Source organism: Dromiciops gliroides, chromosome 3, assembly GCF_019393635.1.
Source record: "Dromiciops gliroides isolate mDroGli1 chromosome 3, mDroGli1.pri, whole genome shotgun sequence".
In the NCBI taxonomy this organism is placed as follows: Eukaryota; Metazoa; Chordata; class Mammalia; order Microbiotheria; family Microbiotheriidae; genus Dromiciops; species Dromiciops gliroides.
In genome coordinates, this window is record NC_057863.1 from 376,859,370 (window position 1) to 376,931,458 (window position 72,089).

General features: G+C 40.2%; 1 protein-coding gene across 1 annotated transcript; it reads left to right on the top strand.

Moving 5' to 3' along the window:
- Positions 1-23,324: 23,324 nt before the first annotated feature.
- On the top strand, positions 23,325-27,179 carry CXCR4 (C-X-C motif chemokine receptor 4). The gene is made up of 2 exons (XM_043995148.1): positions 23,325-23,472; positions 25,567-27,179. Exons 1-2 carry the CDS (start codon positions 23,443-23,445, stop codon positions 26,626-26,628), a joined length of 1,092 nt encoding a protein of 363 aa, XP_043851083.1. The 5' UTR covers positions 23,325-23,442; the 3' UTR covers positions 26,629-27,179.
- Positions 27,180-72,089: the final 44,910 nt, after the last annotated feature.

Consider the following 72,089-nt stretch of genomic DNA (forward strand, 5'->3'; position numbering starts at 1 on the left):
AAACAGTCCCTACTTTCAAAGAAGGTAGCTTCTGATGGGAGAGACAACATGTAAACAAGATGTCTACAAAGTCTATACAGAATAGATGAAAAGTGATATGAAAGGGGAGGCATTAGCACCTGGAAGATGGATGAAGGAGGAGTAAAAAGAGTTTAGTTTAAGTGTTTAGTTTTTAATTAGTCCCAAGATCCTTCAGTAATAAGATCAAAGGATTTATCATAATTGGAAGTGACCTTAGAAATCTTCTAGTCCAAATCCCTGATTTTACAGACAAGGAAACTGAGGTACAAAGAGGCTAAGCGATTGCCCAAGGTCATGTGGGCAAAGGGCAGCAAAAATGGATCTGAACCTAGCTCCTGTAACTCCAAATCCTGTGCTTTCTCTAACACATCACACAGGTCAGGCAAACGGATAAAAATTTGCAGCATACCCACAGCAGTTCATTGATGGTCATTGGGAGACAGTAATTTATCCCAACAATCCCTAGAAACATAACCTCCATCTAAAACATTCCTTATAAATTATAAAGTAAATCCTTACTTGTTCCAGGATAATAGAGGTCAAGAAGAAATGTGCCTCTAATCATCCTTATGACAAATCACACAAATAATTGCCCAGGAAAATCCCAAGTTAGTGTCAATTCTTTTCTCTATTTAGAGATATAATTATGTTTTCAACCTAAATGGCAGACTTATTCTCGACTATTAAATGAACCAGATTAATAAGCCTGAAATAATTTTACTTTAAGCTACCTTTGCTTGAAGAAGCACAGGAATAGACCTTGCCAAATGAATCATAAACCAATCTTGGTTCCAAAAATAGACCAACTTTGTGATACTGACATCATGAAAGGTAACTATCACTTTCCTCAGGACACCCCTTGTTGCCATTGTCAGAGACAGAACAGGTAGCATATCTATTATTTAGATCCAAGTCAAATCCTATTTCTTCCATAAACCATTCCATGATGATCTGAGACTGAAATAACTTCTTCATATGCTTAATTCCTATAACACTTGCTTTATCTACCATCTACTGAATAATCATGCACGAGTTGCCTTGTGCCATCTTTTCTATTGTTGCCTTGAATTGTTTAAAACTTTTGTTTATTTAGTTACAGCTTATTTCTCCATCTAGACTATACGTTTTTTGAGAATCTTAACCATGTCTCATTTGTCTTTGTATCCCCTAAGTGATGTGGTGAAAAAATGCTCAATCTGGAGTCAGAGATTAGGGATACAAATGGTGATTCTACCAATTACCTTCCACATGATCCCAGAAAAGTTACTTTCCCAGCTCTCTCTGGCCTTCATTTTCCTCATCTTTAAAATAAGGGTGCTAGATTAGATGATTGCTAAAGTTCCTGCATGAGGCATGAGCTCTTCCCCTCAAGAAGCTTACAATGTAGGCATGGAGATAAAACTAACTCCCAAAGAATTATAAGCAAACCACAAAAAAACCAGCATAAACTGAGAGTTAAGCCATATGGCACAAAGTTTAAAGGCTATAGAAATCAGTGAAGGGGTGGACTGGGATAGTCAGGTAAGGGTAGATTAGAATACTCGAGTAAGGCTTCCTAGAAAATGTAGGACTTGAAGGATGAAAATTATTTAAATAAGCAGAGGGAAGACAGCACCCTGTTTACAAAAACACCACCTAATTCCTTGAAAATCAATATGTTGTTTTGATTTGATTCAGTGGGGAGGGCTTCAAGCAGAGCTGGGATGACCATTTGCAAGTGTAAGAATAAAGAATGGTAGGAGTGGCCCCGATATGTATGGTGAGGTTACACTTGTGGTGGAGCTGTCCTTGAGGGTGTGGCTTGAAAGGAGGCAGAATAGACGCTTCTAGCCTCTTTTCCCTCCACCCTTTTCCAAGGGAAATATTCATTTTTGCCAGGAGAGAAAGCACAAGGTTGGAGCTGGAAGCTACCACTCTGCTCTCCTCAGAGGGAAGTGGGGTACCAGACTAGAATTATATCTATCTGGTCCCTTCATTATTGTTCCTCTAAGGGATATGACTGGGTTTGAGCTAACTTTTTATCATTTTGTCATTTCTAGGAGGAAGGGGGCCCCAAGCCCAACATCCAGGGCTTGGCCCCTTTCCCACCAAATACCAGTTCCACAACGAACGCACATACAGATTAACAAAGAAGCCCATTTATCCAAATCACAGCAAAACAGAAATCAAATAGAAGATATAAAGGAGAATACATACCACACTGTGGAGAGCAAAATAATTCAGCTCAACCAAAAGAGAATGTCCTGCATCTCATGAAAATGGAAAGTCGGCAAAGTCTCTATAGCACAGGCTGCATTTGTGAACACAATGAAGACTGCTGGCTTTCCAGAGTCTTCTCCTTCAGCAAGCTGAAGTGGGGTTGGCCTTTTCCATCATCTCTCTAGAAGCTGGAAGCTGCCTCCATGCTACCTGTGTTTGCAGAAGACTCTCGCTTGGAGAATCCCTAAGTACACTCCCTCTTGAAAAGATCCCCAGAATGGGACCGGCAGAGAACTGAAGCTCTGGCCTCTCATTAACTCCACCTTGCCCTTCATGCAGGACAGGGCCTTCATCTCCACCAATAAGGAGAAAGTTTCATACCAATGGGCTTTGGGAGAGGGGTTACATAGCATATGTTACAGTGGGGATTTCATTTGTGGGTCAGACTCAATGACAGCTGAAGTCCCATCTAACTCTCATCGTCTGTAATTCTATTATTTCTATCCAGTAGTATTTGGTTCAAATCTGACCCAGGAGAAATTGAGGATAGATACTGTGAAACCACTTCTAAATTTTTTTGTCTTTAAAGCTTTACTATCTGTGATGTTTATCTCTAAAAGAAATGATATGAGATAAAGGAGTGATGTCTGTTCAGCAACCCCAACCACCTCAATAACATCAATAACAGGATATCCTTCTAGTGTCCCTCCACCCCATGGTGGAGAGAAACCCACAAGCCATCACTAATAAACTAATATCCATATTTTAAAATGAATGAAAAGTTACTTGGCAAAAGGATTCAAAGTTCCTTTTAAATAACAATTGTGGAGTATAATAAAGGTTTTGTGTATCTTAAGAGAGTTGGGAATTAATGAAGGACATACATCTAAAGATTAATGTTAGGAGTTGATCAAAAGCCAAAGTAGAAGGTCTCTGAAATACAGATGCACATCAGTAGGAAAATGGGATTTACAAAATTCAATTTACACATCAGCTTTCAGCAACTATTTGTTACCTACAGTAAGAAACACCTACAAGGGGAAGGAAGAGATGGTCTCTCATTTAACTTCCTCAGGGACTCACTCCTAATCAGCTGGGAGATAAGAGGGCATTCCAAGCAAGAGAAGCTGAATAAGTAAAAACACTGGGGCAAAAATAAGGATGATATATGTGTAAAGGCCTGAGGCGGGGTCAATAAGGAGACTGGCTTGGCTAATAACTCACATTTATATAGTGCTTTAAGGTTTACAAAGCACTTTTTTATATGCTATGAGGTAGTAATATACATATAACTGTTCCCATTTTACGGATGAGGAAACTGAGGCTCAGAAAAGTGAAATAAATCTCGCAACATCATGCGATTAGTATGATTATCCCCATTTTTTCAGATAAGTAAATTGAGATGGAATGACTTATTCTTACTCCCACAGTCTGTTAGGGTCAGAATCAGTTTTTGAATCCTGATCATCCACTGAAATTCTTTTTAAGGTCAATGTTCTTCCCTCTACACCAAGATACCCTTCAATTCTCAAAGAATAAGGTTTACATAGAAAAAAAAATTCTTCATATACTGTCCTAATTTCTCTTTACAGCTCTAAAAGATGGCAGAGGGACAGCTAGGTGGCTCAGTGGATAAAGCACTAGCCCTGGATTCAGGAGGACCTGAGTTCAAATCTGACCTTGGACACTTGACATTTACTAGCTGTATGACCCTGGGCAAATCACTTAACCCCCATTACCCTGCCAAAAAAAAAAAAAAAAGATGGCAGAAAATTTCCTTAAGGAAAGTTTTATTAAGGGTAGGCTTTAAATACCAGTAGGGAAGAAATTTGTTAGATAGAAAAGAAGATGATGTTTGGGGTATAGGAGACAATCACTGAGGACTCAGGACCTTGAAGGAGAGAAATTCTTGAACGTGAAAGAAAATTGATAAAACAGGTAAGACGCTGGAGAGGAGCTAAACTGACTCTAAGGAAAATTAAGGCCAAGTGGATTTAACTGAAGCCTTTTGTCAGGTATTTGAACCAGATGTTAAAAGACAAGGAAGCAAGTAAGGTTTCAATAATTCAATGTATCATCAGTTAGTCAGGAAGAATCCCTTTGTCTGTACATTGTGCTGTGCACATTTGGAGGGCACAATACAGATGAAGTGGGATCGAAGAGCTGGCTTAGTCATGAAATCACACACTCATGAACTAATACACCAATTAGCTATCCAGCTATGGAAATAAATCCAGTTTCCTATTGATCTCTCCTTGATACACTTTTCCAGTCTCCAGCCTCCCATTGAGTTTACTGTCTAAAGGGGATGACTGTATAGATAAGCAACATATAGCAGGGAGGGAAGGGGAAAAAAGCATTTATTAGGCACCTACCAAATGGCAGGCACTAGTGGTACTAAGCATGTTACAAAGAACATCTTCACAATAACCCTGAGATGGAAGTGCTATTATTATCTCCATTTTACAGTGGAATAAAATGAGGCAACATAGGTTTAATGACAAGTGCAGGATCACAAAGCTAGAAAGTATTTCAGGCTAGATTTGAACTCAGGACTTCCAGACTCAATGCTCTATCCATTACCTAGCTGCATGTACAATAGACACTGTTGGGTCCTGTGTTTCAGGAAAATATGGCAACTCAAAACAACAAATTCAGGGGACCTCTTAACAATTCCATACAGATTGAATGATAATTACAAAAAAAATTGAAAGACACAAAGGCAAACATCATATTGGAAAATTGGAGAATGGTGATATCAAGGACAGAGCCTATATGTCATACAAATCTTGATATTCCTTATAGTTCCCAGAACAGTACCTCTCCTTTAGTAACTGCTCCATAAAAGTTTATTGAATGAATTCCCCAAATAGTTGGTTGATCTTAGATAAGTCATCTAAACTCTTTGAGTTACAGTGTCCTCATCTGTAAAACAAGAGAGTTAGATTAAATAAACCCTGAATTTACCTTCTTGTTCTTCAATTCTTATCTTATGTATCAATAATCAGATGCCTTAAAGAAATAGTGAGGGGGCAGCTAGGTGGTGCACTGGATAAAGCACCAGCCCTGGATTCAGGAGGACCTGAGTTCAAATCCGGCCTCAGACACTTGACACTTACTAGCTGCGTGACCCTGGGCAAGTCACTTAACCCTCACTGCCTCATTTTTTTAAAAAAGCATTAAAGAAATAGTGAGATTTGTAGTATAATGAAAAAGAAAAAGAAAAGAGTAAAGCATCCCATGCTCTTGAGGTGGTAAACAGTGATTCTGGGACTGAAAAAGGAGAAACAATCACATGGAACCACTGGCTAGCAAGTATGACTCAAAAAGAAGGTGGGCAGGATAGAGTCAAAATAATATAAAGAGGTCCTTGACCTGGTAGCTTACAACCTAGTTGGTAAAGTAATTCGTATATGTAGGAGGATTCTAGGGTCAATCTCATAGTATTATATACACATAAAAAATACACAATATAGGGCAGTATATGATAAATGCCGAATGAGTGATCAAGACAATATGCCTAAAAGAGGGAGAAATCACTTCTGCCTAAGGTTATCAGGGGAATCAACATGGAAGAGGTGGGGATGCAAACACAGTTCACATGCCCACCTCCTTTGCATGCTGATTTTGATATGGCTCTGCAGCTATAGATGATAGAACACTGCATCTTCAAAAATCAGTAAAATGTAGGCATTGAAAAGGGCATTAGAGATAAAACTAAGTTCATTACAACAAATTCACATAAAACTACAGGAATCTGTACTTAGAAGTTGTTGTGGGAGTTTTGGTAAATGCTTTTCAAGAAAAGCAAAATCTTGTTGAAGAAGGTCCTCAGAGGATCAACTAAAATGGACATGGGGAAAGAATGCTATGTTGGGTTAGAGGAAAAAGGATTAAGGCACCTTAGTATTTTAAAAGATTGGACAAAGATGGAATACAATTAATCAGGCAATCAACAAGCACCTCTTGAGCATTTACTAGGTACCAGTATACAAAAATCTATAAATAATAAAACATATAGTCTTCTATACATACATATACAAAAATTGAGAACAAATAAAATATACAAAAATAAAAAATAGAAATAGAAATATATATGAAAATCTATAGATAATAAAGCATATACTATATATGTGTGTGTTTATATACACAACATCTAGAATAAATAAAATATACAAAAATCAAATAATAAATGAAGTAGAAAATAGATAAATATATACAAAAATCTATAGATAATAAAATGTATGTGATTCAATCTAACTTGACATTCTCCCTCTCCCCCGCCTTAAATACACACATAGAAGGGAAAAGGTTGATGGAAAAAGCCACTATGATAGATAGATTCATAGGTATACTTCACACCTTGTCCAATGGAATGCTACCAACCCCTATGCATATCTTTACTTAGCTCACTGATTTTTTTTTTTTTAAGTGTCTGGGGTCACTTGGCACATTTGAAAAGTTCCAGCTCTCTTTACCCTACTGAGCATAAAATGATGCTATTCCCAATAGCTGTTGTCCCTCAGACCTAGCTTATAATTCCAGACAGAACTAGAATTGCCTGGAATACATGCTGCTCTGCTTCCTGGAATGGACAGCAATTATCCTATGACTCCAATCACCATGCCCTCTGACTTCCCTGGCCACCTTTCCCCTATATGTGTTGTCTTCTTCCATTAAACTGTAAGCTTCTTGAGGGCAGGGACTATATTGCTTTACTTTTATCTGTATCCCCAGTGTTTAGCACAATACCTAACACATGATAAGGGAGTGGGGATTATAAATAGTATCCTTTTAGGGGTAGCTAGGTGGCTCAGTGGATAAAGCACTGGCCCTGGATTCAGGAGGACCTGAGTTCAAATCTGGCCTCAGACACTTGACACTAGCTGTGTGACCCTGGGCAAGTCACTTAACCCTCACTGCCCCACAAAAAAAACAAAAACAAACCACACACACAAAAATAAAATAGTAAGCATTTTTTCTTGATATATTATCCTTCCTAAGATAGCTGATAAAATAGTCTTTTCATGCTTTCAAGGTTGTATAGGCTATAATATCAATTTCCTCATTATGTGCAGGGTCTTGTCTATCTACTCCTCCTTCCTTCATCTTCCTAAAAGCCATTTCTTCTTCAGTTAGCACAAATCTGGGACTTACATGTTAAAGTCTAGAGGAACCAATACATGGCTTTTAGGAAGATGAAGTAAGGAGGAGTAGATAGGATTTTCTGTGACAGTCTTGATTTTTGCCCACCATTGTATAAGTAGAGTTGTTCTCCGTACCCGTGAAGAAAATATTAGCAGTAGTGTAGAGCTTCCCATGGCTGAATTGTGGAAAAAAGAATAAAGTAGACACGTTTATCTTTAAAATACTGGTCTCAAAATGATGATATTGCAAGATCACTGTGTTCAGCAAGTCAACTTTTTACAAAACATACATTTTTATTAGCTAGATTCTATTTGGACTGTGTTTCTTGAACTCTTGTTCTGACCTAACACCACATTTTCCTATTTTATCCCTTGGATAAAACTGAATTGCTAACCTGTACTTCCAGATCTTTGATGTCTCTAGCCCTGTTTGCTGATTATATCTTGTTAGCTGCCTGAATAATGAATCTTGTTGCCTCAAAAAACCCATGTCTTACTTCTAGTCCTTCATTAAGATGCTACCACTACAGACTGCCTCCTACAGACAAGACTAGACTGCTGGCATTACCACCCAAGCTAAGGAAAGGGTCTCTTCCTTGAACACTGACCAGACCTCTCTCCAGTCCCACTATCAAGTAATACTAGGAGAACACTACAATACAAAGCAGGGGAAAGTACAGACTTAAGGACACTTTGTAAAAAGATCATCTCTTGTCAGACCATGTCTTTAAAATTTTGGTTCAGAAAATATGGTCACCACTTTATGTATACCTAAGTAGCTGGTGTCGGCACCATGAAGGTCAACTATCCCTTTCCATAGAACAGCCCTTGTCACTGTCCAGCATACTAGTCTGAATGGACTATGCATCTGGCCCAACATATATTCTAGGCTGAGAGAAAGAGTTCAGAAAAAAAGAAGTAATTTTGAGAGTCATCCTCCCATAAATCATTACTACATATCTGTCCTTTAACTTCACTTTTCCTTAACAGATAAATAGGAAAGATATAAAAAAAAAAGAAAGTCCTCAGGTAGCTAGGTGGTGCAGTGAATAAAGCACCAGTCCTGGACTCAGGAGGACTTAGGTTCAAATCTGACCTCAGACACTTGATACTTACTCCCTGTCTGGCCCTGGGCAAGTCCTGCCTAGCCCCGCCCCCCCCCCCAAAAAAAAAGCCTTTTGTAAGCTATGGACATAAAGTGAAAATAGGGTGGGATTGGTCTATTTTAGAATGCTGAGAAAGATTTTAATAGCATGCAATATTTATTATTCTCTCCTCAACATCCTTCGGGTGAGCATTCAGCCCATCCTGGTGGCCTAAGGCACTGGGAGTTCTCCCACTTGGGAGGAACTGCATGGTGAGGCTGACCATACATGACTAGGCATGAAAACACACATTCACCTCTGCAACAACTAAGTGTGCCAAATGGAGAGAATACTTTGTCTAGCCCAAACACACTGTTACTTCCATGAAAATGAACTACTGCAGTCTGAATACGGGGTTTTGCCTCTAAATAGCCATCTCTTAGACTTTTTAGAGATTCTTGAGTTTTAAGTCTGCTTTTGTCCTCCATATAAAAAGTCTTGCTACTGGCCCACTTCAATCAATAACCCTTCCCAGACCTCTAACAAGAGATAAGTGGAGTAAGTATATTACTAAAGGCAGACCAGTTGTTCAACTGGCTGAGTGAGTTTGGGATTTTAAACTGACTTATAAACTCTGTCTAGAGCTCATGGGTGGAGTAACCTCTAATCAGTATATGCTGTTTCACTACTTTTTTTTTTTTTGGTGAGGCAATTGGAGTTAAATGACTTGCCCAGGGTCACACAGCTAGTAAGTATTAAGTGTCTGAGGCCAGATTTGAACTCAGGTACTCCTGACTCCAGGGTCAGTGCTCTATCCACTGCGCCACCTAGCTGCCCTGGTATATGCTGTTTCAGAACCCTAAAACTCCATTCTCCATTGGAAGGTCATAAGGTTACTAGATACCACCGTGTGGGTTTGAAACCTAAAGAGATTCATAGTGATCAAGTATAATAGGACTGTAACTAGACAAGAATCTGGCCCTGACTCAGAAGAACAACAGAGGAGACCTTTTCCCAGGATTCCACCAGCCACTGAAGATGTGAACTGGGAACTATGCAGTTATTCAAAGTAGGGACCAAAAAAAGGAAATGAATGCTAAAATTGAGGTTTGAGATGTTGTTCTTCATAACCCCATCTGAGGTCTTCTTGGCAAAGATACTGGAGTGGTTTGCCATTTACAAATGAAGATCTGAGGAAGACAGGGTTAGGGGACTCACCCAAGGTCACACAGCTAGTAAGTATCTGAGGCCAGATTTGAACTCAGAAAGATGAGTCATCCTGACTCCAGGCCTGGCCCTCTATTTACTTCACCACCACACTTAAAGTAGCTAAAGAAGGAGAAATGATCATTAGAAGTCAGAGGATTTAAAGAAAGATCCCTGAACCCAGATAACCAAGAAGACTCAGGGGCCAAGAAGATCAAAGGAGCTCAGGACCCTGGCCAAGCCTGAGATAAGTGAGGTTGAGAAATATCTGAGAAGACAGTGTCCTGTATCAGCTTCAAGGAGGAACTGGAACCCTTTGTGGATTGTTTAGTCCTTTTTTCAGTCATGTCCAACTCTTTGTGACCCCATTTGGGATTTTCTTAGCAAAGATACTGAAATGGTTTGCCATTTCCTTCACCAGTTCATTTTACAGATGAGAAATCTGAGGTAAACGGGGTTAAGGGACTTGCCCAGGGTCACACAGCTGGTAAGTATGTTAGGTCAAATTTGAACTCAGATCTTCCTGATTCCAGGCCCAGTTCTCTATCCACTGCACCACTGGTGCTCCGGGAAATTTATTTCAGCCAGGCTTATGGTAGAGGGCATTTCCAAGAATAAGGGCTCCTCATAGAGCTCTGCTCCCAATAAGGCTAAATATTATTATAAGAGTGGGAATATGGGAGAGCAGAGGCTTGTATTGGTAATGGTCCTTTTCTTTTTTCTTTTTTTTTTTGTGAGGCAACTGGGGTTAAGTGACTTGCCCAGGGTCACACAGCTAGTAAGTGTTAAGTGTCTGAGGCCGGATCTGAACTCAGGTACTCCTGACTCCAGGGCCGGTGCTCTATCCACTGCGCCACCTAGCTGCCCCTGGTAATGGTACTTTTCAAAGGCTAACTCTTTTTTTTTTTTTTTGGTGAGGCAATTGGGGTTAAGTGACTTGCCCAGGGTCACACAGCTAGTAAGTGTTAAGTGTCAGAAGCCGGATTTGAACTCAGGTACTCCGGGCTCCAGGGCCGGTGCTCTATCCACTGTGCCACCTAGCTGCCCATAAGATGATTTTGGTTTTTTGTTTTTTTGTGGGGAAATGGGGGTTAAGTGACTTGCCCAGGGTCACACAGCTGGTAAGTGTCAAGTGCCTGAGGTCGGATTTGAACTCAGGTACTCCTGAATCCAGGGCCAGTGCTTTATCCACTGTGCCACCTAAAGGCTAACTCTTTAACAGTACTAACTCTACTGAATTGCTTTAAAAAAAAAACCCACAAATTTTATTGATGCTTTTTGGTTTTTTTTATCATTTCTGGACATACCTTCAATAGCCCCTCCCCACCCAATTGAATGCTGCCTTGTAAAAAAACAAAACAAAACAAAAACAGGAAAAAAACCCCCAAAACACAGAAGCAACAACAACCAATAAAATAATCCCCTCTGACCAAGGCAAGCTACTCACTGCCCTAGCAGCTCCCCATCTCTCTACCAAGAGGAATGAGGTTGTTTCTTTACTTGTTCAACAGTGAGTCAATAATGATCATAAAGCTGCAGGCTACCAACAACTCCCTCAACGCTTCACTGGATACCTCATCCTTCCCGTCCAGAAAAAAAAAAAAATAGGGTGGGGTTTAGTCTGGTTTTGTAGAATTGTCTGAGATACAGAGGTCACTTAAGGAAAGGGGAAGCAACCACCACATGAATTCATTTACCCCAGACAGCTGCTTATTAGCCCTCGTGACTGATGCTATCAAAGTAAATACAATAGAATAAATCCAGGACCAGAGGCTTCCTGGGCTTGATCTATCCCATATCATGTCTTGAAAGGTAATTAAAAGGAAGCCAGGATAGGAGGTGTTATTCTGGCCTAACTTAAAACGTGTTTATCAATTCCAAATTGCATATTTAGATATTTATTGGGCAAGAAACCCCAAGTTTCTTCTTTCCAAAGATCTGATGTACCAGTCACACAATATCTTGATGTTACATGATGTGAGGTCAGTTTCCGCTGAACTCAGCTGTACTCCTACTTACCTATTAAGCAAGGAAAGATAAGACAACCTTAGATAGAAGGCTGAAAGAGAAGGTGTCGGAGTGAGGGGCAGCAAGGAGGAGAGAAAGAACTAGGGAAGGGACAACATCTTGAAGAGGAAAATAGAGGAGAAAGAACAGGACCAGGAAGGAGCCTTTGGGAAGAAAAGGAAGTGATATGAATAAAAAAGAGGCATTGTGGGTGTCAGAAAGAGGGAAGGAGAAAGAAGCAACAAGAAAACTCATTCCAACTGGCCATTCTGTCTACTGGAGAGACCTGGATTCAAAAGGATGAAAGTTTGAGTTTAAAGAGACTTTATCAGTAATCTAGTCTATCCCAACCCCACTATAGCACACCTAACAGGTGATTAACCAGTTTCCACTTCAAGACTGCCAAAGGGTGAGGATGGGGGGACTGGGGGGGGGGGTGTCACCGGAGGGGGGGGAGACTCACTGCCTCCTAAAGTAGTTCATTCTACTTTTACTTAAGTGTTGGGAAGTTTTTGTTTTTTCCTTATTTCAAGTTAAATTAGCCTCTTTGCAGTTTCCACTCAATTCTCGGTTTTGCCCCCTAGGGCTAAACAAAACAAATTCAATCCCTTTTCTATGGGAAAGCCCTTCAAATAGCTCAAACACAACTGTCATATCCCCTACCCTCAGCTCTCTCTTCTCCAGGTTCTTCTCCCAGTTCTTTTGCTCCATCTTCACATGACATGAACTCAAGGCAGCGTGCTGCTGCAGAGAGTGAGTGCCTGATGTATAATCAAGGGACCTAGGTTCAAATTTCTACTCTGTCACTTGCTATTTGAATTTGGGCATGTTACTCAATGATCCTGGTTTAATTATTAATTATTAATAAGAAATTATTTTAATCATTTCAATATCTAATTATTCTTTCTTATGTTAATAACCAATTATTGAGATTAAGGTTTTCTCTTTCTATTTCCTCATTCAGAAATAAACTGCTGTAGATTATTCAGCCAGTCTCTGAAGGACACTGCTGATAGATGAGATTGCCCAAATTCTCAGGGTTTATGCTTTTTGATCTTCGGTGGGACTCCACCCGACTAGGAGACCTCACAATCAAAATCCAACCTAGGGGGCAGCTAGGTGGCGCAGTGGATAGAGCACTGGCCTTGGAGTCAGGAGTACCTGAGTTCAAATCTGACCTCAGACACTTAACACTTACTAGCTGTGTGACCCTGGGCAAGTCACTTAACCCCAATTGCCTCACTAAGAAAACAAACAAACAAACAAACAAAAATCCAACCTAAACAAGATCTTGCCTTGAGGAAATAAGTTCGTCTGTCCTTGGAACCTTCCATTGGAATTAGGGTGATGGAGCAGCTAGGTGTCATTCGGGGCAGCTAGGTGGCTCAGTGGATAAAGCACTGGCCCTGGATTCAGGAGGACCTGAATTCAAATGTGGCCTCAGACACTTGACACTTACTAGCTCTGTGACCTTGGGCAAGTCCCTTAACCCTCATTTCCCCACAACAAACAAACAACAATAAAAAAAGAATTTAGGGTGACCCAGTTTATGATGGGGAAAACCAACCATCGAGGTCTGGGTAGAGATGGATTCTTTTGCCCAGATTACCGGAGTTGACTGAATCTCATAATTAGGTCATGTTCTCTGCAGGAAGAGCTGAAGACTTTTTGCCCATCTCCTCATTTTGTTCACCCCCTCATTGATGGTTGTTCCATTCTAAGAGACACTCCCTTTTCCAAAAGCTTCTTAAATATTTAATTTTCTCCAGCAAGGGTTTTGATGTACTGGAGAAAGCCAAATGACCATTATTTTATTCATTGTCTGCTAGCTACAATTAATAAAGATTGATTATTAATTACCCAGAAATTATGTCTCTCAGAATTTTATACCTCTCATTGGACCTTAGTTTCCTCATCAATACAAAAAGCAGGTTAGACTAGATCTTAACTTCTTTTTTTTATAATAAACTTTTTTATTTATAGCTTGGCGTTCCAATTTTTATCCCTTTTCTACACCCTAGCTTCTTAAACTATGGATCTCAACCCCATATGGGGTCTTGTAACTGAACATGGGGGTCATGAAAAATTTGGCAACAGTAAAAGGTTATGTACATCTATTTTACATACCCATCTACCCAGGGAGAGGTAAAAATTTCTCAGGCAAAAAGGGGTCTCAAGAGGGAACAGTTTACAAGACCTGGACTACATGATCTCTGAGATTTTTTCCAATTCCACAGCCATGATTGACTAGATTGTATCTAAGGTTCTTTCTTTAAATCTAAGATCCTGTGATCCCTTCACAAACCTTAAATCATTTACTCTTGGTAGATTCTAGTAAGGTAGCTCTATCTTTACTAGGAGAAAAGAGGAGAAACAAGTAGCCAATGAAACTAGATTTGAGCTAATAATACTGCTTGATGTTTTTGAGTTGATGGGAATAGAGGGGACCTGGCCTGCCACCATTCCCAGAATACTAATACTAAAGACCATTCCATTCTTTCCATCCTACCTGAAGAACCACAGCAATCAATAAAGTGAAAGCTAGGTAGGGAGGGGGAAAAAAATCTCCCATCCTTTCTTGCTCTTAGAATTGAGGAAAAACAGTGTGAGAAAAGGAGTAGAGGACCAAGTCATTTGGAAGAGGTATAAGGTAACATATACTGCCTACTACATTCTCAACAGATTCAAAGTGCCTGAAGAGGACTTTGGTCCTAAGGTGGTTTGTTTTGGTTTTCTATCAATGGGGGGTTTTCTTTGGGCTTGTTTTTGTTTTGTTTGGGTGGGAAGAGAGAATGGGTCCTTATTCTGGGAAACTGACAAAAAGAAGAAAAACTTTAGCTCACTACTGACAGGGTGGCATTAAAGCTAGGAGAAAAAAAATCCCCTTGGAAAAAGAAAGCCACAGGCTGAACCCTAAACCTGAAGTGATAATCTGCTTAGCAGAGAATAAAATCCTATTTATATTCTGTCTTGATGAGCCTGATCTGAATCAATTTAGGAAGAAAATTTAAAATTCATGTTGGAATGCACTCCCATTTATCATCAGAGATAAAAAAAAAAAACCCAACAACAACAACCCAACACCCTACAGCTCCCTGGGTGTGTAAATGGAGACATGTTTATTGAAAGGATTAAGCCAAGTTGTTCCAACTGTGTCTTTGGAGTCATCTACTCTGTCCCCCAAAGAAGCAATAAACTATCCACAGGGAAGTAGATTTCTGAACCATAAACACAGACAAAGGAAGAAGACACTGGACCATTAATGTTCTTGGGCCCCTGGAGTGGGAAGTGGGACTAGTTCTTTGAGCCAAAGACAAGCAGGTCCATCTTGGAAACTTTGTTTGTCAAAGCAGACCACGGTAAATACGACCCAGGGATTACCCTCCAAACATGTTTAAACACAGGGGTAAATTAATGGATGTTCAGAACAAAGCCTGATCCCCAAACATCCCATGCTCTGTATTTTTTTAAATGACCTCTGTTAACGCTCTTTGTTTTCACTTGTGTTAGAATAAAAATGTGCAAAACCAGGGCCGTGCCTATGGTACAAAAACCTGAGACCATCATCCTGTAGCTCCCTAAAATCTGTTTAAAGTTTTTCACAGCAGCATTATATGAAATTGCAAGAAAGTGGAAACAACCTAAAATATCCAACAATAGAGGAATGGTTAAATATATTATGGAACATTCATGCAGTAGAATACCATCAATCAACTAAGCCTGCCAAGTACGAAGAAGGCCAAAGATATATGGAAAGACTATTATTAAATCATACAAAGTAAAACCAGGAGAACAGAACACTCAACTAACCAGGCCCATATAATAGTGAAAGTGAATGAGGGTTAAAAAAGGTTCTTGAAAAAAATTTAAATACTTGTAGGTATTTAAGTTTAAAAAATACAAGTGTAAACAGTTACTATGAAAGTTGAATTGTTTTACTAATTACAACAGCTAGTAAGTGTCAAGTGTCTGAGGTTGGATTTGAACTCAGATCCTCCTGAATCCAGGGCCGGTGCTCTATCCACTACACCACTAGCTGCCCCCAACATTAATTTTTCAAGTGAAACAATTTTAAAAGATTGTCCTACGGGGCAGCTAGGTGGCGCAGTGGATAGAGCACCAGCCCTGGAGTCAGGAGGACCTGAGATCAAACCCGGCCTTGGACACTTAACACTAACTAGCTGTGTGACCCTGGGCAAGTCACTTAACCCCAATTGCCTCACTAAAATAAAATAATAAAAAAAATAAAAGATTGTCCTAGAACCTTGGGGAGGAGAAGAGGGAAGGGAAATGAAGAGGACAGCTGGGCTCTGTTTTGATCTGATGGCTAGACAGTGAATCAGAAAAACAGTAACCAAATGATGTTTTTAGAAAGGACTGTATACATATACATAAATATATGTGTTTCTGTGTGTATGTACATATATACACACATACATACACACATGTATATAATTTTAACCTGATTTCACTTGTGTCAATAATTTGGGGGTTATATTTCCGCTCTAGGTATAAATCTAGTTCAATGTCCCCCTAAAACCCTTTTTGTACATAATGCCTAAAAGCATTAGGTTTATCCAATAAAGGCATGTGAGTTGTAGTAAAAGATGCATTAGACATGGGAGGGGCAGGGGGGGTCTGACCACTTAGGTGGTAGTCCTGACAGAGGCGCTTATTGTGTAAGCAAGTCCCATAAAATCTCACAGCCTCTCACAGTTTCTTCATATGTAAAATGGAAGGGAAGGTATCTGTACTATCTACCTCACAGGGTTGGGAAGAAAACACTTGGAAAGCCCTAAAGTGTTAAAGTGATGGTCTTTAACCATTATCCTCATTGTCCTCCCACCAGAGGTGGCCCAGATTGGTTCCTGGGCTGATTAGGTAATGTTTTCCCTTATTTTGTTGCAGACCAGGTCTCCACACCACTTCCTGCTATCTCCTTGTCATGCTATTCAGAGCATATTCTCCTCCACCCATCCTCCATCACTTCTTGGCACCCCCTTATCTATACCCAAAAGAATACAACCTCCTTGCTGGCAGAGAGACTTACTTGCTTGAACTTGCATCTGCAATGTTTAACATAGTCTTCAGCACATAGTAGGTGCTTTATCTCAACTATCTCTATCTGCCATACCTAACTGCCAGAGTTGCTTCATCTTCCCAGTTTTTCACTTTCTCAAAATTTTTTTCAAGGACCAAATTCCTAAAGGATAAGGGCATCTAAAAAGATGACTCGGTTTAGTCCCAAAATCTTCTTCTTTGGAGATATTATTCTTAATTAAGTGTAGTGGGGGAAATATTGAATTTAGAGTCAGAGGACATGGTTTTGAATCCTGGCTCTTATACTTCCTTGACTATGTGTGTGACTTGGGGCCAGTCACTTAATTTCTCCCTGTCTATTTCCTCGTCTATAAATTGAGGTGGTTGGACTGGTCCACTTATGAATCTGATTTACTTCAGGACTTGACACCTCAAAGGCTCTAGATCTATGTCCTACTATATGATTCTTTGATCCAATGCTATCCGCTTTCTTTGCACACTTAAGGAGCCCTTTATTACTTTTCCTCTAGTACATATAATCCTATACTGATACAAGGAAAGAGGAATGCCCTCTTCATCCTACCTTAATACTACTATCGGTTGCCCGTTGTCTTCCTCGTATGAAGAGTTTCTTTTCCCGTTCTTCAGGGGAATATTGTTGGTCCTTCCTTCTTGAAGAGACAGGACTTGCATTGAATTGGATTTAATTGAGGGAGGGCTGTGAAAGGTCACCAACCTCACTCTCTCCTCCAGAGCCATCTGGTTTCAATGGCAAGATAGATAGATAGATAGACAGACAGACAGACAGGCAGACAGACAGATAGATAGAGATGTGTGTGTATATATGTATATATGTATGTGTGTGTATGTGTGTGTATATATATCTCAGGACTACCCATTTTTAAGGCAATTGGAGTTATGTGACTTATCCACTGCTCTGCCCTGCTTCAAGGGAATAAGAACCCTTGGTTGAGTTAAGTTCTCTGTCACAAGTAAAGACCTAAATTTCCATTCTTTTGGGAAGGAAACAAACCCCTGAGTCCATTAGTTATCCACAGACACAACTGGGAGTTGGGGGGAGGGGAGAAGAAAACTGGGAAGTAGAAGGGGAGGGCGTATGAGAATAGTACAACGGCAGGTAAGCCAATAATCCACTTTGGGGTTCCAAAAACCAACCTGACAGTAAGAGACTGATTAGAAGCATCCACTAGAGGAGCCTACGATTTGCAAGACTAATCTCTCTCCAACGCGGGACAAGCAAACTATGCAATGAATGCGTCTGAGCATCACAGGAGGCAAATGTCGTTGACACTCCACCACTGCCCTGACATATGGTCCCTTTTCTTTTTCCTTTCCCTTTCTTCCATTCCAGGCAGCCAGTACCTAGGGCCTGCCAGTGACCCCCAGGGGCATCGCCTCTCTCTCTCTCTCTCTCTCTCTCTCTCTCTCTCTCTCTCTCTCTCTCTCTCTCTCTCTCTCTCTCTCTCTCTCTCTCTCTCTCTCTCTCTCTCTCGGAGTTGCCCGCCAGCCCTCCCGTAGAGCCTCAAGCCTGAAGGGCCCGGGAGGGGGATGGGACAGCGGCAGAGCAGATTGCAGGCGGCTGAAAGCATCCTCCTTTGTTCCTCGGGATAATGCTGAACTGTGGCTAGTGAGCCAGAGCAGATTTCAGAACATATTTGTTTGTGCTCTTGCTGCAGCGGGTTTCTGAACCTAATGCAATGTGTTTCTCCTCGGGATGCTCTGTTCTCTTCAGAAAGCAGCTATGTATCCATGGGAGAGTCCTTGTTATATAGCTTACTGAGGTCAATGCTAATAAATTACAAGCTTAAGGAAAACAATGACAAGCGTGTTCCATGGAGAACAGGTTTTTTTTTTCTCACTTGATTATTTCCTAAAGTCGTGCCCTTCTCCCAGCAAGATACTCTGATTTTAGACAACACCAATAGAACGTCTGTTTATTGCTACTTTTCACGTGGTAAAGCCGGAACACCTGTCACGTTAGCAGAGCAAACTTTCAGTGCAATTCATCCTCCTAGCAATGGAATTAGTCAAGTAATGATGATTATATTGTTAATTAAGTGGCTGCTTTGTTACTGTGGCTCAACTGGGAACACTAAATTAACTACAGTTGTTTACTAAACCCGCTCTCACCCCCCACCCCACCTTCTCTACCCTTTGTTGGAACTTTTGGGAGCAATTTCCTTGATTTCTAAAAGGTTTTACTTTCAAAATTTTGATAAGGCTCAAGAACATAATGACAGCCAGAATTTTAGAGGGCTTTAAGGTTTGTTCCTCACAACAGCTCAGTAAGGTGGGTGTTATTATTATCCTAGTTTTTTTTTTTCAGAGAAGGAACCAGGATGAGAGAGGCTATGTGACTTTCCTAAAGTCAGACTATCTAGCAAGTGTCTGAGACAAGATTTCAACTCAGATCTTCCTGGCTCCACTTCTGATGCTCTATCCATTATAACACCTAGATGCTTCATTATCATATCTTTATTATATAGAAAGCAATAGCTTGTATGCATATAATTCTTTAACATAACCATTGCAAGATAAGTAATTTGTTATTGTTATTCCCATTTCATGAGGAAATTATGGTAGTAACTTGTCCAAGATCCTATAATTAATAAGCATCAAAGCCTGGACATTCATGTAATTTTAACAAACTAGGACATGTTAGTGACAGGTCATGATCCCGAGATTTAGGGGTCCTCTTTAGACCTGAATCTTTTGTGGGTTTTTTTTTCATAAGTCACTTACATGGCTAACTAAAAAGAGGGCATAGGTCTACTTTCCAAAGTCATTTTGTTGTGGGGAAGGGGTTGACATTTCACCCCCATCACACCAGTTGGGAAATGGTTGTCATTCGATAGCATTGTCTCTTTAAGATTTGTAGCCCTCTCCTAGAATTACATGCTTCTACGGAAATAGCCTCTCTTTTTTATCACTTGGAAAAACATTAACTTTGTCCCTTTGAGTACCCACTATTCCTACCAAGGAAGTTTTGACTTTTCTTTGAGGGACAAAAGCAGCCATTTTTCTTTTAAAGAACAGGAGAGGGCCCAGAGAATACCGTGCCCCCAATCCCTTTCACTTCAGACATTTCACTCCACCAGGGAGCCTGTCCTAAAACTTTCCCCAAGTCTGACTTCCAAGCCAACAATGCTGGGAGGGAGAAGTGGGGTGGGGGAGGTTTGGACAGGAGTACAGCTTTCTGTCATCCTCTCACACACAAATCAACCAGCTGCAGAGGGAGCAACAGGAGGTGGCAGGATGCTTGCCACCAAGTCTCTGAATTTTTAAGCATCCTCTCCATGCTGTGACCAAAACCCAGTCATTCTCTGGGTTAGAGACAGCTTGAGAATTTAGAAACCAGGCCAAAGCAGCATTAACTCTAGATCTGTTACAAGAACCACACAGGATATTCATTCATTCCACCAACAAATATTTATTGAATGCCTGCCATTTGCTCAGCAATGAATTAAGTTTGGGTGGGGGATGTCTGGCGCCTCCCCTGAAAAAATTTAAAAGTTAAATAATAATATAAAAGAAGAGCTTTTGAAAGGCAGCATATTATCAAATGGTTAGCTCTTTAGAAATTTCATAGAGATTATTTCAAAGGTCTCTTTCAGTTCTAAAGCTTATGATGCTTTGAGTGGACAGAAGGCCAGGACTGATTGATTGATCAGGAAGAGAGAGAGAGAGAGAGAGAGAGAGAGAGAGAGAGAGAGAGAGAGAGAGAGAGAGAGAGAGAGAGAGAGAGAGGGAGAGAGAGAAGCATTTATTGTTTACTATGTGTCAGGCACTAAGTAAATACTATGAGCTTGAATAATAGTTAGGGCTTCTTGCAGAAGGTGTGACCTAAGTATTGGCAAAGGGATTGGCTGAGTGAGTAGTAAAGAAAGAGGTGACCAGATAAAGCATCTACATTCTGTACTGACAGTGCTTGTTGAAAGGGAGGGCCTAACGCTGAACTGTTCCATACTAGCAGAGCTGCCTACAAGGACCTCATAGATTCAAAGGCAAAACTAAAAGAAACCTTTAGAAATTACCTAGTCCAGTCCTCACATTTTATAGACAAGGACCTTGAAACCCAAAAAGATGAAGTGACTCATCCTATGTTGAATATCAAGTTAATAAGGGAAAGTCCAACTTTTGCCACTTATTAAATTGCCTCCAAGTGGCAGATCTGATATTTTCAAGTCCAGTGCTTTTTCCTCCCCTAACACATCACCATGTTTTCTGATCTTAAATATTTAAAGGAGACCTTCTCCATGTCTGAAATCAATCAACAGATACTCATTGTTTTAAATAATCTCTCTTCCTTTATTTTCACCATCTAACTGAAAGCACTGAGTGGGAAGATCACACTTCTCTGGGTTTCAGCCACTACTGAGGCTTTGAGGTCAAATGAGCAAGCAATGACCCTGGAGGAAAAAAAAAATTAGGAGCAGTGTAAGAAGAAAACAAGAAAGAGACACTGTAAGAAACATGCCCAGTGCTGATAGGGTATAGTCTTGCAGAAGGAACACAGAGCTGGGACTTAAAAGAACTTCCTCTCCCAACTCTGCCACTACAAAGCCATGTGCCCTTAAGTCATTTCCCTCATCTGTAAAATGAGTATACTGCCTGCCCTTATCCACTTCATGGGACTGCAGTGAGGATCAAATGAGACAAAAGATGTGAAGACTCCTTAGAAAGGTGATTTAGAGAGAGAGAAGCATGGTGTGGTGGTGTTTGACTTTATTTTTCGTTTGGACCTGTGATTTTTATCAGTGTAGGGAACTCCCCGTGTCCATATATGCAACAAGTCTGTAACATAATTCTTAAGAGATTTCCAGGAGGCACTTAAAAGGGTTAAGCGACTTGCCCAACTCACACAGCTAGTTTGTATCCAGACAAGAATTGAACTCATGTATGTCTGGGTGATGCCTTTGCTAGCCCCTCCATCCATTCCCCAACGCTGCGCCCTTTGTAACACTATCAAACTGCTAAATTCCAGGTCTCCAATTATGTTTTCAAGGTGATAGACAAAAAAAAAAAAAAAAAAACCAAAAACGCTAAATGGGAAGGGGATTGGGGGACAAGGATCTCCATCAGCAGACAGGGAGAGAAATCAGACGTGGCTGGTGAGTTTTCCACCTTGCAGGGAAAACGGAACTCCATCCTCTGAAGAAACTGAGCCTCAGACTTTTATTTTCACAAAAAGGAGATTTCCTATGGGCACCAGAGAGGCTCTGAGGTTGGGGGTCAAGTGTCTGGTCCGGTTTCTATATTCCTGCAGAGACGATGGTAGGATGGGGTCAAGAAAAATGCCCAACCTGCTGCAGCTTGGCAAGTCCTTTCTTGGTCCCGCCTCCCCACTCTTCTTAGATAGCACAGCTCCCCCTGTCTTATACAGATATAACGCCCATCCTGGTGACAGAAGAGGCTGAGAAGCAGCCGAAGAAAGAAGAAAGAGGGCAGATGAGGTTGGCTTTCTGCTGTATGTACCTGCAACTCTTTAGCCTTAGTATCCAAATCGTGCAGAGTCCCCATCTCTCCAACCTTGCTGTCCCGGCTCCTTTTTCGTCAAGTTAGCACAAGATTTGTTCCCTTGTTCACCACCACCCTTGCAAAAATCATACCCCACTGTCACGTTTGGCCCGACTTAAGAAGCACCTTAATAAATGCTTGGTGATTAACTGATTGGAACAACCTTTCTTTCCCCGCCCCGCCCCCCTCTAAGAGAGAGAAGCACTAAATTTGGTCAAACCCCATCTGCTCCAGGAAGGCTTTCGAAATAAGATTGTTCTTCACCTAGTGTCATTCCACTCGCACTTAAGTAATTTGGACCCTATTAACATTATTGGCCAGGACATATGCTGCGAATAATGTTTTTTCTCCAATTACTTCACCCTCACACTGCCTGATATGTTAAAGGTAAAGTCTCTTACTCTTACAGATTTTTTATTCTGCCCCCTCCTACTCATCCCTCCCACCGTTAGTCTTTATGTGATTTTTTTTAAATTGATGGATACTTATCCTCCGCTCCTGGCCCCACTTTCCCTTGTTACTCATTAAGTGGAAAAAGTCCCAAAGAGATATTTCCTTACTGCCTTATTGAATCCCTTTTTAAAGAAAAGGAAAAAAGGGGGGTTCTGAAAATTGCCCTGAATTGAAACTCTGGGCTCTGGTAGAAACCAGCTCTATGTACTTAGGCAAGTCACCCTTCTGGTCCTCAGTTTCCTTAAGTTTGTGAAATAAAGGGGTAAGACTAGCCGTCGCCTTCCAGCTCTAACATCCTACATTCAAAAGGATTCTTTATATTGGCTCCAATATGGGGACCAATTCTACGTTCCTCCTTCTCAGTTCTTTCCCCACCTTCCCCGCCAAAAAAACAACGCTACGTGACGAAGTTCATTGCGCGTATTGCACCGGGGCTTCCCTAACAGACTCCGCCAGACTAACCGCGGCACCCTTCTCCCGCCCCTAGTCTCCCCCCTCGCCCTGCTCCTCCCTCTACCCCCACCCCCCGCCCAGTCTATTCAAAGGACTCAAAGCAAGGCGTTCTCCCTCCCAGCTCAATCGACTAGGACGCATGCGCCCCTCCGCTTCCGAGCGTGATTTATAAAAGTCCGGCTCTCCACGAAACTTCGGAGTTTGTTGGTTGTGGCTTAAGACTGTAAAGTGATTTGGAAAGTAGGGTGTTTGGGCGGAGGCTGCTGCTTGCTCCTGCTGCTGCTGCTGCAAGCATGAGTTCGAACAGCGGAGATGATCTAGATGTAAGTTCAGTTTTGATCTCCTTATTTCTCTGGTTGCAAATGATTTCTCTTAGAGAAAGCTCTTTCTCTTGGCAGAGACCGCAGCTGACCGGTTACCTAATTTTTAGAGGATGCCCGTTTGCAGGACTCCCAGCTCTCAAAGGGGCAACTGGCAGTGGTTATTCCTAGGGGTGGCAGAGTGAAATAGAATTAGGGCTTGTAGCTCTCTGTTTTTTCTTTGAGATTTGGCTTGGGCTGCTGAACTGAGCGCGAGTGGCTGAATAGGACCGTGCGTTAGCGGAGTTTCTTGCGCGTTGTTTGCAAACAAAAAGGTGCATTCAGTGCAGATGTAGGAAGAGCCTGGGAAGGAACTGGCTGCTAGAAGCCCCAAAGAAGAGAAGGCAAGAATTGGGGCAGGCGACCGCATTAGCGGACCAGGGAAAGAGAAGGAAAGTGAACTCCTGGATGACTTTTATAAAGGATGCGCCCTGTTGTCTGTCTAGTGGGTGCGTCTGCACCTCACTTGGAGCTGTTCATGGTTCCCAGGTGCAGCCTGGAAAAGGAAGGGGCAAAGAAAACATTACTTGTTCCCTCTCTTCTGCCTCCCACCCCACATGAAGCGATCCTTCTCATGCCTTCAGATGAACTAGGTTTTTACTGGGGGAAGACTGGCAGGGAGAGTGGAGACTTGGACTTGGGAGTAAAATAGAAACTCCCTTTGGAGACCCTAAGTCTCTTATTTAGTCTTAAAAGCCTATGGTGTAAGAGTATCATTGCTTTTTCCTTGGAGTTGGGATTTGCAGACGCCGTGCGGTTATGGTAAGGCAGGAGCTCTGGCGCTCCGGGATCTTAGCTTTGGCGTCCGGCGTCTCCAGGCAGTGTGCGGTTGGTTTTGCCTTCAGGTTATGGATCCGACTCATCTTGAATAATTATACTGGGAGGCGCGCGAGGTTGGGGATGTTTTTACCGGGGAGGGCGCACAATCCTCTGCTGCTGAATTGCATCGAGGGGAGAGGAGATGGAGGGTGGGTATAAGTGTACGGATCAGTTTGGCTCAAATGCTGCTGTTTAACCGTCAGTGGTTTCCTCTTGTTTTTTGAACCCCCACCTCCAGTTTTCGCTTCCTCCCAGTGGCGCGCGATTCAAAGGCCCCCAGGGTGGAGCCGCCAGGCTCTCTAAAATGCGCAGCTACACGCCCTTGGTCTGCTCGGCTAGGGGTACAGGGTTGTATGAGACGTTTGGGGGAATGTAGTGCCTTTCAGGATGGTGGACAGAGTGTATTCGTTCTGGACAGCAGCAGGGTGATCGCCACCCAGTGCGCGGGTTCCAAATGCTGCTCTCTTGATCCCATTAAGCAGTCCAGTGGAGGGGGGGGGAGATGAGTGGAGGGGTGTGTGTGTGTGGGGGGGGGGAACATTGCTATTAAACCGTGGTTGGTGTTGGAACAAATGAGAGGGAGGAAATGAAACTTGGGGCTAGGAGGTAGAGTCCAGAACGCGTGACCCAAACAACAGCTCCTTCTCCACCCAGGGAAGCGAAGATCCGCTCAGCAAACTACTAGAGTAACGTGAAGGAATGAACACTTGGGAGGGTGGGGGGTGTACGTTGTAACGAGTACGGTTTTTCAAGCCTGCCAGACACACCTTAAACATACTGTTTGGGCGGATTCCCCTATCCTGACCATATGTAGCACCAAGGACACAATGTTTGTGCTTTAAAAAAAAAAAGTTGCCTCGATAGAGAACAGCCCTTTGGTGCACGTATGCTCTCCTTTATCCACCTCTTGGGTTTTTTTGTTTGTTTTGCTAATATGCTTAGACCCGGCTACGCTAGATTGAATACCCCTCGAACCCCAACCTGTCTCCGCCCCCTCCCAAAGAACGTCTTCTGAAGTTTCGAGGCTTAGAGATTCCTTGAGGTGTTTAAATTAACAGAAAAATCTGAGCTACTCTATTGCTAGAGGATTTGAAGACAAGGAAATTTTTATTGGGAAGTAGAGGGTGGATTGCTTTTGTTTTAAAAAAAAAATAAAAAGCATCTGGAGTCTAACTTGATAGATAAGTACTGGATTTGTAATTTCCTGTCATTTACATTTCTTATTTTGTTTCCTTGCAGTCCTTTACAGGCTTCATCATTGAGCTTCATGATAACAGTAGTACAGATGCGTTTGGCTCTGGTGATTACGAAGGCAAAGAACCCTGTTTCCCGCATGAAAACGCGGATTTCAATCGCATCTTTCTACCTACTGTGTACTCCATCATCTTTTTGACCGGCATTGTGGGCAATGGCTTGGTTATCATTGTCATGGGTTATCAGAAGAAGTTGAGAAGCATGACTGACAAGTACAGGTTACACCTATCAGTAGCTGATCTTCTATTTGTTATCACTCTGCCTTTTTGGGCAGTGGATGCTGCTGCTAGCTGGTACTTTGGAAATTTTCTGTGCAAGGCAGTGCACGTCATTTATACAGTCAACCTCTATGGAAGTGTCCTGATTCTGGCTTTTATTAGTTTAGACCGATACCTGGCAATCGTTCATGCAACCAACAGTCAGAGACCAAGAAAGCTGCTGGCAGAAAAGGTGGTGTATCTAGGTGTGTGGCTACCAGCTGTCCTCCTGACAGTTCCTGATATCATTTTTGCCAACACAAGTGAAGCTAATGGAAGGTACTTTTGTGAACGGGAGTACCCTCATGACAACTGGCTGATTTCTTTCCGGTTTCAGCATATCTTGGTTGGACTTGTTTTACCTGGCCTGATTATCCTGACCTGTTACTGCATTATCATTTCCAAGTTGTCACACTCAAAGGGTCACCAGAAACGGAAAGCCCTGAAGACAACTGTCATACTTATCCTGGCTTTTTTTGCCTGCTGGCTGCCTTATTATATTGGGATCAGTATAGACACATTTGTTCTCCTGGAGGTGATCAAGCAGGACTGTGACTTTGACAGCACAGTACACAAATGGATCTCCATCACAGAGGCAGTGGCCTTTTTTCATTGTTGCCTGAATCCTATTCTCTATGCCTTCCTCGGTGCCAAATTTAAAACCTCTGCACAGAATGCACTGACATCAGTTAGCAGAGGCTCAAGCCTTAAGATACTTTCAAAGGGCAAGAGGGGAGGACATTCATCTGTTTCTACTGAGTCAGAATCTTCAAGTTTCCACTCCAGCTAACACCATCTTTCAAGACCTAAAGAATTTTTTTTTATAATAAAAGAACTTTTTTTGAAATAAAAAAGACTGACCATTAATGTACAGCTTATTATTTACTGTTGGAATTTATTGGTTTTTTTTTACTTTAGGGATGTTTTTGTTATGTTTAATTGATTTATTTATATAAATTTGTTCATGTTCCATGTTGATAAGTGTCTAGGCAGGACCTGTGGCCAATGCTTTGTGTGTAACTGTTAATATTTGTCCAACTGTATAGCTGTAGAAAATGTGAATAAACACTTAGAGTGTGTGGTGAATGACTTAAAGCTAGAAAAACTCTGCTCCAGCTGTTTGTACATAAATAATCTCTCCATTTCAGTTTCAACTTTTTTTTTCCCTATTCCTCTGAAATTGTATGGTTTACAATAGTGTGATTCTGATGTAGACATTGGCACTTATAACCAAAATCCTTGAGTCAAGTGTTAGATGGTGGTTTTTCAGTATTGAGTTAGTCTAAAAACCTGCAGCATACAGTCTGTGTTAAGCTGTTAATAAAAGGAAAAGGAAAACTATTTGGTGTTCCATTTGTATCTCTGTGGTTGACTTTGTTTATACTTCCTGGTTCTAGCAAAAAGCTTTTTAGGCCAGAGCCAATGTGTATGAAAGATGATCCTTCTAGGTCATAATCTTTTGGGGGGTAGGTGGGTGAGGCTGTATGGGACTGAGTACAAAATATTTGAAATTTCCTCACAGGTGGACTCTACTGAAAAGCTGTGATTATTACCAGTGTATCTAGGCATCTAGTCAGTAAGTCGATTTGACTTTTTTAAAAGGGCATTTAAGCTTAGAATCATAACATACCATTTAACCTGACTTAGGCCTTTCCTTATGATTTTTACTATCTTGGACTAATATAATTTTGTCCTTAGAAAGCACCATTTTCCTTCCAAGGAGAATCAATGAAAAAGCATGACATTTGACAATGATGATGTCAGCGCTTAAGAGGCACACCAAAGTAGAGCCCATATTTTCCAATTTTTGCACAAGAAGAGTTGTGTAATATGACAGTGTCTTAATTATACTAGATTGTGTAAGGCTTCAGGATCTTGAGCAAATTTCAGCTGCAATTTCCATTTTGCAGATTTACATGACTTCTAAGTGACAACAAACACTTCCTCACCTCCCTCTACAGATGGAGCAGGTTGCTCTAGACAGTTCCCTCCAAATTCATAACTATGAAGTAATTAAGACAATATTTGGACATTAATAAGGATTTCCGATGGAATCCATTTTGGAGGGGAAATTCTAATATCTTTCCCTTGTCAAACAAATCATACTTGTTCTAGGCAAATTATAGATCCTTTGTAAGGAAAGAATTAGAATGGAATCCAGTTCTCATATATCTCACTACAGCATGTAATTCTAGGATAATTTTATGTGTGTGTGGTTTTTTTTGTTTGGGGTTTTTTTAGTGAGGTATTTGGGGTTAAGTGACTTGCCCAGGGTCACACAGCTAGTAAGTGTTAAGTGTCTGAGGCCGGATTTGAACTCAGGTACTCCTGACTCCAGGGCTGGTGCTCTATCCACTGCGCCACCTAGCTGCCCCTCTAGGATAATTTTAAGTGGTATTCAATGTTTGAGAATGTAACTAGACTTTACATATATACTTTATCTTTAGGTTTCTTGGTTTTCACTGGGAAAAATAATCTGATAAGCATTCACTTAGACATAGTTTTACATTTAAGTCTCCCAAATACCTCTTTAGCGGGAGATTACAAATGGGTTCACTTGAACCTTTTCTATAAATATTTATTCTGTCTGAGACAATAGAAGTTCTCCAAAGGAATGCTTTTTCCTTCCTATCTGTTTGAACCCCCCCCCAGCCCCCAAATTCTTTTCCCTGCACTATGGAGTCACAACAAAAAAGCAATTGAACCAAATCAAAAGGGACCCTCCTCCTCCTTCTAATGGGTGTTTCATTCAAGTTTGGGACAAGCATGGTGTAATCTTTCTCTGGAAAAAAAGTATTGGGCCTCTTTCTGACCCTCTTTATCATTCCAACTCATCGCTGTCCCTCCAAACATTGCCATGTCCATACAGTGCCTGTATAAAAGCTGCCAGCATCCTGGTATGTCTTCGTAACCTCACAATTCAGGGAAATCCCATAGCCTATTTGCCATGCACTAGAGTGGCTTTTTGTTCCTTTACTCCTGTCTAGCTTAAGTCCATTATGAATGGGGTCCTCAGAGGTCAGTAATGGAGCTCTAGTTGTATAATGTAGGCTAAATATTTGCATCTTAAGCTGGCTGCCAGAGTTGGCATAAATCTATCAACTAACTAGTGAATACTAACAACATGAACTCTACATAAACTAATTTGGAAAAGGAGAGGGTGTGCTCTAAGTTTTTATATTGTAAAATGAAAATGCTACTCCACAAACTAACGGACCTTTTAAAAAATGCTGGATTCCCAACCCCCTTTTTCTGTGGCTACATGAACAATTCCGGAGTACTTTTCACAAGTCTCCTTTTTTTGGAGTGTAAGTTTAAAAGACTATTTCCAGGAACACTGTTTTCTATGACCTGTTAACAGAACTGAAAAGAATGTTGTAACTCAAAATTCCAACCTCTGCAGTTAGATAAGGAATGGTAGGAACACCCAAGATGATCAGTTAAGGGAACATTAAGCACCTGCTATATAACAGACACCTGAGGTAGTAGCTGGGGATAGTATGGAAAAGATGATAATTGTCCTTGCCTCAGGGAGCTCACCATTGTGAGTTCATAGGACCCTGGCAAATAATCCCAACATTCCTCCAGGTTCAATGGGATAGCTTCCGCTTCTGGAGAAGCGGAGTTAAGGCAACATTAATAGTGGCCTACATTAAAGATAGATGAACTGGATCAAATATATAAAGAACAGACCCAAAAATAAATTAGTCTCAAAAACAGAAAACAATGGTCTAAATTGGGCCTTGGAAGGAAGAGAAATCCATATACTGGCAGGGAAAGGTAGAGGAAGGAGAAGGAATACATTCCTGTCACAGAGTCAGGAGTAGGTAGAAATCAGCAACAGAATATATAATTTGCAAAGAATCAAAAGGGAGGTTGGAGGTAAGTTGTAAAGGATCTTAAATGTTCTTTCATCCCATATGTCAAGTCATTTGGCGATTCTTGTTGATGTCTATCTCCTCATTTCTCATTTCTCTCCTCTTTATCCCTATATCCACCACATCTTCATTAATTCTTGCATAGAGGATTGTAGTAACTTCCTAATTGGTTTCCTGGCCACAGATCTTTCTCCTTTCCAACCTGTTCTCCAAATGGCCACCAAAAGTGATATTCCTGAAAGCATAGGATTGACCACATCACTCTCCCGCTCAATAAACTCCCATGTCTATTACCTCTAGGATCAAATGCAAACTTGTTTGTTAAGTATTTAAAGCCCTTCACAGGATCTGGCACTTAGTAAGCACTTAATAAATGCCTGTTACCTGACTGATTTCACAACCTGATTCCAACCTACTTTTCCATACTCTTAACTACTCAGGAACCCAGGCAGTTCTCTAAGATGGTCGGAGAGTGAATTAACAAGTCTAGTCTCCTATCCCTATTATTATTGTTCTGTTATTATTTTCATTATTATCCATAACTTCAATTTCCTCTGTAGCACTTGGCTTTTGCTGAGGTATACCTTTCTAGGGATCCTCAAGTCTTTCCATGTGTGCATATTCTGTCTCCCTCAACCAAACTGTAAGTCCCCTGAGGACAGGAACCCTGCCTTTTTTGTCCCGGTGTCCCTTGACAGCCCTGAAACAGAGCCACCAACAGTAGGCACTCAGCAAATGCTTTATAACTAACATGTTGTGAACAAATATCCCATAAAGTGGGGCGGGGGGAGAACAAAAGAAAATGAAATGCTAGAAGCATTATGAAAATTTTAAAACAGCTGAAAATTCTAACGTTTTCCACAAAGCTCGGGCTGTCTCTAAGACATTGATGTTTACTCAATTAATCCTCACCATCAGTCATGACTCAATTTGGATCACTTCCCATTTTCTTCAGACTTTTGTTTGGTTGTATTGTGTATGTCTGTGTGTGTAATAATTTTTTTCTTCTTTTAGAAAGAGGAATGATTAGCTACCACCTATTGTTCAGTTAGAAAATGTCTCGAGCTGTTCTGGATTAATTTTAAGTCAGTCCCATTGCTTCCAACAATTAAAATCTGTTGGAAATCCTTCCTAAGATTGAAAACTCAAGCTTTGATGCAGGCCAGAGAGTGTCCATAACCTGAAATTAGGGAAAGTATTTAGGCAGAGATTCTTAACCTTTTGTTTAAAGAATCCCTTGGGTAGTCTGGGGAAGACTATGGACCCTTTCTTAGAATCAGAATCATTTCTTTAAATTCATAAAATAGGATGTACAGAATTACAAAAGAAATCAATTATGTTGAAATAAAGTTAGCAAAATATTTTTAGAATGAGTTCACGAACCCCAGGTTAAAAACTCCTCATTTTAAGTTAAAATATTTCATATTAAAATATGTGAGGGTTTAGTCAGAACAACACTGAGCACTATACACTTATCAAGCAAAGGGAGAACAGTGTACATCCTGGACTATTAACCCTGGACCTCCTTGACACTATACCCCAACTTCATTTCTCTTTCACTGCTGTATCCTGGTTCTCCCCTTTTCCATTTTATGTCCTTTGCTGGTTCTTTTTTCTTCTTCTTGCCTTTTGCTATTGGCATACTCTGTCCTTGTGCCTCTCATCTTTCTGTGTTCTCTCCTTTGGGAACCAAATTTGTTCTTGTGATTATGTGATTCATGTCCTGGAGTTCCTCCACATTAAGCCCAATTTCCTATTTTTCCTATCTCCATCTCTAGTTGTGCACAGTGATCATCGATGTTCAGAACAAGGACCTCGAACTCCCCCGAAAGATCCTGTGTTATAAGATTCAATTGTCATATGTTCTTAACATATTAATCCCTAAGAAAAAAGTAAACTCTGGCATTGTAGAAAGATTTTCATCCTCAGAGGTGGAAAAATATGGTCAAGAGTTGTCATAATATAGGTAACACTTTAAGGTTTGCAAGGCATTTTACATCTGTTATCTCATTTAATCCCTGAGAATATAGACAGAGCAAATCATTATTGTCCTGGTTTTACTAAAGAGAAAAGCCAGGGTCAGAGATGTTAACTGACTTGGTCATGGTCACCAAACTAGTAAGAACTGGGCCATAATGGGAGGCCAGGTCTTCTGCCTCCAGGTTTAATGCTCTCTCAGTTTATACCTCATTGCCTCTCTGATGATTGGCTCTCTGCCCAGAATATTTGACTTCACAAGAATCATCTATTCCCTAAACATTCTGGTTGATCACAGTTTTACCATATTCTAATGTAAAAAGGTGGAGTCTCACATGTAGTGATAAAGATGAGCGGTGCCCATGGAACGGGGAATCATATTCTTGTCATTTAAGTTAGGTAGAAGAAGTAGAAAAGTTGCCCAATCTATTTGGCAGAGTTGTTAGGAAATTATCCTAACTGCACCAAACACTTCTACCCTACTTTGGCCCAAGGTTCCTCTCAGTCAGGGGTTCTTAATCTTTTTAAATCATGGACCTGCTTTGGTAGTCTAGTGAAACCTATGCACTCCTCAGAATAATGCTTTTAAAGTTCACAGACCTCAGGTTAGGAACTCCTGTTTGTGAGATTAAAATTGGATATTAGATCATAAATCTACCCTACTTAACCTTTCCCTTAATTTATCTCCCAGACTAGTAAATGGAAGAAGCTTCTGGTTTTCTAGATAGACCATTTATTGTATGGTAGTCACAAGGTGATGTTGATTAGAAGGATAGGAAAGTAGAAATACAATACAAATCGTCTTAAGTCTAGGCTTAGTCTATATTTTGTATAAAACTCACCAAAAGCGGAAGGCCACCTTTGGGGCGAGAGACCGAGTCAAGTGCGTGCTGTTAACCGAGAGCCGGGCCGAGTCAAACTCCAGTCCACGTCTGTCTGTGCAGTGCAGCCAGGAGACCAGCAGAGCAGGAAAAAAGGCCCCACTTCCGTTCTCTCCTTGCCTTTTAAGCTCGCACCCCGGAAGTCGAGTGCTCAGCAGGCAATCTGGCTTGCGTCGCAGGCGGACTGGCGTGCGTAGCTCATGCTGTTGGTCTCCTCCCCAAAAGGGTGGTCCTAAAAAAAAACCTGGCATCTCTCCATTATCTAACCGACCATTAAAACTTTTTGCCACATGTTTCAGGATCAGTTTTGGTTTTTTTAAACTATAAAAGAATTTTCTACATGAAATATTTCATATATTTATTCACAACTTTGGTTCATAGCTCAGTACCATCCCACCACCACCACCACCACTTGCTGGGAAGCTGTGGCTCAAATGCTGCTGCTGATAATGATGATGATGTATTATTTTTCATTAAGATTTCCATCTCTGATAACTCTGAAAGACTTATGAAAATTGCAATCGATCTACAGAGAAAGAACTGACAGTATTTGAAAATAGATTGAAGCATTTTTTGATAGTGCCTTAATCTGAAGTTTTGTTTTTGTCTGTTTTCCTTTACAATGTGGCTAATGTGGAGATGTTTGCATGACTACTCATGCATAACTTATATGGAATTGCTTGAGTTCTTGGGGGTAGGGTGGGGAGGGAGGGAGGAAGAGAAGTTGGAACACAAAGTTTTAAAAAATTGATGTTAAAATTTGTTTTTACATGTAATTTGGAAAAATAAAATTCTAAATAAAATTTTAAAATAGAAGATTTCCATCTCTGTTCCAGTTGTGTGTCACTCAAAAGGAATATACATTCACCATTTAGGTTAGGAACATTCACATAATGATGTAGATAATAAAACACTGTATTGAATCTCTCCAAATAGCAGCTCAGGTGAAAGAATTGGCTGTCTCCTCAACAGCCCATAAACTACCAGACCCATTTATTTCCCACCTGGCTGCACTTCCAGGGACTTCATCATGCAACCAAGAACTTCAAGATCACATCAGCCCAACCCAGAAACTCACACTTAGTACTCTGCCCCAGGATCCCTCCCTCGCTCTGATTAGAAAAGGTAGATAGTGGACATCAAAGACATCTTCCATTTTTAAGGAACGTGTCCAGGGCAGCTATTTCTTCATTCCTCATTCAGCTATATTCCTTTTGACATCATCATCCCCCCACTTCCTTTTTGTCTTCTTTTTATGTTATCTTCACCCATAGGGCAGCTAGATGACTCAAGATAGACTGTTGGGCCTGGAGTCAGGAAGACCTGAATTCAAATATGACAACTCAAACACTAGCTGTGTAACTCTGGACAAATCACTTCACCCTGTTTGCCTCAGTTTCCTCATCTGTAAAATGAACGAGAGAAGGAAACGGCAAACCACTTCAGTAGTTTTGTCAAGAAAACCCCAAATGGGATCTACAAAGAGTCAGGCACGACAAACAACTTCTTCCATTAGAATGTGAACTTCTTGAAGGCAGGGACTGCCTTTTGCCTTTCTTTGTATCCCCAGTACTTTAGTGCCTGGCACATAGTAGGTGTTTAGTAAATGTTTATTGACTGACCCAATCATGGCTTCAGTTTACAAATTTCCTCTTCCCAAAGAAGCATGCATGTAGCAAGGCCTGGATCCTTCCCTCATCAAGACTATTCAGCATATGTAATCAGATGAATGCAAATGCTTTTATTAAGGCAATGTTCCTCATGTCTACAGTCAACATTTCAAAGAATGAAGAACCTTTTAGTTCTGATCACTTCTTGTCAGCTCTCTGGTTCCACTATTGGAGTGCATAGTTCTGGGTAGAAACCACAGAAATGCAAAGGAAAGTTATGACTATCTGTGCAGGTGTTACACCGAATTACCGCAAATAGTGTTTTTGCTAGATGCTCCAAAAAAGCTATTGTAACTTCCCACCTGTGAGTCAAGAAAAATCAAACCATCTAAACACAAGAACAGTTTTTTAATTTTTATTTTCACCTTGTTTTATGATATACACAAGCTCCTAGTCTCATGGATTTATCCACGTAATGGAGAAGAGTCTGCTATAAATATAGCTAAGTGGCAGAGGAAGCTGCCCTGGCACTCTGCCACCATTTTCAATGGTCCAAGTATGGCTACAACCAGGAGTTTGAAAAACAGTAGAAATCAGACCAGACCAAAGGATGCAGAGAAAGGGGCAGGAGGCAGCTTTTCTGCTTTCTGACCACTGGAAAACATCAGGTTCACAGCAGGGAACTAATCCCATCATTTTGCTTCCAGCCAGTCCTAATTTCTCCACAGAACCCTCTCTGACTACTTATCACGTAATGACTCAGCCTTTCCATTAATTCCTATATATATATTCTCTATCATGTAATCAAGACAGTGATATAAATAATACTAGATAACAGATATGAAAGCTATGAGTTTGAGGTATTATATAACTGTAAGATAGTAGTATTATTATTGCTATCATTATCATTATTATTATTTATTATGTTCTGGTTGTTTTATGCTTATAAGTATTCCTTCTTAACCGATTGTTTAGCTCTTTGAGCCATACCTTCTAATTTTTCTCTATTTCCTCTGGCAGCCACAGGGCAAGCAAGACATACAAAATGGACAAAATGATTCATTAAACAAATCAACAAGCACTTATTAAGTGCCTGTGATGTTCCAGGCAGAAAACTCAAATTCGTTCAACAAATAAACATTTATTAAAGCCTGCTTATTCAAGCCACAATGCTAGTCCTTAGGAACGACACATGAATACATAATTCCCAATAGAATTGGGAAGCCCCCAAGGACTTGGAATAGAGTAGGGTTTGTAAAACCTACACATAGATATACAGACTATAATATAGGTTTCATATATATATATATATGTATATATATATGTATATATACATATACATATGATGTGTATACTATATATACATATTATACATCATTTATACTATACATAATATTTGTTAGTGCAAAGATAACTTTTAAAAATTTACCTTCCACACTATTTACTCATTTCAGTCCTGTATGACTTTTCATGACCCCACTTAGAGTTTTCTTGACAAAGATACTAGAGTGGTTTGCCATTTCCTTCTCCAGCTCATTTTATAGATAAGGAAACTGAGGCAAGCAGGGTTAAGTGACTAGGGTCACACAGCTAGTAAGTGTATGAGGCTGGATTTGAACTCAGGTCTTCCTGACTCCAGACGTGGTACTCTATCCACTGCCTCATCTACCTGCCCTACATTCCATACTACCTACCTCTTATTAAAATCTCTCAAAGTGCATTTCACTAAATATCAAAATACTGTCACCTAGGTGAAGAGCTCAGATCCTATTTTCAAAATGGAAGAATTGAAGACAAGAGTGTTTCTCTGAGTATTAGAGAAAACAAGAGATATAGTCAGAGACAGATCACTGATGGCTTGCCCTGGATAAGTTATAGATATAGCTGGCTTTATATAGGTTCAAATCAATTAAACATCAATTAAGTATCTACGAGGTACAAGATACAAGCAGGAATACAGGGATGAAAAGACAGTCCTTATTGTCAAGGTCTGTATTACAACTGGTGAATGTATAGGATCAGGGAGAAGAAGATACAAGGCCACTTAGATTAGTCCTTTCACCTAGAGAAGTAGAGGTGACATGCAGATTAAGACAGCTGGAGTGACTAGTGAATAGCTATCTATATAAGTACAGAATACAACTCCAAAGGAATGCTACCATCTTCTATGTTTTGGTTCATCTGTCATACTTATGATTATAGTATTCAAAGGTAGCTGGGGTTTACTCACTCTAGAGTATCCAGATCCTTTTGTCTACTTCACTATAATCCTGCAGAGCTCCTCTCATTGACGGGCCATCCAGAACCAGTCAGATGCCTAAACTGAAACAGTAGCCTTGGAATTCAATTATGCCCAAGTGTGGATTTAAGCGAAGCTAAAGAGGGGGCCCAGGATGGTGGTGAAACAATAGGGCACATATGTCTTTTAGTACCCTTTTTGTATTAACAAATACATCCACGAAATTTGTTCACGTCTTATCAATGAACTCTGCAATTAGATAAATTTGGTATTGAAGCTTTGTCTTTGTTCTCTGAAATCTTGAACCTGACTAGCTTAGGGTAGTTAGGAAGAGAAGTGCCCAAATAACTATGACACAAAGGAGAAGAGGATAGGGGCACAGGAAAGGTCAAGGCAAATCATTATGACATGGGAGGAGACGTTTTAAAACAAACACACACACACACACACACACACACTTTTTTCTATCTTCATCTTTTTTTCTGATTAACAAGTATTTATTTTCTTGTGCTCTCACTTCCCCCCTCTAATTGAACCATAAAAATAAAATAAAAATAATAACAGTCAAAAAGAATTCGCACATTGGCTATGTCCAAAACTTGTCATGTCCTGGGTTGTAAATCCATTGCCTCTCTGGCATATACCACAATTTGTTTAGCCATTCCCCACTGGACAGGCATCCCTTCAATTTCCAGTTCTTTGCTACCACAAAGAAAGCTGCTATAAATATTCTAGAACATATAGGTTCTTTTCTTTTTTTTCTCTGATCACTTTGGGAAACAGACCTAATAGTGGTACTGCTTTATCAAAGGGTACATACAGTTTTATAACTCTTTGGAAATAATTCCAGATTGCTCTCCAAAATGGTTGAAGCAATTCATAGTTCCACATGAGTGTATTAATGTCCCAATTTTTCTACATCCCCTCCAACATTTGTCATTTTCCCCTTCTATCATTTAAGTCAATCTGACAGGTGTGAGATGATACCTCAAAGTTCTCTATCTTGTTTATTCATAAATTCTTCTCCTATCCATAAGTTTGATAGGTATCATGTTCCATGTTTCAGTTTTCTTATATCTCCCTTTATATCTAGGTCATATGTCCATTTTTACCTTATCTTGGCGAATGGTGTAAGATATTGACCTATACCCAATTTCTGCCAGACTGATTTATAGTTTTCTCAACAATTTTCACCAAATAGTGTATTCTTATGCCAAAAGCTTAAATCTTTACTTCAACCTTATATTTATTTCCCATAATTTGTTTTACCATTCTCCAATAAGTGGGTACCCCCTTAGTTTCTGGGTTTTTTTTTTACTATTATTGGGGAGGGAAAGTTTGTTTAAGGCTTTTCTAATATATAGGTCCTTTCCCTATTTCTTTTATCAGTTTGGGGTATATGTCTTTTATTGCTATCTCTGGATCAAAGGGCATATGCACAATTTGGTAACTTTTTGCATTATTTCAAATTGCTTTCTGGAATTGTCTATACTGATTCACAACTCCACCAATAGTTCATTATTGTGCCTGTTTTCCACAGTCCCTCCACCATTTTCCTCCTCTGTAATCTTTATCATTCTGATAGGAATGAGAAGAATCTCAAAGTAGCTTTAATTTCTCTAATAATTAGTGATTCGTTATTAAAAAAATATGATTGTTAACTTGGATTTCTTTCTTCAAAAGATGCTTGTTTGGGGTAGAGCCAAGATGGCAGAGAAAAGGCAGTGACTTGCCTGAGCTTTCCCCAAGACCCTTCCAAATACCTTCAAATAATGCCATATGAAAATTCCTGGAGCAGCAGAATCCACGAAAGGATAGGGTAAAATCATTTTCCAGCTAAAGACAACTTAGAATGTTGGCAGGAAAGGTCTGTTGTACCAGGGTGAGAGTGGAGTGCAGCTCTGCACAGGCCATGCTAGCACAGATCCAACCCCAGCACCGACCCAGCTCTAGCCACAACAAACCAGGAGCAGGCCTCAGGATCCTCTGAATCATCAGTGGAACTCAGCCCACAGACAGTAAAGGGGTCGAACAACTATGGAAGGAAATTACAAGGGTCTCTTTTCTAGCACTGAGGCAGGACTCAATTATTTTTGCCCATACTTGGATCCACGTCACAGTCTTGGGTGGTAGTCCCAGGCCAGGGAGGAGCACAAGCACACAAGAGCTTGTAGCCATAGTGGAGCAGGCTTCATAGTTCAAGGGCAGAAAAACCGACCTGTGATTCCTTGCAGACCAGAACACAGGCCAGGAGTAGTAAACATACCTCTCCTTAAATCATACCACCTTGGAAGAACTAAAGACTTGCAAATTCCTCAAAGTGTCTCTGAAAATAGCTGCACAAACTCCCTGAAGCTTGGGACAGTGCACCCTGAAAGCAGTGCCTCACTTTAACAAATTGTTCAAAGTCGATAAATAGGCTGGGAAAATAAGCAAAGAGAAAAGATGCTGACCTTAGAAAGTTTATATGGTGACAAGGAAGATCAAAATACATCCTCAGAAGAAGATAACAAAGTCAAAGCTCCTACATCCAAAGCTTCCAAGAAAAATATATATTGGTCTCAGGCCATAGAAATGCTCAAAAAGGACTTTGAAAATAAAGTAAGAGAGGTAGAGGGGGAAATGGAAAGGGAAATGAGAGTGATGCAAGAAAATAGTGAAAAAAAAAAGTCAACAGCTTGGTAAAGGAGACAAAAAAAAAATACTGAAGAAAATAACACCTTAAAAAACAGACTGGACGAAATGGTAAAAGAGGTACAATAAGCCAATGAGGAAAAGAATGCTTGAAAACCTGAATTGGCCAAATGGGAAAGGAGGTACAAAAGCTCTCTGATAAAAATAATTCCTTAAATATTAGGATTGAGCAAATGGAAGCTAATGATTTTTTTTTTTTTGGTGAGGCAATTGGGGTTAAGTGACTTGCCCAGGGTCACACAGCTAGTAAGTGTCACGGGTCTGCGGTTGGATTTGAGCTCAGGTCTTCCTGAATCCAGGGCTGGTGCTCTATCCACTGTGCCACCTAGCTGCCCCAGCTAATGATTTTATGAGAAATCAAGAAACAATAAAGTGAAACCAAAAGCATAAAAAAATAGAAGGAAAATAGGTCCAGGAGAGATAATTTGAAATTTATTGGACTACCTGAAAGCCATGATCAAAAAAAGAGCCTAGAAATCATCTTCCAAGAAGTTGTCAGGGAAAATTTCCCTGATATTCTAGAACCAGAAGGTAAAATAGACATCAAAAGAATACACCAATCACCTCCTGAAAAGAGATCCCAAAATGAAAACTTCCAGGAATACTATAGCCAAATTCCAGAGCTCCCAGATCAAGGAGAAAATACTGCAATCAACCAGAAAGAAACAATTCATGTATTGTGGAGCTACAGTCAGGATAACACAAGATCTAGCAGCTTCTACATTAAAGGGTCAAAGGGCTTGTAATATGATATTCCAGAGGGCAAAGGAAGTGGGATTACAACCAAAAATCACCTACCCAGCAAAACTGTGTACAATCCTTCAGGAGGAAAAATGGGAATTCAAGGAAAGAGAGGACTTTCAGGCATTCATGATGAAAAGATCTGAGCTGAATAGAAAGTTTGACTTTCAAATACAAGACCCCAGAAAAGCATAAAATGTAAAGAGGAAAAAGAAATCATAAGGGATATTAAAAGGTTAAACTGTTTATCTTACTACATAGGAAAAGGATACTTGTAACTCATAAGAACTTTCTCATTAGGGCAGCTGGATGGAGTATAATGAAACAAAGGGCACAGGTGTGAGTTGAATGTAAAGGGATGATATCTTTAAAAAAATAAAATTGGGGGCAGCTAGGTGGCACAGTGGATAAAGCACCAGCCCTGGAGTCAGGAGGACCTGAGTTCAAATCCAGCCTCAGACACTTGACAATTACTAGCTGTGTGACCCTGGGCAAGTCACTGTGATGTTTAAAATCTAAATTGTGGTCGCCTTAAATTAGATGCTTCAGCACCAGTCTTCGGGCATTAAACATTTATTAAAGCATATAGGTATTCACAAGGAGTTCAGAAAGTTAAGAAAAAGTCTATTTTGCATAGAGTTCCAACCTGGTCTGGTTCTTCCTCAAGGCCTCCACCGGGAACCTGCTTCAACCACGAACTCTTTAGCAAACTGATTGTGGAAGCTTTTTATAGGTCTGGAACAGAGGCGTTCCTTACACACTGCTTCAAGCTGATTGTTTGGCGTCCTCCAAACCATTAAGGGCTAGCCAGGTGTGATTACAATCTAGTTAACTTTGAAGTAGGCTAATCAGCAGTCAATCACTCTCACTTGATTCAATCAGTCTAGATTAATCTCCAGGTGGGTCCTTGAGTATCTGCTAAATCCCATCATTTCATCACATCACTTAACCCTCATTGCCCCACAAAAAAGAAAATTAAATTAAATTAAATTAAGGGGTAAGGGGAATGCACTGGAAGAAAGGGAAAGGGAGAGGTGGAATGGGGTAAAATATCTCACATAAAAGAAACAAGAGAAAGCTTATATAGTGGAGGGGAATATGGGGGAGGTACTGGGAAGTGACTGAACCTTACTCTTATCAGAATTGGATCAAATAGGGAATAACATACACATTACAATTGGTATAGAAATCTATTTTACCCTGTAGGAAAGTAGGAGGGGAAGGAGATAAGGGCAGGAGGATGATAGAAGGGAGGATGGATTGAGGGGGGCAGTCAGAAGCAAAACACTTTTGAGCAGGGATAGGGTGAAAGAATATAGAAAATAGAGTAAATGTCATGAGGAGGGAATAGGATGGAGGGAAATACAGTTAGCAATAGTAATTGTGAAAAAAATTTGAAGCAAGTTTGACAGGCCTCATTTCTCAAACACATAGAGAACAGTCAAATTTATTAAAATAAGAGCCATTCCCCAATTGATAGATAATCAAAAGATAAGAAATATTCAAATGAAATAATCAAAGCTACCTATAGCCATATGAAAAAAAAAATGCTCTAACTCACTATTGATTAGAGAGATGCAGGTCAAAACAATTCTGGAGTACTACCTCATACCTATTGGATTGGATAACAGGACAGCAGAGGAAAATGACAAATGTAGGGGATATGGGGGAAATGAGACATTAAAGAACTTGGTGAAGTTGTAAACTTATTCAAACAATCCGTAGAGCTATTTGGAACCATGGCCAAAGGGCTATAAAACCACGTCTACTTTTTGAACTAGTAATACCACTACTAGCTCAGTATCCAAAAAAGAGATTTAAAAAAGCTAAAAAGTTGAATTTGAAATTGAAGAGATGCCCATCAATTGGGGAATGACTGAATAAATTGTGGGATGAGATTATGGTGGAACACTATTGTGCTATAAGAAATGATGAGCAGGATGCTATCAGAAAAACCTGGAAAGACTTACATGAGCTAATACAAAGTGAAATATATTATATACAAAGTAACAATAATATTGTAAGATGATCAGCTGTGAATGAATTAGCTATTTTCAGCAATACAATGATCCAAGACAACTCTGAAGGACTTATGAAAAATTGCAGTCCATCTCCAGAGAAAGAACTGATGGTGTCTGAGTACAGATTGAAGCATAATTTTTTTTAGTTCTTTTCTCTTAAGGTGTTTTTTTGTCTGTTTTCTTTCACAACCTGACTAATGTGGAAATGTTTTGCATGACTACACATGTATAACTTATATTGAATTGTTTCTGTTTTGGGGGGGAGGGTGGGGAAGGAGGGAGGAAGAGAACTTGGATCACAAAGTTTTTTAAATCAACTTTAAAATTATTTTTACATATAATTTGGGGAAAAAATTCTAAATTTTTAAAAAGCTACTTGTTCATATTCTTTGACCATTTATTTTTTAAGGAATGGGTCTTAGTCTAATTTGAATCAATTCCCTAGAAATCTTGTATAATGAAATGTTTATCAAATAAATGCCGCAAATAGTTTTCTTAATCACCTGTTTCTCTTCTCATTTTACCTGCATTGGTTTTGTTTCTGTAAAACCTTTTTAAAAATTTTATACACTATTAAAGCTTAAAACTTCACTAAGACCTTTGGGATACCCTGTAAAATCAAAATTATCCATTTTATCTTCTGTGATGGAGAGGGATCACTTTCAAATGGAAACAGTCAGGGAAGTCTTCAAAGATGAGAGGGTATCTGGGTTGAGCCTGACAACAAAGATATTAAATTCCCTTTAAAGCAGTAATCCAGACAGCATGGCTCTCAGGAGCAATTCATGGTTCTTTCATTCAGTTCAGGCTCTTCCATTCAGTTCGACAATCAATAAACACTTATTAAGCACTCATTATAAGCATAGATACTGTCCATGTTGACATGTTTCTGTTGCTCTATTGAGTTTGCTATTTTAGAGGGGAGAATGAGGAGAGAAGACTTCATTTTTAAAAACCTATTTTTGCTCTGTTTCTCCCCTGCTGTTGGTTCCTGGGGAGAAGACACTGTATATCTTTTCCATCTTTTATAAAACCCCTCTAACAGCTAGTACTGGGCTTTGCCCACAAATAAAAGTTGTTGACTGAGTGTTGACTAATACCCCTCGGACTTCAGCATCATATACCCTGCCTCTCCATGGCAATAATTACCAGTCACAATTTTTTGGCAACAGTTCCCCAGAAAGAGTCAATAAATAGGACAAAAGAAAAAAATCATAACCCTTGACAATGAATAGTATTTCACTGCCACACAGTGTGTCACCCTCAAAGGCACAAGCCAAACAAAGGAGGCAGAAGGGATTTGGGCCAGCCCCTAGCTTGCAGGGACAGAACAATGTACTTTTCTGTAGAATAGTTACAACTTCTTTGTTTGCTTTCAATCTACAGGCCCCCTACATCGTCCTAAGACTTGAATTATTTTCAAAGACTGTGTTAGTGACCCACCTTTTATTGAGATCTCTCAAAGCGTGTTTCACTAAATATCAGAACACCCTTCTTCCAGTGAGGAGCCCAGATCCTGTTTCTGAGACATAAGAATTGAGGCAGGGAGAAAAAGAGAGAGAGGTTAAGAGGGTTTTTCTATTCATCTGGTGCCTAAACTAAACCTCCTGGCAATGGGTTTTAGTGAAAAGAGCATTGGATTTTCGGTCACTGCACCATACTGGAAGCAGCACTAGGTTTGGAATAAGAAGGCCCAGAATTTAAATCCTGGCTCTGCTTCTTACTGTATGTATAACCTGAAGTAAGTCACATAAACTCTCTGGGCCTCAGTTTCCTCATATGTAATGAGGGAGATGGACTAGGACATCTCAAAGCAGTCTTCTAGCTAAATCTGTGACCTCTGAGGCAGAAGACCTGGAGTAAAGTCCCATCTTAGACACCAGCTCTGTGACACTAGGTTTGTTTCTTCTTTGAACCTCAGTTTCCTCTTCAGGAAAACAGAGATGATAGTATTTGCCGTGCTTACTCCCCGAGATTGCTGTCAGGAAAATATCTTGTAAACTTCTAAGTACTATAGAAAGTGAATTAGTATCGCTGGAGAGGTATCCTTTCTCAGGAAGGAGGGAATCCCATATCAAAAGCCTAACCAGTCAAAAACACAACAAGAATAAATTGCAGGGGGCAGCTAGGTGGCTCAGTGGATAAAGCACCAGCCCTGGATTCAGGAGGACCTGAGTTCAAATCCAGCTTCAGACACTTGACACTTACTAGCTGTGTGACCCTAGGCAAGTCACTTAACCCTCATTGCCACACACACACACACACACACACAAAAGAATAAATTGCAGGAGAGAGCAAGTACAATGTGAGTAGAAAGGAAGTTAGCAATGTGTGTCTAGGATAAATTTCCTAGTGGAACTTTAGAAAGGGGGTATCAGGACACCAAGGAGGCATCATAGCAGAATTCAATGAATCAACGGCCTTGGCATCGGGATTTTAGAGCAGTGGTATCGAACTTAAATAGAAATGGGGGAGGAGGGGCACCAGTATCTATACATAAGGATCCCTTCAGGCTGAGTACTAACTTCTTTTTAAAATGTAATATTCTTTATGTTGTATTGTATTTGTATTATATTTCCCAAATACTTTTTTTTTTGGTGAGGCAATTGGGGTTAAGTGACTTGCCCAGAGTCACACAGCTAGTAAGTGTCAAGTGTCTGAGGCCGGATTTGAACTCAGGTCCTCCTGACTCCAGGACCCATGCTCTATCCACTGTACCACCTAGTTGCCCCACCCAAATACATTTTAATTTGGTTCCTGCAACAGCCCATGTTTAATACCTCTGTTCCAGAGAGTTGCTTTGGTCTGCTCTATAGAGTATAACAAATTGTACTATATGACTTTAAATGACCCAGTCCTGCAGTTAGGATGCTCTCTAGAGAGGGATAGAGAGCTAGTATTCCCAATAACTATTCACTGCTGGCCACATCTGTAAGAGTGTACTCCAGAGGTTATATGAGGCTTGGGATCCTTCATAGATATGGTCCTCCAGTTGTTGGATCTTTTGAAATACCCAGGAAAGTAAATACACTCAAAAGCACAAAGGAAATCTCTGAAGAGGCTATGCCATTCACAAAAACACTGGGAGACTGAGTTATGACGTTGTGGGACCTGTAGTCAGACAATGCACAAATGGCTAACTCTAGATATTCCATTTAAATGACCATTTTGTATTGTCTTAGATAGGAAATGGTATGTTAGGGGAAGCACTTCCTTCATTTAGCTAGGCCTGTAAGTCCCATAACAATTGTACATAAAACAAAATGCCTAAAGTGGGAGAAATATTAGCCCCCCCCAAAGACTCCATGTGCTTTTGATGAAAGTATAGTACTCAATTTTACCGTTGCTAACTTAGAGGATGGAGGAAAGACATTAGGGTACTGGTAAAAAGGAGCAGGGTGGGGTGGAGGAGTTAATTCTCCTGAGGTTAAAATCCAAATAATCGGGTTATTTTATAATATTGTTGTTGTTGTTGATGTTACTACTATATACCCATGCTTAAAATATAAAATCTTTGCTTTAGGTAAATTGATTGTGCTCCCATGAATATCAAGCTTCTTTGAATATGTCTACACTTTAAAAACTAAAGTATAAGTATTGGGTTGCCTATCTTTCCACATCCCCTCTGACATTTACTGCAATCTTTTTGCCATCTTTTCCAGTTTTCTGCGCATGAGGTAAAACCTCTGAGTTCTTTGATGCCATCCTTCATAAGGCTCTAAATAACTTTAACAGAAATTTATTAAGGATGTACTAGGGCATACAATTATGCTAGGAATACAAAGACAAAAAGGAAAAGGCCCCAGCATCAAGGGGTTTACATGGGTGGTGGGGTTGGGGAGAGAACATAATAGACACACGAGTAATACAAAGTGTGACCTCAAAGGTCCCTTCCCTCTGTAAGTCAAATGCAGAAAAATAATTCCAGGAGGGATCAAAGGATTTCATATTTAAAACTGGAAAAGACTCCAGAATAGTCCTCATTTTACAAATAAGGAAACTAAGGCTCAGATGTTAAGTGACTTGCCTGGAGTTGTACAACTACTAAGTACTTCCTGGTAATTAGTGTCAGAGGCAGGATTTGAAACCAAGTCAAATATTTAATCCACTACGGGGAGGTAGTGTTAACAATTGGGAATATCAAGAAAGGCAGCCTGTAGGAAGTAGCACTTGATTTGTGCTTGGCAGAAAGCTAGAGATTCTAGAAGGTAGAATTTGTCAAGTCCTGAAATAAATTGAAGTTATGAGTTAAGGAATAAAGCATCTTTAATTGAGAAAACAGGGTAACAAACCTGCCACCCTGGGGTATGTCTAGTAGATTTCCCAAACTAGAGGTCCATGGAAAGATCTTTTATACCCTTAGGAGGGAGTGAGAGGAGGTAGCAGGAGGTAGCAAGGGTTATTCATGAGATCCCAGCCATCCTGACAGTCTGAGAAAGGAGACCACTTCATTCTGGCTGTTTTGCTCTTCAGGTCATAAATCTCAATGGAAGGGGGCAAGGATATATCAAAGACCTAAATTCACCTTGACCCTCACAAGGCAAGATCTCAGGATAGGACTTAAGGGCTGACTCAGGTCCACCTAATTAACACTACCATCTTGCTGGGCATGCTACTGACATTCTGACATTGCTAGAGTCATTTGCTGACATTACCACATTTCTGACATTTGCTAGAGGCTGGTAACATGACATTTGGAATTTAAAATGTTATGTCTTTATATTAACAATTTTCTATCAAGGTGAAGAGGGAATGAATGCATTCCAGACATGGAGGACCCACTTGTGCAAAGACATGGGAAATGGAGTATCCAGAATATCCATCAACAGAAATCCGAGTGAATGAAGGGGAGTAATATAAAATAGGACTAGAAAGATAGGTGGAAGTCATATTGTTGAGGGTTTTAAATGCCAGACTAAAGAATCTGGACTTGATCCCAGAAGCAATGGGGTATCATTGAAATTTTCTGAATAGGGAACTGACATGGTCAGGTCTGTGTTTGAGGAATGCCAATTTGGCAGCTTTGTGGAAGATGGGTTGGTGAGGGAACAGACTGAAATCAGGAAGACTAAGTAAACAATTGAAGTCATCTTGACAAAAGGTGATAAAGTCCAGAATTAGAGCAGAGGCTATAGAACTGAAAGGAGAAAACAGATGCAAAAGTGGTTATGGATGTCAAATTACAAATCTTGGCAACTGACTAGGTAGGGGGGTTGTTGTTGTTGTTCACTGTTATCAGTTGTAACCTACTCTTTGTGACCCCATTTAGGATTTTCTTGGCAAAGATACTGGGGTGGTTTTCCATTTCTTTCTCCAGTTCATTTAACAGAGGAGGAAACTGAGGCAGACAGGGTTAAGTGACTCCCAGGGTCACACAGCTAATGTCTGAGTGTCTGAGGCCATATTTGAACTCAGGAAGATGAGTCTTCCTGATTGTAGGGCCAGCACTCTAGCCACTGTGCCACCCAGATGCCCAGGGAGGTTTGAGAGACTGAGAAGTGTCAAGGATGACTCCAAAACTGCATATGGGAAGCAACCTGAAGGATAGTGGCACCAGCAACAGAAATGGGGGGTTGAAAAGGTTTGGGTGTGGGGGGTGGTAGTGGGGGGAATATAATGAGTCCTATTCTGGCAATGTTGAGGGATCCATCACACGAGGTACCCTTTAATCTTGCCTTCACCCTTTGCCTATGATTCTTGACTCCTCACAGGGCTTAGATGAGATGGGAGTCAATAATTCTAGTCCTTCGAAGGAGATGGAAAACTGCCCCATCACTGCCTCCTATATCAAGTCAAGAAGCATTTATTAATCACCTACTATATGCCAGGCTCTGTGTTAACCACTGGGGATACAGAGAAAGGCAAAGAAAAGAAAAAAGATCCAGAAGCTCAGAATCTAACTGGGGAGATGACATGCAAGCAACTATGTGCAAACAGGACATAGATAAGAAACTGAAGAAAATCAACATAGGAAAGGTACCAGCACATCCATGAAAGGGATGGGGAAAAGCTTTTTATAGAAAGTAGGATTTTAGCTAGGACTTGAAGGACTCTAGGAAGAAGAGATGAGAAGGTTAAAAATTTCAGGTACAGAAATCAGCCAGATCCTAAGAGCCTACAGGCCTGACCATCTTCCTTCTCTTGATTCCCTGAAGCCACTCAGCACTACCGCTATAAACTAAAAACCTCTGGCTCTTGCCATCTTCCCTGCTGCTGAATCTTAGAACTTCCAGGCCTTTCTATCTGCCCTGGACATTCTGTAAACTCCTTGAGAGCAAAGACTGTCTTGATTTTTCTTTTTACATCCCCAAGGTTTGGCACATAGTAGGCACCAAAGAAATGCTTTGTTATTCATTCAGGTGTGGGATTTTAGTTCAAAAGAGAGATTAGGGCTGGATATATGGATTTATAATCTCTATATTTATATAGATCAACCAAGGAAGAGGGTATAGAGAAGGAAAAGATGAGCCAGAACAAAGTCTAGGGGGCATATCCACACTTAGTGTATAAGAAGAGGGGTCTCCAACAAAGGATACCAAAGAACTGGGAGGAGAATCAAGGGAGCTGGGTCATAACAACTGTGAAAGGAGAGAGTATCCAGGACATTATGTTCAATGGTGTCAAAAGCTGCAGAGAAGTTGAGAAAGATTGACAAAAGGCACATGAGTGGATAAAGCAATGGCCCTGCATTCAGGGGGACCTGAGTTCAAATTTGCCTCAGGCGCTTGACACTAGCGTATGATCCTGGGCAAGAAAGTCACTTAACCTTCATTGCCCTGCCTCCCCGCCCCCCAAAAAAGGTACGTGAAATTTAACAGTTAAGAAAACCATGATCAGAGCAATTTCAGTTGAGTGGTGAAGATGGAAGTGCAAGATATCAAGATGTGAGTAGTGAGTGAGGAAATACAGGAAACACATCTAGATGGTTCTTTTATAGCCAAACTCCTACAGGATGGAAGAGAAGAGATATATAATGGTATCTTTAAAAAATGGCAGGGTCAAGTAAAGGTTATTTTTAAGAATATGAGACCTATGTATAATAAATGTGTCATCTGAGTACTTATAGAGTTTTTTTCAGCTGCCTCTTCCCAATGACCTTCAAAGAGCTAAAGTACTTCTCCTAGGTAACTAAGTTGTCATTATTAAGGAAGAGCTCATTCACACCAGTATAGGATTGATCCCAAGTGATACTTATCATCAGGGCGAGCAAATGAAGATTTCTGAGAATATAACTGGTATTTACAAAGCACTTTGTTTTGCAAATAGTTTTACATCCATTTCCCCATATGAGCCTCACAAAAGCTCTCTGAAGTAGGAGATACTATTATTACCATTGTATAGATGAGGAAACTAAGGCTTATAGTATTGAAACAACAATCCCATGGTCCCATAGCAAGTGTCAGAGGAAAAATTCAAATCCAGGTCTTCCTGACTCCTAGAACGGTTCCCCATTTGAAAGATTTGCCATTTAACATTGAGCACCTCAAAATGAAATTGGAAATAATAATGAAGACCACATAAAATTTTAATTTTGTCATATTTTCATATTGCTAGTAAGCCTCTGGAGGGAAATATAATTAATATTTATATTGTAATTTATATTATAATCAGGTTATAAACATAACCAAATCATACTTAGATTGTCAAGAAACATTTTTGAAAGAAGGTTGTGCAGGGGCAGCTAGGTGGTACAGTGGATGAAGCACCAGCCCTGGATTCAGGAGAACCTGAGTTCAAATGTGACCTCAGACACTTGACACTAGCTGTGTGACCCTGGGCAAGTCACTTAACCCTCATTGCCCTGCCAAAAAAACCAAAAAGAAAACAAAAAAAAGAAGAAGAAAAAAGAAAAAAGGTTGTGCAGGTTTAACATATTCTAAACTCACATAATGGAGCTAATTCCCTCATGAATAACAGTTACAAAAATTTTAATTCTTTAATAAAAATGTTTCCTTGACATTTGATGCCATATTTATTGGTAATGTTCCCATCATCAATACTCTTACCTTCTATAAAATGTTGGCAGGGTATAGTCTGGATAGAGAGCCAGCCTTTGACTCAGGAAGACCTGAGTTCAAATTTTGTCTCTGACACATTCCAGTTATGTAACCATGGAAAATTAGTTCACCTCTCAGTGCCCCACAGCCACTAAAACTAAAGGTTACAGAGAATTTGTTTATTTTCATGCACTGGAAAACTTGGGTGCACTACATTGATTAATTCCCAAACAAAACCAAACAAGCATAGTAACTATTAGAACTGTGCTTTGAAAGAAAAATCCAAACTAAAAGGTGTTTTCCAGTCAGCATTTGAAAAGACTTAAAGATTTAAAGTTTTGCCCTCTGTTGGGTACCAATATTTTTGAAAACCTACTGCATAAACTCTGTACTGGGCACTCTTTGGGGGATTCAAAAGGATTTTGGAAAGACTTCTGGGCTTGGAGAGAGTAAAATCCTAGGTTCAAATCCTAGATCTAAGCTAAAAGGGGGCATAAAGAGAATTACTTCTTTAAAACAACAAAACAAAAAGTGTACTTTCCTGCCCACTTCTCTACCATTCCCCAATTTAAACTATCATCTTCAACAAGCCCATTTTTGTTCATAGGACCACCATGTTTTCCAAGTTAGAGACTTTGAAGTCACCTCTGACTCACCCCTGTCCACCTCCTATATCTGGTCTGTCATGAAATCATATGGCTACTTATTGGCAGAACCCAGACTAAAACCAGGTATCCTGATTCTCAACCCATTTGTGTTTCATCTGTAGCCTGCTATTTTTTGTATGTCTTCTCACCTCTGAGATTCACCAGAAAATCTTCATTTGATTGATTAGTGTGATCTTAAAATTAAAGATTTAGGATTAGTGACTTTAAAGGGTCACTGTACAGATGGGGAAACTGAGGCCCCAAAAGATTAAGTTACTTACTCAAGTTAGTAAGTAGAATAGCTAGCTGTTTTTGCAGCTTTTTAAAGCTTGCAAAGTACTTTACAAGCTTTATATTATCCCATTTGATTGTCACAACAACCCTGGGAGGTAAATGCTGTTATTATCCCCATTTTACAAATGACAGAACTGAGGCAGAAAGAAGTTAAGTGACTTACCAAGGGTTACACGGCTAGTAAGAGTCTGAGGCTGAATTTGAACTCAGATCTTCCTGACTCCCAAATCCAGCACTCTATCTACTATGCCACTTTCTGCCTTTAGAACTGGAATTTGAGGGGGCAGCTAGGTGGTGAAGTGGATAAAGCACCAGCCCTGGATTCAGGAGTTCCTGAGTTCAAATCTGGCCTTAGACACTTGACACTTACTGGTTGTGTAACCCTGGGCAAGTCACTTAACCCCCATTGCCCCGCAAAACAAACAAACAAACAAACAAAAACAAAAAACAAGAACTGGAATTTGAGCCCTAGTCTTCAGATACCAAAACTACTGCTTTTTCCATGGCACCAAAATGTCATTCTTTCTGCTTCTCATGGGGCAGCTAGGTGGCACAGTGGATAGAGTACTGGGCCTGGAGTCAGGATAACTGATCTTTTTGAGTTCAAATCTACTCAGACATTTATTAACTGTGTGACCTTGGACAAGTCACTTAACCCTGTTTGCCTCAATTCCTCATCTGTAAAATGAGCTGGAGATAGAAATAGCAAACCACTCCAGTAGCTTTTCCAAGAAAACTCCAAATGGGGTCCCAAGAATCAGACTTGACTCAACAACAACAAAAAAATACTCCTCATAGCTTTACAAGTGCAAATAAAGGTATTTGTTATTGTTTTTGTTATTTTAAAATAAAAGTAAAGTGAATTTATCCAAATCCTACCTAGTTCAAGACCTACTTCTCCCAGAAAAGCTTCCTAGTCTACATCAAACCCCTCTTTCCTGTCTGGCTCCTCACAGTCTGAAAAGAACAATTTAGCATTTGATACATACAGTGTGCTGACTTTTGTTCTCTAATTGGGCCTCAATTTCCTCAGCTGTGAAAATGATGGGGTTGGATTATACAATCTTCCAGCTTTAACATTCTGTGATTCTGGAAAATATCTCATTCTTCCCTTCTAAATGTCTCTTGGATTTGCTGTCTATTTCCATGACCATTATCCTGGTCTATACCCTAATTAATTACCTCATGCCTGGATTACACAGGAGCCTTAAAGCTATTCTCACAGCTTCCAGGCTTTCCTCTTCTCCCCACTCAAGCTCACTATAGTCCAGCCTACATATCTCCACCAAACTTATGTTCCTATAACACTTCTTCCATTAATTCAATTCTATTCAGCAAGCAATTAGCATATGAAAAGACAAACAATATCAATGAATTCAATGCTACATGCAAATAAGCAACAATGTTATCAATAGCATGTAATTTCCAAGCAGTGTTGATTACCGGCAACACAATACTACTGGAGACAATAGGCATAATGCATTAATAATCAATAGTATTCACAAATACAAAATGCACTTGGTATCCTATGGGAAACAGTGGATCAATCATGACATATAAAAGTCTGGCTGAGGGGGCAGGATAGAGTGGGGAAATAAAAATCTAGACCAAAAAAATAGTAAAGAAACAAGAAAGCATCTTAAAAAGTAAAATGAAAAGGGATTTTGTTGGGGTTTTTTAGGGGGGGAGGGCATTTACTTTAAAATACAGAAATGTGGGGGCAGCTAGGTGGCACAGTGGATAATGCACTGGCCCTGGATTCAGGAGTACCTGAGTTCAAATCTAGCCTGAGACACTTGACACTTACTAGCTGTGTGACCCTGGGCAAGTTTAACCCCCATTGCCCTGCAAAAAAAACAACAAAAAAAACCCAATAAAATATAGAAATGTGAAAAAGAAACACATTTTTCTCAGGATGAGATCCTCCATGTGATAGAGGTCCCCATATGGGTTGTGTGACTTTAGTGCTGACTTCCTGAAGACAGAATGTCACTAAGTTATTTATATAGAAGAGGAGTTTAATTAACTAAATGCAATATGTGAATTGCCCATAAGATAGAGTTCTACTCATCCCAACTGCCCACCAGAGGGTTTTGGTCAGCAGACACTTAGACTTTTGCCTCCATGGAACCATTATCTATAGCCTATTTGGCAGTATACCTAAAACAGCCTTGATTAACCTTGCCCTCACTAACTAGGTCCCAATTAAATCTAGAAAACTTAATGGAATGTTGCTTCAAATATTAAGCTATGAAATCTACTATCAATATATAGCTCAGAGCCCCCACTCCATAGTAACTTCCACTCTCAGTTGATAGATACTGCGATCACACACTTTATTATATATAGAATATAGAATAAAACAAAAAAGCCCTCTAGAATTTGGCTTTATCTTGCCTGTCTAATCTTATTTGCTACTCTATCCCAACTGATATCATCACTGTGATGTCACTGGTCATCTTCAAAAGGGAAGGATCAACAACAAGAACAACAACATGTTTCTGGGTAGCCTTCCTTTTGGAATCCCTAGACCTGTTCAAGGTTCAGTTCAAGTGCTGCCTCAGACTCAAGATCTTCCTAATCCTGTTAGTGTTCCCCTTCCCACTTCCAAGAATTTTTGCATTTGTTTTGTATGTACACATTTACTTACCCTTCCCCAAAATAAGGTAAACTTCTTGAGGTTAGGGACCATTTTCTCTTTTTAACTATTAATATTTCTTTTTGTTTGTTTTATTGATGTGTTTTGGTTTTGCATTACAGACATTTATAGACTGCTTCTACTTTGTGAGAGGTCTCTCATAACAAGGTAAAACAGTTAAGTAAAACTAATAATATATCTGAAAGTTCATGTAATATTTCCCATCTGTATCAGTACTTTTCTATTTTTAAAAAATTAATGAATCTCTATCTTCTCTCCTACCCCAGTGAGGGAAAAATTTCTTGTAACAAATAAGCATGGTCAAGCAAAACAGATTCCTTCAATGGTTGTATTCAAAAATATATTTCTCATTCTGTTCCCTAAATCCATCACCTCCCTGTCAAGGCTAGCATATTCCATCATCAGTCCTCTGGAATCATGAATGGCAGTACTCATACAGAGGGGAAAAACATAGATCTAAATCTTTATATCTGCAGTGCCAGTACTAAACCCTTAAAAAGCTCTTACTAAATATTTGGTGGCTTTAATTTAATTTTAAAAGGGTGAGAAGGTGTCTATAAAGTCCCACTTCCCTCTACTGAGTCTTCTCCAATTCATCCAGGCCTATGGTATTTCCCACCTTCTCTGAAGTCCTACTATACTTATGGTTAGTGTCACGTGGTTTAGAACTTAATTTGTCCTCTCTCTTATCATGTCTACCAATTCTGCCTCTTTAACAACACTCTAGGTTTTCAGAGGGAGGAAACCATGCTCTATAATAATAGCTGAGCTCAGGGGGCAGTTAGGTGGCACAGTGGATAAAGCACCAGCCCTGGATTCAGGAGGACCTGAGTTCAAATCTGGCCTCAGACACTTGACACTAGCTGTGTGACCCTGGGCAAGTCACTTAACCCTCATTGCTCTGCCCCCCCTAATAATAATAATAATAATAGCTGAGCTTAAAGTTTGCAAAGTGCTTTGCATTATCTCATGTGGGCTTCACAATAACTCTTCTTATCTCTGTTTTATAGCTGAAGAAATTGAGGCTCAGATAGATTAAATGACTTGCCTATGACAACAAATTAGTGTAAGATTAAAGTGAATAAATGAATACTATTTGATGTCAGTGGAATTCTGGGGGGAAGGGGGGGGAAATAAAGCTAGAGAAGATAAAATTCTTTCTTCCCCTCAGTCACTGGTCCTCCCCTTAAAATGTGATTAGCCTAAAAATAAATAAATAAATAAATTTTTAAAAATGTGATTAGCCTGTATAAATTGTGTAGCAGAAACCAACTTGGGAAAATAGAAGAAATGGAACTACCTCCCATGGTCTCAGCAATAGCTGAGTCTTCAGTCTGCTGAGATGCTTCCCCAGAAATATTTTTTCTTGCAATCAATAAATCTCTCCTGAGCTTGTTGGGTTTTTATTTACTGAACACTGATTCAGAGCCCAGTCACTAGGACTACACTAGATGCTACTCTGGAGAACATAGAAAAGAGACTAGAGGCTGTAGTGAATAGAGTTATGGGCATGGAATCAGAAAGACCTAGGTTCAAATTCTGCTTCTAATGCTTATTGCCTATGTGACCATGGACAAATCACAGAGGCTGTCATATTCCTCATCTGTAAAATAGGAAGAATAATGCCTGTGGCAACTACCTCACGCACTTTGACATTTATTAATGTCATTTATTTTATGACAATTGATTACTTAAATTGAATGAAAGACTTAATATTTCTAAATTAGCATTAGTGGGCACACACTAATTTGATACAACTCATCAGACAAGGAATAAAAACCCGAAAAAGATGGGTTGGTAATCAGTGGAGGCTTCCCATAGGATGTTGGCTAAACGAGAGAACAACTGAATGAATCTAAGACTGGTTGAATGGTTGGGCACAAAGAGGAATCATTAATGGTTTGGTCAACTTGGAAGGATTTCTCTAGTGAAGTGCCCTAGGGACATGTGCTTTCCCCTGTGATGTTTAAGGTTTTTATCAATGATTTGGACAGATGGCATCCTTCACAGATGACACAAGCTGGGAGGGGTAGATAACACAGAATGACAGATCAGGTCCAAAAAGCTCCTGACAGGCTGGCACATTGGGCCAAATCACTTAGGGATGAAAGTATAGTCTTACACTTGAGTTAAAAAAATCACAGGTACAAAGTGAGAAAGGCATAACTAGATAGCAGATTGTCAAGAAAAAAAATCTGGGGGTCTTAGCAGATTGTAAACTCAATATGAGTTAACAGCATGATATGGCAAACAAAAAAGCTAAAGCAATCTCAGAAGGTATATAAGTTCCAGGAATAAGGCAGTGATATTTTGCTATTGCTCTGTTAGAGGATATCTGGAGCAGTGTTCAGGTACCATATTTTACTAAGGAAATTGATAAGCTGGAGGGTATTCAGAGGAGGGCAACCAAGATGTTAAAGAGAAGCTATTGGATAGGTTGGGGATATTTAGCTTAGAGAAGAGAAGACTTTTGACAAGACATAATAACTGTCCTCAAGTATTTGAATGGCAGTCATGTAGAAGAAAGATTAGATTGACTCCTCTGGGCTTGCTTTAGGGGGAAAATTAGGAACAGTAGGTGGGGGTCAGGGAGAAAATTTAGACTTGATGTCAGAGAAAAAACTTGCTTAAAATTAGAACTGCCCCAACATGGCATTGGTTGCTTCAGAAGGGCAGCAGAGTCTCCTTTATTCAATGTCTCTAAGTGCAGATTGGATAAGCACTTTGGGGGTATTTTGTAGTGGAGATTTTTTTCTTCATTATGGGTTAGATTACCTGGCTGCTGAGATCCCTTCCATCTGAAAATGTGATTTTCTTTTTTTTTTTAAGTGAGGCAATTGGGGTTAAGTGACTTGCCCAGGGTCACACAGCTAGTAAGTGTTAAGTGTCTGAGGCCAGATTTGAACTCAGGTACTCCTGACTCCAGGGCCCGTGCTCTATCCACTGTGCCATCTAGCTGCCCCTGAAAATGTGATTTTTCCAGAAATCCTTATGATTTTAATACAGTTCATCTTTCTGGGATGGCTTAGGTATTGGACTCAGTCAATCAGTCATTGTATTGCTTGATTACTAGATTCAGATATGGACTCAGTTGATTGAGTCCACACTTGGACTTAATTATGTCAGTTGTTTACTTGTTTCTCAAATTGTAAAAATTCAAAGGCTTGAGTTCCATTAAAATCCTAAGTGCCCAGGTCAAACAGAAGCCACATATTGGTCATTATGGTTTCTCTGCCCTCTAATGAGAGACCTCTGGTTGACTGCACAAAACATTGGTTTGTGGAAATCTGTTTTTCCTTTCCTCCTTCTTTCCCTTCCCCCTCTCCACTCTCCACCTGCCCACCCTTCCCCCACCCCCCACCCCCAGCAATTCCTTTTTCTTGACCCACCAGGTTCTGCAACAGACCACAAGTGGCTAGGGTGCACATCCTAATGAGTTCTTCAGCCACTTAAGCATTTTAATCCCAAACTATAAAGGCCCTAAGAAGGACCTCAGCTGCCATCCACACATTTTTATTTGAAAGGAAAAGAAAAGAAAAGATGGAATTAATCCAGCATAAGACCAGTGAAAATAATAATTTTTAAAATGCTGTCGATGTAATATGAAATATTTTTTCCATGCCCTTCCTGAGCCAGTCATTTCTTCAGTTGTTTAAGAGGTCATGTCAGAGCTAATGCTTTGTCCTTCTAGGGATGGCACCATCAAGCCCTTTTAAATCAAGTTATTGTGAGTCCAAGCACTGAGGCAGCTTACCACTTCCCCTAATTGGAATGGCTCATTTGGCTATCACAGCATCACTACCCAGATGCTCTCAGCTGATCGGGAATATGGCAATATCTAGCAAGGGGATTTATTCAAGATTCAGAACAAAAGAAATAGATAATTATCTGTGGTCAGGAGATGTTCTAATTCCTGCTAATATCCTGTGACTGAGCTACAAGACATTCCCATTTCTTGATTCCTATCATCAGACTCCAAGCGCTCTATAGATTGTTACTTTGTGCAAAATGCAAGAGCTATGATTGAATGAAATATTAAACAGAGGCAGGGATGCTCAGAGAAGGAGAGAGAGAGAGAGAGATTGTTTTAAAATTCCCCCTACATCATCTTTCCAGAAAGAAGCCTTTATATAAATTTACTCAATAAGTGAAAGTCTAATGTGCCCAATTTATAAAATCATAATAATAGGACATAATTGAATAAAAGCATGAGAAAAATAAATGAAGCAGGGTCTTCAAACACTTGAATTCCCATTAAGGTTTTTCTCTGAATTAATCCTAAATACTTGCATATCCATCATGGTCTGTGAGGCCTCAAAAAATGAATTTAAATTCCAGGGCAGATTAAGCACAAGTTGATGTCTAATAATTCCTTTGCGATGGCAATGTTTCAAAAAACAAAACAAAACAAAACAGCAATAGCTTTTGGTGGACTTTCTCACAGGCTTTTCTCTCTCTTTAAATCCCTAAAGTCAGGGCCCTAATATATATCAAAAGGATGTGTTCAGAGGTCGAAGAAAATATTTCCAAGGGCTGTCTTTTACCTGGAATCTTCCAGAGAAAATATTTTTTTGAATAGAGTAAAAGGAAATATTCTAAATGAATGATACTTTTCTTTTGGGGGGCGGGGGGGGGGTTAAATAGTCTTTTTTTCCAATTACATGTAAAGATAGTTTTCATCATTCATTTTTGTAAGTTTTTGAGCTCCAAATGTTTCTCCCTCCTTCCCTCCCCTAAACAACAAGAAATCTGATATAGGTTATACAGTACAGTCCAGTTAAATATATTTCCACATTAGTCATGTTGTGAAAGAAGAATTAGAACAAAAAGGAAAAATCACAAAAAAGAAAACAACAACAACAAAAGTGAAAACTGTATGCTTTGATCTGTATTCAGATCCCATAGTTCTTTTCCTGTATGTGGAGAGCATTTTCCATCATGATTCTTTTGGAATTGTCTTGGATCATTGTATTGCTGAAAAGAGCTAAGTCTATCACAGCTGATCATCACACAATGTTGCTGTTTTCATGTACAATGTTCTTTGGGTTCTGCTCATTTAACTCAACTTCAATCCACTTAAGTCTTTGCAGGTTTTTCTGAAATCTGCCTACTCATCATTTCTTATAGTACAATAGTATTCCATTACATTCATATACCACAACTTGTCCAGCCATTCTCCAATGGGATGGGCATCCCCTCAGTTTCCAATTCTTTGCCACCACAAAAAGAGCTGCTATAAATAGTTTCGTACATATTGGTCCTTTCTCTTCTTTATGATCTCTTTGGGATACAGATCTAATAGTGGTATTGCTGGATCAAGGGGTATGCACAGTTTTATAGCCCTGTGGTCATTGAACTATAATTTTCTAAAAAACCCACTATATACTATCTTTTAAGAGTCATGGGATTATTTCCTTCCTCCTTTATTTTATGAAGGTGCAGGACTATGGATGGGGAGCATGGAGTGTGCTATCAAACATGATGTGCTGGGTGGTTTAGCTATACTGCTTTCTCCTCCCCACTTTTAAAAATTCTTAGGTAAAAGGGAAAGCATGTTGGGCACAGGTGATGGAGGATTATATTAAGAAGTGAAGGTAATATAAAAAGAAAGAAAAAGACAATAGTGGAAAGTGAAATAACTTTGGAGTCCAAAGCCTGTGTTAAAATCCTGACTGTCCCTTAACTACCTGTGTAATGTTGGGCAAGTAACTTAGTCTCAGTTTCTTCATCTATAAAATAAGTTATTTGGATAAAATGGCCTCTAAGGTCCCTTCCAGATCCCACTCATTGATTTCTATGGCCTTGTGTTAAGGGCTAAAATTCTAGCTAGTCTGTCTAAAATATCTAATGAGTGGTCACCAATAAATTATAAGCTTTAGCAAGAGTTAAGCTTTTAAGCATTTATTAAGGAGAATAAGAATTTGGTAAAGAGAGAGAGAAAGGCCTACATTCATCTATCTATTAAAGGGAGAGTGCATTTCTAGCTCCCTTCTCCACCAGAGTCCACAGGAAAAGAGAGCGAGTCAGCGCCAGCCTCCCCCTTCTTCCTCCCACAAGCAAACATCAGTTCCTGACGCCAAAGAAAAGACTCACGGTCTTGCCCTCAGAGACCTTCACTTCATGGCGGAGCTTTTCTACAGTAAGTCTCCAGCAGGTGGCGTCATTCCAATCATTATACTTGGCTGAAGACTTTAATGTTTCACATTGACTCGGTGTTAGCCATTCTGAAAACAATATCTTTGGATTATATATGGACAAGTCCAAACGTAGGTGTAGATAAAGTAAGTGGTTTCCTAGATGATGTAATCTAAGTGGCTCCCTCCCATCATCTTGTCCTGATGTCTAAAATTCCACCATTCATTCTTTGAGATGCTAAAGGCTCTTTATCCTCCCACAAGGAGGACTAGCACTGGCTAGCACAGGTTCTTTCTACATTTGACCTGCTAAGATGTATGTCCTATCTCTGAACAGGAAATTGGGTTATCATCTATCTATCTCATAACTCTGGATGAAGACTCTAACCTCAATCCATCTTATTTCTCTACTGTGCCATAAAATATTAGAGACATATTTAATTCCTTGAAAAGTCCTGAGAAAATCCTATTATCCTAGAGGGGCTGCATGGCTACAGGAAAGGTGGAGAGCGCTTTAGCCAGCTTCAATCATTTACCAAAAAGGTCTGGAATCCCAGGTTACTATCAGCCAGCAGGTGAATAGATGTAATCCAGATGCCAGAGGGAGAATCCTGTTATTGTAAAATCATTTCCATACACTAGTTCCAGCATAGAAAGCAAACTTCTCAAAAACAAATAGAAATAAATAAAGGAAATGGTGAAAATAAATACTGAAGGCCTAAGATAAATGAGTAAGGCAAGGATAGGGGAAGGAAAAGAAAGGAAGTCTCAAAAACAAAGTTTTGTTGGTTTATTTTTTTAATGGGAAAAATCCAAACTGAGGTCTTTCATTCCCCAAGCAAATACAATTAAGAAAATCCCTCAGCAGGGAATCTGAAGGGGATGGGGGGTGGGGAGGGAAGAGCCGGAGAGTAAGAAGAACCAACACACAAATTCAGTCTTTTGTTCTCACCTGCTGAGCTATAGGGATGGTCTTTAAAGGCATAGCCCCTAAAAGCAACAAAGGCTAGAGCTACAAGGGCACCTGCAACAATTGTGTCCAGCTCCAGTCACTCATTATAGACCCTGGACTTCACTGAAGGCCCAGGCCACTTAATTAGCCTGCCTCACAGTAAGAAGTAGTAAGCAAATCTACTCTGGTTGACACCACCAAAATAGTATTGTCTGGGGGAAGATAACGGGGGTAGGGGTGCTGCAGATGGAGAAAATGTGCACTAAGGAACTGCTCCAAGAGGCCCATGGAGGGAATGTTTACCTGGTATAAAGTGAATGCTGGCTTCATTCCTTAGCACTCAGCACCTGGAACCCTTCAAGGTGACTTTTAGGTCAGGCTGTCTGTTCAAAAAGGAACCATTAACTCTCCCTATTGTGAAGAGAACCAGTTACCATCACTGGATTCTGGCTAAGCCATTCTTGGTCTCTTTCCTATGGAGAGATCTTATTGTGCAATGGGAACATTGGCCCTCCTCAAACTCTGCCTTCATTCAGGGTAGTCTGTTCTCTAGAGTCTCCGGCCCATTTGTTCATCTCCTTTCATCTGGCTCCTCCAAACTGTAATTATCTGCTCAAAAGGTGAACACCACTCCTGCAGCTCTCCCCGGACAAAAGACTACCCATCTAACATGCGGGAAACAGAAGGGCTGGGAGTTTTTGCCAGTGTTTTCCAGCCATCTACTTTCCAGATGTCAAATCCCAGAAACACTGTCCCCAAATGTGGGGTCTTTGCAACACCGCCGGCAGGCAGCCATCTGGGAGACACAACAGGCCTGAAATTTGCCAAAGACAAGAAGTATCTTCAGTGTGGCCAAGAAAATCTGAAAAGAAATTTGGCAAGGCCTAGCAGAAGGGCTAACTATAAAGCTAAATGAGTTCTTTAATGCCCTACATTTCCATTTTTCCCTTCTGCAAAGTTAAGATTGATAACATTTGCTCTAGTCTTACCTCCTGAGAGTTTTGAGAAAAATAAGATGCTGTGATTTTTCTTGCCCGTGAGCAAAAATTTTAACCTAACCTGTAGTACAGTTCTGCCTATTAAAATCCTGCCAATACTTGAAGGCAACAACCTATTCCATGAACTCTTCCATGGATTTCCCTAGGTGGAAACAATCTTTCACCCCTAGATTTCTCCTTATACAATGTATATTTATATACTTATAAAATGCTAATTAGTGCTGTAGATATTGTCAGCCATCTCCTATCCCCAATTATACCCTTAAGTTCCTTGAGGGTGGAGACAAGCCAGGCATTCTTTGTGACTCCCAACATCTAATATGATACCTTGCACACAGTAGGCTTTTTAAAATATTCAGCTGCATTCAGTTGCTTTCAGCACTTTAGGACTCTCTTTGTCTGTCTCTGTCCTTTCTGTTCTCCCTGTCACTCTCTCCCCAAGCCTGCCTCTCCCAAATGTTTATCCATTTACCTCTAGCTTTGCTGTCTGGGTTTAAGAAGAACAAGATCCTTCAAAGCAGTAATGCCCTCACTCTTTCACTAAATATCCCTACTTTCTTCAACCAATCCTCTTCTAAGGAGCATGGTCCTCTGTTCTCTCATCTTCTCTGTTATACATCCTTCTTTTCTCCATTCCCATAACTATCATCCCGCTGCAGGCCCTCACCACCTCACAACTGGATTGTTGTGATAGCCTGCAGGTCAGCTTCCCTCCTGAAGTTTCTCCCCAGCCCCACCAGTCCATTCTCTCCTTTAGTTACCAAAGTGATCTTCCTAAAGCACAGGTATGACCATGTCACCTTCCCTCCTATTCAATAAACTCCAGTGGTTCTCTATGACCTACAGGATCAAATAGAAAATCCTCAATTTGACTTTTAAAGTCCTTTATAACCTGTCCCTTCCTAGACTTCCAGTCGTCTCAGACTTTCCTCCCCATTATGCACTTTCTTATCCAGTAATCCTGTGTCTTCCTCATACAAGACCCTCTTTTCCCTCCCTTGGCTTCTTTTAAGACTTACATCAAATCCCACCTTCTGCGGGAGGTGTTTCTTCCCTTTCCTCTCACCCCGCCCCTTTCCCTCTAAGATTACCTTCTTTTAGGAGGCCATTTCCAATCTTCCTGATCTATATGTTGTCTCTAGACCCAGATGGCTCTGGAAGAGAGAGTAAGGTGGGTGACTTTGCACAGCCCTCCATCACTTAAATCCAATTCACTTCAAATCATGACATCACCCTGATGTCATGGTCCTCTTTGAGAATGAAGGACAAACAACAACAACAACCTTCTATCCATCTACTTTGTATAACTTGAATGTATAATTGGAGTTCAAATCTGGGCATTTGCATAACACTCTCCTCCCTGGTGGAGAAAATAATCACTCAATGATCTGTGATTTTCTAGAGTTTTTAAGAGCTTTGGAGAGTTCTACCTTTTGTAGCTTCTGGATGTGAGAGAGGTCCTTTTAGAGTTGCAGGTCATCTTCAAGGAGCAATACCTAGAGAGGGAGAAAAACCTGGGGAAGAAGCCAAAATTTAGAGGAACCAGCACCCCAAATACGTCCCTGACTTCCATCATGCCATACTAGAGACTTAAATGAATTTTACTTTGAGTGAGATAGTGGACTCTCTTGGTTGACTTGAAATGTCCAGAATATTCTAATCTGTGCAGCTTCTCTGATTTGTTTGCCATGGCTTAAATAATTGTGCTGATTTCCTATTCACTATCATGATTGTCTTTGAATAACTGGCTTTCAGTAGGGAAGAAAGTCAAACCTTCAAGTACAGCCTGGAATAATTCTTCCCCACGAAAGGATAGTGATCCAGACAGTGGCAGTAAACCTAAAAATCCTTTTACCTAGACTAGCAATATTGGGGAAGGGGGAGGAAGAGAAAAATAAATATCATTTAGTGCCATATCCCTTCTCTGAGGAGACCAGAGCAGCTAAGGCTTGTGGCCCCAATCTCCTTCTCCTTCTAGGCCAGAATCAAAAGTCTCCCTTAGAGAAGGGTGGATGAGATTCTAGAATGTCTATTCATACCTCCTTGGGAGTTTCATTTAGACAAATCCATGGGACATACATGCAAACTATATGGGCACCATATAGACACATCCAGCACTCATACCTTGGCAGTACTCAAATCTTGTCAGTACCCTCTACCTCTGGAGCTCCTCCCTCTGATTAGAAGGCTCCTTCTATTGAAGGAGGACACCCAAGCCAGCCATCTCTTCATCACACTACACTTCTCTGGGCATCTCCATCATCTCCCTGTGCCCAGTACCTTCTATGTCCTCATCTTTTCAGCTTCCTTTTATGCATAATTTTCCCCATTAGAATGTAAGCTCCTTGAAGGCAGAGACTCTCTGCTTTTTAAAATTTTATTTATTTATTTTTATAATTTTTTCTGAGGCAATTGGGGTTAAGTGACTTGCCCAAGGTCACATAGCTAGTAAGTGTCAAGTGTCTGAGGCTGAATTTGAACTCAGGTCCTCCTCTATCCAGGGCCAGTGCTTTATTCATTGTGCCACCTAGCTGCCCCAACTCTCTGCTTTTAGTATTTAGCATAGTATACCACAGAGTAAAGACTTAATAAATGCTTGTCAACTGACTGGTATCCTACGTGAGTATGTAGTTTACATGCTATTCCTATCACCACCATTAGAATGTGCGCTCCTTGAAGGCCAGGGCTATATATTTTTTTTGCTTTTCTCAGTATCCTCAGTTCCTGGCACATAGTAGGCACTTAATAAATGATTGTCAGTTGATGATAATAACTGCTAAGTGAATGCAAAGTTGTGACTCAGAAGAAAGGTCCTTTTTAAATTCAAGGTACTGCTGTATTATCATTATACTTTTCCATTACAATTTTAATTTCTCTTGCTACAACAGAATTCTTTTAGGATAGTGGTTTTTAAGGAACCAAAAACTTCATCAAAAGATGCTTGATGGCGGAGGGGGGGCGGGAAATAACACATGAGGGAATAAAGTTCCCATGGCAAGAAGATGAAGAGACTGCCTTCTGTGGATTTCATCTGCTGTATGAGGGAAAAAAACCAACCAACCCATAATAAATAATCCAAAGATCTATCCACTCTGGCACCCCAGCCTCCACCCCGCTGGGGAAATAACCATTTATGTCTGTGTGTGCGTGCTGAGAGCACAGCACCAGTAGAGAAATCATCAAAGACTCTGGATTGAATAATAAGAAGGCAGTCTGTTTCCACAACAAATAATTCCTCCAGTGTCACTGCCTTCTTAGGTGAGCAATAACTTTCTAGCTTGATATTAAGGGCCCAATCAGGCCACAGAGGTCCCTTTGAGCAAGTAACAGATCTGATTTGATTCTTTAGCTCTTTTTCCTGAAATATACTATATAATCATTCTTCTTCCCACACCCAATTAATAATTTTTATTTACATCTTTTAAAAAAATCCAAAAAGAAAGGCAGCCTGACAGAGTGAATGGAGATCTGGGTTTAAGTCCCTACTCTCACCACAGAATGGTTGCACAACTGAGCAAATCACTTAAATACCTGTCTGCTGTGCCCTACATTTTTAACAACCACCTCTCTAAAAAAATGTGCTGTATGACACACTTTTAAGTTTAAGCTGTATTATTAAAATTTTCTCCATCACTTTAAATCTAGATAATCAACAAAACAATAATTCAAGCCCTGTATCGTAGCAATTGCTGAAGTGTAAATGCTCACACTGAAAATTTAACAGTGAACTCTAGCTGACTTGCACCAGTTCCCACGTGCCCCTGCTTGGGTAACTAAAATTATGATTTGGAGAGCAGTTGCAGATTTGCCCCTAAGGAGGATGCTCCCTATATACCAATGAAATCAGAGGTCTAGCTAAAAACAAATTAAAAAATTAAAAATTGTATCCTCTCAAATAACAAAGAAATATTTGAGCAAAGTCCAAGCATCAAAACAACCATGAGCATCATTCCACACCTGTAGTATCGAGGATAAAGATCTGTTTCCTCCTCTTTTCTCTAAGACCAAGATAGGTCACTGCAATTAATCTGAGGTGGGCAGCATCTTTGGTTCATTTCCTTTGCTGTGTAATCATTCTTCCCAGACCTTGAGGCTACAACTAATGAAAGATGACCCCTGCCAGCAACAATGACATTTCCCCACATGAACTACAAACCTCCCTGCAGCGGGACCTACAGCTAAAAACTGAACAGCAACATAGACTCATAGATTAATAGTTGTAAGGGAACTGAAAGGTCATAGAGTTCAACACCCTCATTTTAAAGATGAGTTGTGAAGGCCCAAAGAGATTAAGTAATTTGTTCAGGGTCACAGGGGTGGCTGAGCTGAGATTTGAACCCAGGTCCTCTTACTCCCCATGGAACAACTGTGTCACATGACTAAGCTGTATAGTCCTATTCCAAAAAGTACCCACGCTTGTTGATTTCAAAATGAGAGAGAGGCCCAGGCCACCCAAATTCTATGACACCATAATTTCCTTTGGGATGAAAAAAGAAAAAAAAAAAAAGATAATTTGCAAATATCTTCTAGCATCAAATCCAATTAATGGGAGGTAAAAGGAGGCCCTATAAATAGCTAGTAGTTATAGAAGATAAGAACCAGGGTCTCCCTAAGGGTAGAATTTTGCCCTTCTATCAGCTATTATGCTGTCATTTCCTTTGAGCAATAGCACACAACAAAATAGCTACTGGGCCCTAAGGGAGGAAGGAAGGAGACTGGCTACCTCTCAGACACAAGGGGATTGTCCTATAGGCTGCCGGGGGCTGCAAGGCCTACTGGGCTCACTATTCTGTTAATGGTTAACTCCAGGCTTTTCCGTAGTTCCTTTTAGCACCCACTCTTCCAAGAACGCATTCAAAGAGCTAGGTGCCCAAATTTTGATACTTGCTTAAATTAAGATCATAGATGAGCTAGAAATAACCTTGAAGTTAAGCCCTTTTTAAAAAGGCCCAGAGAGATCTGAGACAGAAAACAAAGGTACACAGGTGGCAGAGCTGGACTTTGGACCCAGACCCTCTGATCCCAGGTCCCCTCATCCCCTACAATCCCTCTCCATTCCTAGCCAAAGACAACCAGGTGAAAGATCCGAAAATTTCCAAAGTCTAAAAACATGAACAAAAAGACTATTAGGTCTTCTGCAACATCCTTGACTTGTGCAAATGGAATAATTTTTGCTACAACTTACCCTGTATTACAACCTCCCTTCTCAGCTGACCTGCAGAATACAATTCTTTGTCAGAGCTCTCCCATTCCTTTGAAATTCTGTCTCTGTTCACAGTCAGTCAAGTGATAGTTATTCTCTAATTCTGAGATATCCTTAGCACTATGTAATGGATGGAGAATTGGTCTGTAAATCATGAAGTTGTTCAGTCATCCTTCAGTCGGGTTCAACTCTTTGCAACCCCATTTGGGGTTTCTTGGCAAAGATACCAAAGTGGTTTGCCGTTTCCTTCTCCAGCTCTTTCTACAGATGAGGAAACCGAGGCAAACAAGGTGAAGTGAATTGCCCATTAACACAGCTAATAAGTGTCTAAGGCCAGATTTGAATTCAGGAGGATGAGTCTTCCTCACTCTAGGTCCAAGCACTCTATCCACTTCGACACCTAGCTGCTCACCTAGTTTTATTACTTACTATGTAGCAGGCACCATGCTCAGTGCTTGAACTGATACAAGTCAACTTTCTCTGCAATGAATAGTCTTAAGTAGTTGCCTAGATCAGTGGTATCAAACTCAAATAGAAATGGGATCACTAAGCCTCATATGAGGATCCCTGTGGGCACACATTGACTTAATTTTAAAATATGTTATCAATGTTTTATGGTATTTTAATTTGTTTTGTTAAATATTTCCAATTACATTTTGATCTGGTTTTGGCCACACTTAGGCAGGCAGGCAGGTAGGCAGTTGGACACCTTTGGCCTTGTTATCTCCCCCATTAGAATGTAAATTTATTGAGATTAGAGATTGTTTCTTTCTTTGTACTTGAATTCCCTAGAGCCCAGCACAGTGCTTGGCACAGAGTAGGTGCTTCAGAATTATTTGTTGATTGACTAAGGCTTAGTTTCCTCACATATAAAAATGAGGAAAATACTATTTGCACTCATGAGAATCAAAGAGACTATATATGTGTAAGCTCTTGGTAAGCAACATGGCCCTATGGAAATGTGAGTTATTAGAAATAAGTATTACTAGCTCTCAAGACATAATTCCGTTTCCCAAAACAGGGATCAGGGGTGAAGGGATCCCTGTGAAAATAAATGTAAATGAATCTGACTACTCTCTGGCAATAAGAGTAGCAAAATGAGGGTATGAGAGTGCTGTACTAGATTTATCATTTGGCCAGAGCTGAAACCCTTATCTATCAAAGCTGCCTGCTTAGCCCAAGAGACTGACAGTCCAGAGACTGGCTGCCAAGGATACTGGTCATCTTTTTTAGAGTTGAAAATGTATACCACAAATCCACCCACTTTCTCCACACAGAGAGTTGCAAGATAAGACTCTTCTTACTCCTGATAAATGCTTTGAAGAGCACATTGCATGTTAACAAACAGCTTTTGATTGTGCCTAGTTTGATCTTTATTTTGTCCTGATTCACCGGATTCTCATAAATAGGGTTCTTTCACACTCTACAGATTAGCCTAAAGGAAAGCTTATGAGAAACAAAGAACCCAATTCTCCCGATGTGGGGGAGTGTACTTTCAGAAGGATACACAGGGCTCCCGAGAGGGTGATGGGGAGCGGAGAGGGTGGAGATAGAGGTGCTGTGCTCAGGAACTGATAGAAAGCGAAAAAGAGTGTGAGTGGCCATGAATAGAAAAGAAGACATGGCAATTGTCCTCCTGTTCAGCACTGAGAAAGGAAGTCCGCCATCTTTTGAGGCAAGGAAGTTTTCTTGGTAGCTTTTATTCTGAAGTCACAGGTTATATCACTAATGTCCCAGTTTTCTTACCTTCAGAGGAATCATAGCTGACCTTACATGTCGAAAGAATAGGCAATCCCCTACTTATCCCATTTTAGGGGCCAGAATGCCTGAAATCCTTCCCCATCTATTGGCTCGAATTTTGGATAGTAGTTCTATTTAGCTTAAGGCTTTGAAGTTGTATATTGAATAAATGAACATGTACAGTTTAACACTCAGAGACTAATCCTGTTGGATGAGTCCCAAGTGACTTTCACTGATATTGACATTCCAGCTATTATCAGCTATTTATACCTTAGGGTGAATTAAGGATAAGAGAGTCAACTTTGAAAGAAGGAACTAACATAGAGAAGAATTGTCACTGTCCTCCAAACCATTCCAAAACCAAGTTTGGCACATGACTCCCTTAACTTTTTCTGGGCCATCACCTCCCCTCCCCACCCAGGTCCACCTCCTCTGAGCAGTCAATGCCTCTATTTCTACAATCCCCTCCTCTGATGAGTTTGTCCCTGACCTTTCATTTGAGAAAACAATCTCACCATCCTCTCTCCAAAGTATCTGTAAATGTGGCTCAGATGCTTACCCCAAACCTGTTTCTGCCTGACTGCCCAAATTCCTGACCCTCCCCAGACCTTTAAGCTCCCTTTTATGTGCTATCTTCTCCCATTAAAATGTAAGCTCCTTGAGGACAGGGAATGTCTTGCTTTTTGCTTATATTTATATTTCAAGTACTTTGCACATAGTAAGCACTTAATAAATACTCACTCATCTATCATCTTTCATCCATTATCCATCTATATATCTATCTAAAGCTGGAAGTCACCTACCCTACAGAATTCTAGCTATTGCTTGGGGAAGAGGCTGGAGACAGGGGAGACCTCTCAAGATAAATTAATATGTTTCACAATTTTGACTAAGGCCAGGCATGATGATGTCAATGACAACAATGATGATGGTAATGAAAGAGGAGCCACAACAATAAGTAACCCTGTTATAAGGCTTTATATTTTTCAAAGGGCAGCCAGGTGTCACAGTGGCTAGATTGCTAGGCTAGGCCTGGAGTCAGGAAAACCTGAATTCAAATGTGACCTCAGACACTTACTAGCTGTGTGACCCTGGGCAAGTCATTTAATCCTGTTTGCCTTAGTTTCCTCATCTACAAAATGAACTGGAGAGCTGGATATAACCGAACAAAATATTTTTCAAAGTGTTTTCCCACAGATTATGTATGCTAGGAGCCAACTTGCTTAGGATCTTTGGCATTATCTTAATTTTCATTTACTAACTCCTTACATTCTAGATACTTGGGATAATGGGGAGGTGGGGGGAGAGGAATAAATAACAAGTATTTATTAAACACCTACTCTATTCAAGGTACTAGGTACACAAAACCCAAATCACTGGATTCAAAATTGACTAATCCCTAGAGAAAGGATAGCACCTTCTCCTCTCTCCCTCCTCCTCCACACTTACTCTCATATCTAGCCCATAGCCTTATGGTTATAGAGATCATAATAAGAGAAGATAATTACAGGTGACTTAATTAGACTGGAAGGTGTCTGAAAGGCTTGGGAAGCATCTGATCTTACTTTCTGATGGTCAGAGAGGGCAGCACACTCTAGGATGTGTAGTAAGTAGCTAGAGTAGTAGTTAAAGAAGACCATGGTTGTGCTGGTAAATATTTAACAACTGGCTCTCCAAAAAATAAAAAAGTGTGCAGGGCAGACTTTTCAGTTTAATCTGTATTGACATTTTTCTATCACTTTCTTAAGGCTGGATAACTAAAACACATCAAGCCCTGATTTGTATTATTTGCCCATTTCTGAGGTATAAATGCTCACACTGAAAATTTAATAATCAGCTCTCTATTTAGAGCTGTCTCCAACATACCTCTGGCAGCAAGTAACAGTAGAACTCTACCATTCTCCCTCTTGACTCATCTCAGGTAGCTTCCAGGGAAGACTGGCTAGTTCGAGTCCAGTGATGAATTTGTCTTTACAGGTATGTTTGTATGAATATGTCTTTAGGGTTACCCTTAAGAATTTACATCAGCAATTCATAGAATTTACTTTTGATGGAAAAGTTAATTTGTGTGGAAGTCCTTTTTAAATAAAATCATAAGATTTCTAGCTGGAAAGGGCTTTAGAGATCACCAGTGTTAGATGTTTGAGGATGCTAAGGGACCAAATAGCACAGGATCAACAGCCTGCACCCAAGGTCAAGGATTGTCTGGGACTATTTAAGGATGTAAGAAAGTAAACTCAGCGCCCTTGTTGGGTAGTTCTAGTTAGAAACTATCCTGGGTGTGGTAAAAAGGAGTGTGGATTGGGCCCTGGTGTTTGCTGTCAGAGTGACTGATTCCAAGAGTGGAGAACAATAGTAGGTAGGGAGTGTTTGGTTCCAGAGGGTTGAACTAGGAGACCAGAGTGGAAATTGCAAAGTTGTTGTTCAGTCATTTTAGTTGTGTTCAACTCTACGTGACCCCCATTTGGGGTTTTCCTGGCAAAGATACTGGAGTGGTTTGCCATTTCCTCCTCCAGCTCATTTTACCAATGAGGAAACTGAGACAGAGTTAAGTGACTCACCCAGGGTCACACAGCTAGTAAGTATCTGAGGCCAGATTTGAACTCAGGAAGATGAGTCTTCCTCACTCTAGGCCCAGCACTCTATTCACTGAACCACCTAGGTGTTGCAAAGAGAAAGATTTAAATTTAATGTAAGTAGAAGTTTCCTAAGTAATGAGAGCTATAACAAAACACAAAAAGGCAGTCTCATGAAATGGAGCACCCCCCTCCATCAGAAGTCTTTAAACCAAGGCTGGCTAACCATTTATTGTTGTAATGTCTGTAGCATCATATACCTAAAGCTGGAAAGGAGCCTAAGAAAAGTCATCTAGTCCATACCACCGGAATTTTTTGTTTGTTTGTTTGTTTGTTTTACCTATGAGGCAACAGATTTTTAGAGATGAAGTCACTTACCTGAGGGCAAACAGGAAATGGCAAAGGTAGGATTTGAACCCAGATCCTCTCACTCTAAGCCAATTCTCTGTTCAGGTTTCTACAGTATCCTAGAAAAAAATTCTTGCTTTTGGTACAAATGGGACTAGGTGGCCTCTGAGATCCTTCTCAAGTCTGAGATTTGGCAAATGGAGCTCAGCATGAGTGGGTTTCAGTGGCTATATCAGACAGAAAAGTGGAATAGCGATTGAGGCAGTCTGGACAGCGAGACCTGCTTGATTCAGTGGTTTTAAGGGTGAGTGAACAAAGGATGGGTTGTTACTTCCAGGGCAAATGGGGAAATGGAGAGTAGTGGCTCTGCATTTTACCCTGACTTGAAGGAGTCTGTGCAGGAAGTAAGATGCTGACCTGGCTGGAGTGCTTATCCACCCAGCTGTTCTAAAACTGACAGATTAGAAATTGACAGACTTTGTCTCCAATTTATCTGAACTGGGTGATTTTTAGCTCTTCCTCATTGGCTTGGAGGAATACAGTGCCCTGGGGTGGGGAGGGGCACAGGGAATATGTGAGACTGTGATGGACAACTCCCTGACAATCTAGGCCAACACTTTCATTATAGAGATGATGAAACCAAGGTGGAAACAGTTGAAGGG

Excerpts from the sequence above, each read along its gene's own strand:
- CXCR4 (XM_043995148.1), top strand. The coding sequence starts at position 23,443 with ATGAGTTCGAACAGCGGAGATGATCTAGAT. Across the intron at positions 23,473-25,566 it reads ACAGCGGAGATGATCTAGAT|TCCTTTACAGGCTTCATCAT; the intron begins GTAAGTTCAGTT and ends GTTTCCTTGCAG.